Raw genomic sequence first — 63444 nt, 5'->3', positions numbered from 1 at the left:
ACATCACATAAATTCATCTGCAGTGCCTCGAGGATGCCATCTAACCATCGCGTTCGCTGCCTACCCCTTCTCCGGCGACCCTCAACCTTTCCCAACATCAAATCTTTCTCCAGCGACTCCTCTCTTCTCATCAGATCAACGGACTTACAGCTCTGGCAAATGATAGCTGGCAGCAGACGCGACCGGGAACTGATTGGTGTAGTGTAGTGCAACGTCACACGACCACGTGGCATTGCCGATTTGGCAGTACTCAGGGGCAACTCGTACTTTTTATTTCAGATGGGAGGGTTAGGAGAATCGAACCTGCCAGGACTCCTGCCTTCTTAGTCAGATATATGCTGCTCAGGACAGGCAGGACAGGTACGCTTGTAACGCATGGTTTAAGTAGTACTTCATATATATTTCATATGTTTTTTTTTTTTCACATAATGTAGAACGCAGCTTGCGGCTGTATTCTAAATTGTATGTGTGAGATAGCACAGGCAAAAATTAAATTGATTACTGAATAAGCGAATTACAAGGTGAATGTACACGAACGGGGATCCGCAAGTGGGGCTGTGGGCAGTAGCGATGACGCGTCATACCCTTAAAAGCGGAGCTTAGGTGCCCCCCCCCCCCCCCCCCATTTTTGAGGAGGGGAGAGGGGGCTTGTTACTGTCACTGTTACTAACGACAACCGAAAAATGTCCGTGTAGTTAGTAAAGGCGCTTTCTAATAGAAAAAAAAAAAAAAAAAGCTTTCACGCGCAACGTTTCTTCGCCGCTTTAATAATGCATATTTTTCCTCGTATACTGGGCAGAATTTTGCCTGAACTTAGCCAGAGTTCTTGCTTGCCGCTTCAACCGTAATCGTTCAATGTATTTTTTTTTTCTTTTAGCGCAGAGTTGTTCATTCCGAATAATATAGATACTCTGGTTTCCACGAATGAGTGAAACTAATCAATGCGAGTAAGGCATTGTGAAAATTTAATGTACGATTTTTTTTTGGTAATTTAGCAATTAAAGACAGAAATTTATTACAAATTAATTAGCTGCATATTGACATAGAAGAAAGTTGTATTGAATTGTTCGGAATTATGTGTACATATTTTCGGTTGGCTGCACTTGTTTTCTTTGCACTGTTGGCGTGCATCTGATGGGGCTCACAATGGAGGCCCCATTCCTGGCCATATATCACCAACTACACGTCATTTAACCTCAACCATGACGCTGTTAACATTGTGCATACATTATGTTAGAAGATTTGGACAACCCTGCAGTGGCCACAGGATTGGAGGAGGTCAGTTTACATCCCCATTCCAAAGAAAGGCAGTGCCAAAGATTGTTCCAACTACCGCACGATCGCGCTTATTTCGCATGCTAGCAAGGTGATGTTGAAAATTCTCCAAGGTAGGCTGCAGCAGTATGTGGATCGGGAGCTTCCGGACGTGCAAGCTGGGTTTCGCAAGGGTAGAGGAACTAGAGACCAAATTGCCAACCTTCGCTGGATCATGGAAAAAGCAAGATAGTTCCAGAAACCCATCTACTTCTGCTTTATTGATTATGCGAAAGCGTTTGACTGCGTAGATCACAGCAGATTGTGGCAAGCTCTCCAAGAGATGGGAGTTGCAATTCACCTCATCTGTCTCCTCGGGAACCTGTATGAAGGGCAAGAGGCCACAGTCAGAACTGGGCATGGTCTTACTGATTGGTTTCCGATTGAGAAAGGAGTGAGGCAAGGCTGCATACTGTCGCCCTGTCTATTTAACCTATATGCAGAGTGCATCATGAGGAAGGCCGGTCTGGACGAGTCTTCAGCTGGAGTGAAGATTGCTGGAAAACGTATCAACAACCTTAGATATGCGAATGATACCACATTAATGGCAGAAAGTGAAGTGGAACTCAAGAGGCTTCTGATGCGCGTACAAGAAGAGAGTGAGAAGTTTGGGCTTTAAACTGAACATTAAAAAGACGAAGATCATGGCGTCTTGCCCTATCAAGTCCTGGAGCATCAAGGGACAAGAAGTGCAAGCTGTGACAGATTTTCTCTTCTTGGGCTCCAAGATTACCTCGGAAGGAGACTGCAGCCATGAAATTAGGAGACGCCAGCTTCTGGGAAAGAGAGCAATGGTTAGCCTTGACCGCCTAGTCAAGAGCAGAGACATTAGTCTGCCAACCAAGATCCGTATAACTTGGCTATGGTCTTTCCAGTTGTGATGTATGGATGCGAGAGTTGGACTATGAAAAAGGCTGACCGCCGAAGAATTGACGCGTTTGAATTGTGGTGCTGGCGAAGACTCTTGAGAGTTCCTTGGACTGCCAGAAGATCAAATCAGTCGATATTGTCGACCATAAACCCTGACTGCTCATTGGAGGGTCAAATTCTAAAGTTAAAGCTCAGCTACTTTGGTGATCTGATGAGAAGAGAGGAGTCGCTGGAGAAAGATTTGATGTTGGGAAAGGTTGAGGGTCGCCGGAGAAGGGGTAGGCAGCGAACGCGATGGTTAAATGGCATCCTCGAGGCACTGCAGATGAAGTTATGTGATGTTAGGAAGATAGTGAGAGACCGGAAAGCGTGACGTGACATGGTCCATAGGGTCACGAAGAGTCGAACACGACTGAACGACTGAACTGAACTGAACTGAACACGTCATTTAAGTCTGCTCCGTTGTAGGGTAGTCGACGGGCTCGTATGACGGCTTCCATTGTCATAGTAAGCAACAATGTTGTGTTTCTGTAACTTCTAACGGTTTGAGCGAGTCCGGATCAGGCTATGGGGCTAAGGAAACACATGGTTTAAGAAAAAGCACCACCAAGAAAAACTACGTGGTGGCAGGTCGCAGGACCCGAATAAAGTTTATTATATATGCATTTTGAGTGTTTCAGAGAATGCTTTCAAAATTTCTTAAATCAGATAGTTTTAAATATAAAAAAAAAATATTTCACCAAAATACTCTCAGCCACTGCGGACGCCACTTATTGTAAACACTATTCTTACTTATCAAATTCACTAAAGGCAGGGAAATAATATTTTTTTATTGGCCCAACGAGTGGTAAGTGCCAATGGGGAATTCGAAGCTGGGGATAAAACAATATCATATTAGCTTTTGAAAGAAAGAAAAACATTCAAGCACTGTAGTTCGAGAAAATCCGGCGCCTCTTACCGCACAAAACCAAAACAACCCGGACAGCACTAATCATTGGCCCAATACTGATACTGTGTTGGAAATGTCTGGTCCAACATATAGACATCACATTGCCAACGTTGTGCCAATATTTGCAGCTGGTTTGGGCCGCCTGGGCACGAGCAGATTCGGCTTACAGGAAGCTCGCTGGAAACGCCACGCCCGCGGTGACCTGTTGCAGCGACTGTGTCTCCTAATTCCAACTACTTGCTTCACTGAGCCGTGCTATGCATTCTTTCCCCTCTGTCACTCTCTCAAAAATGACGAATACGTAGTGCGTATATAACTGGCTGTTGGGATTTGACGCTATACACATTGCCACATGCGCGTTTCTATCGAGCGTGGCGCTATTGTGCTACGCCATGTACTACATTATTTTGCTTCGTCGCTTGTTGGAAGAAAATCCTGTACTTTGTTCTGCGCTAAAGAGAAACTGAGCGCATTAGGTTCGTTGGATACTGCGCGTCTAATTCGACTGGTTTCGCTTTTATGCAGAAAGAAAACGCCGAATTTCCTCATGGTGCGGGGCTTTAAAGAATTACTTTTTCTTCATTTAAAAAATCGATCTGGCATTGCGCTGTCCACGGCTTCTTACTTCCTATCAGCACTAATTACAGTGTGGCAATTTAAAGGGTAATTAGTGAGCTTTTGTTAATTAATATCGTAATTAGGAGAGTTGGCACAATAAATTATGTTCTCTGCGACTGAGAATTTGTTCCTGAAAATATTTTTTACTCTAAACTCAGAGTTTTCAAGAATTTTGAAAGTGTTTGCTGAAACACGCAGTATATGGAGACGTAAACGTACATCATTCAGGAACTCATAGTTTGAATTTGGCTAAATTGGCTGCGATTGTGTACAGCCAGTCTCTGCCTTTGTTGTCTTCCTACTGAGGTTGGCGCGCATGGTTAGCTTTATGCGCGTTCGAGCAGCAGATTTAATATTTTTTTGTAACGATATTTATTTAGTGCATCAGTAGGGTATGAGATGAAGAATGAAGAATGAAGAGATGAATAAATGAATGGAAAAAGGTTGGCTAATTTTATGAAGTCCAGGAGTGAGCGATGATGTTGTCTCTGCGTCCAGGCGATATACGAGGCAGGATTGCTCGCTGAAAGGCCAGCTATTGCCAGCTGCTGAATTCGCGCGATTACTTAACGCACCTGATTGTATGAGCTCTGTGTGACCAACATGGAAGCATTTTTGAAAGAATATTTCAATGTAAGTGAAAAGTAGTTTGCGAAGTTCAACAGGAACCAGAATGACACAATACATGCAACTTCTACGCTGATCGGTTGCGTTGATGCACTGTGCCTGAATACGTTCACTGTAGAACAAAGGCCCTCTCTCATATCCATCCAGCTAACTATATTCTGTGCCAAAACAAAAAACTTCCAAAATATTACCTTGAAAGGTCGTTAAATTTGCCAGAATACGTATTTTATGAGGTAGAAGAGCGATAGGCCATCACATTGTCTGCCGCCTCTTGAAGCCGGTTGCAGAACATTACACTTTGCCTTGACACTTGAGCATTGTTTCGAGCATCCTCGAATGCAAAGGGGAATGTTGAGTGTAACCGCCCTAACCAATGATCACTGGGAACAGCGCCACATTATAACAAACTACATATGATGGCGGGCGAGGTATATAGGTACTCCAATCATTCAGAAATGCTTCAAGCAACAGAGCTGCATCCTCAAATGCACAAAAGAGCTCTTTAATCCAACAATCCCTCGACCACTTTGTTGGCTTCCGCACTCAGTTTGGTTTTTCCCTTTGGGTGTAACCAGAATATATCTTGCACCGTGGGTGTAACCCTTACTCAATGACTAGCCATGGCTCTGACGCGCTTGTCAACAATACTGACCTATTCTTTTAAAACAGAATCGAGACAAGTGAATTCGGCGTATACTTTTATCTTCAATTTTGTTTCTCCGTATCAGACTCCAAGATACATCCCTTGCGTAAAGCTAGCTTCGGATGTTTGCCGCAGTGAACAGAGAAACAGAAGGAAAATGAGGGAAGAATCTACAAAATAATTTGTTTCCCTTCCTGAGTTCAGAACCCTGCGATGCATGCTTTGAGCCTCCGCACGCACCAAAGAGGACAGAAAGCAAGCATTTACAGAAGCTGTGGGATTTGGCCGTTACAGTACACCAGGTCGCGGACGTGACATGTGAACTTCCTGATGACATCCGCTTTCTTCTTGGCGTCTTGAGTGACGCTCCTTAATTCCCTGTTGCTAAGCTCTCGGCTTCGTATACCCGTGGCGAGCGAGCATTAGTGCAAGCCAGCTCTAGCCGCGTCCCAGCCATTTTTTACTCGATCTTTTCTTTCAGACTCGTGAGTCTGTGCTTGTTCATGCATGCACTGAATTGCATGCAGTACCTGAGAAGCTCGGCGGTCATGCAGTCATTAGCCGGCTGTTCCTCCGAGCGTAAATACTACTTGCATAGTATTTTACAACATCGGGGAATTTTGGTCAATCCCGGGCGCCTATTATTTGAAGACGAGGAAGAAGAAAGAAGACCACCTTGAAGCTTTCTCGGGAAAGGCGTGAATGACCTGGAAGCCAGAAAAACCACAGACGGCCCCTATAGATTCTTGGACTGAAGAGAGCACAGGCCACAGCGACGCTGCACAAATATTTCGGCCTGACGAGGTAAGCTTGAATTGCATAGGCATTTCCCTCGTTCTGCTAAGTGTATATAGTATGACAGGCTACCTGGAAGTCAAAGGGGAATCGCAGAGTTTCAAAGACTGAGATCTGCAGTTGTGTTTGCCGTCTGTGCTGTCGTACATGCTGAATTACCAGGAACGCAGAGAGTTGATCACATTTCACTAGAGCGCACGGGAGCTGCTGCACGGACGAAGTGTAGTTATAAGGCAGGTACTGGCTTCAAATTGCAGTCTAGCACCCGCACAACATTATGCAAAGCCATAGACACATGAGCATAGCCTTTAACAAAGCAGCTGCGGTAATATTTATTTTTGTTTGCCTCAAATCACGGCGCTCTAGAGCCATAGACAAGGGTGATCAATGAGGAAGGGGGAGGCTATTGCGTAATATGTTGCAATAAAATGGGGCTTTCAATTTTTTTCTGAAAGCAAATTTCTCGCTTACGGAAGGGGGCCCCGGTGGTTTGAACTATAGAAATCCACCACTGTTCAGCACATAGCGAAACTGAACAAGTCGCGCTAAAAGTACGTGTCTGAGATGAAGCGACCTTGTCACCACGAGTGTGGCGAGATTGGCTGGGTTTCTTTTCTGAAACATGTTAGGTAGATGACATGAATATGAGCTGGTGTGCGGGTAAGGTCGGGTTATGGTTATTTTCGTTCATATTGTTATTTATTATTATTATTATTATTATTATTATTATTATTATTATTATTATTATTATTATTATTATTATTATTATTATTATTATTATTATTATTATTATTATTATTATTATTATTATTATTATTATTATTATTATTATTATTATTATTATTATATATGCTTGCCGGTCTTGGAGTATGCGTCGGTTGTTTGGAATGGCACTTGCCAATCGAACTTGGACAAGGTTGACAGAGTACCAAAAAAAATTTTACGGATATTTCATTATCGCTTTCCTTGCGCAACTTCCCCCTCTCGCTCCACCAGGAGCGCCCAACTGAATCTTCCTTCTCTTCACTGCCGTCGCATCAGACTTGATATCATATTTCTGTACAAACTCCTTCATGGCCACATTATGTGCCCTCAGCTCTTAGAGGACATCCTACTGCGCGTTCCGCGAAAGAGCATGAGGGAATTCAGACCATTTCAGGTTTCTCCTCTTCATTCCCACTCCCCTCAAGACAGGATGCAATGGTTATTTAACTCTTTTTGTCCTCACCTTGACATCTTCCAAAACTCGCTCTGTTCATTTACATTGGATGTTCGTAGCGTTGTATTCTAAATAGTACTTTATCACATATTACTCCCACTTTCTAGCTTAAGTTGTATTTACTTCACTTTTTGCTTTTTCTCCTGTTCAATGCTGTCTGTATCGTGAACTACTTTTTATCCGTTTCTTACTTATATTTCAACTTTAAACTTTATATTCGAATCTTACTGTCCCTTGTTCAATTTTACTTCTTTATTGTATTATTCTGTATTTCTAGCCTGTGTTTTAAGTACCATGCACCTGTTGCGCCTGGAATGGTTGTTTATTTTATGTATATTTCTATATTACTATAATCAATGTCAGTTATTTGTTGTTGTTTTTTTCTCTTCTATCTACCGTTCTTTTTTTTCTTTCTTTCTTTCCTGGTGTGCTCAAAAATTCTCTCACTGTGTATATAAGTGATGCTACTCATTGTTTGCTTACTTTCCGTGATACTTTTCGTCTCAGTTTCATTTCATGTATTATTTATTTCTTTTTTTGTGTTCTCTCTGTGTGTGTAAACATGTTCGTGCTTTTTAATTTTTGTTTCTTTTTTTATTTGTGCTGCAGCATAAAGACCACATGGTTGTTCCTGCGCACACTAAATAAATAAAGATTGATTATTATTATTATTATTATTATTATTATTATTATTATTATTATTATTATTATTATTATTATTATTATTATTATTATTATTATTATTATTATTATTATTATTATTATTATTATTATTATTATTATTATTATTATTATTATTATTATTATTATGCAGAATACAGATGTTATTTAACTCTTTTTGTCTTCACCTTGACATCTTCCAAAACTCGCTCTGTTCATTTACATTGGATGTTCGTAGCGTTGTATTCTAAATAGTACTTTATCACATATAATTTCCACATTTTAGCCTAAGTATAGTATTTAATTTACTTCACGTTTTGCTTTTTCTCCTGTTCAGTGCTGTTTAAAGTATCTTGTACTGCTTTTTATCCTTTTCTTATTTATATTTTAACTTTAAACTTTATTTTTGAATCTTACTGTCCCGCGTTCAATTCTATTTCTTTATTGCATTTCCCTGTATTTATAGCCTGTGTTTTAAGTACCACGCACTTGTTGCGTCTGGAATGGTTGTTATTTTATGTATATTTCTATTACTATAATCAGTGTCAGTTATTAGCTTTTTTTCTCTATCTATTGTTTTTTTTTTCGTGATTTGCTCTACAATTCTTTGACTGTGTATATAAGACATGCTACTCATTGATTTCTTTCTTTCCGTGACGCTTTTCGTCTCAGTTTCATTTCATGTGTTATTTGTTTCTTCTTTTGTGTTCTACCTGTGTGTGTAAAACTTCTGTGTGCATTTTCATTTTTTTTTTGTGCTGCAGCACGAAGACCGCATGGTTGTTCCTGCGCACATTAAATAAAGATTGATTATTATTATTATTATTATTATTATTATTATTATTATTATTATTATTATTATTATTATTATTATTATTATTATTATTATTATTATTATTATTATTATTATTATTATTATTATTATTATTATTATTATTATTCACTATAATGAATCGACACCCAAGAGGTTATATATATATCCTCCTTGGTCAACCCCAGTCCCCACACATACACACGCGGTACCGCCGCGGGGGCTGTGTGGGCGCTCGAGTGTTAAGCCGGAAGACTCGGTTCGATCCTGGTCACGGAAGCCGTGTTTTGATGGAGGCATAACTCCAGGCGCCCGTGTGCTGTGCTGTGCCATTACATGTTGAAGAACACCAGGTAGTTGAAATGATCTGGGGCCCTCCACCATCCATCACAGCCCGTCGAATAAATAAACACATAAGAACAAGTTCGCACGCACGCACCTAGGGTAAAACAGAAAAAAAAGGGAAACATCCTTCGATCACTTCTTTTTCTAATTAGGACATTACTCTAAAAACCTCCGATTCCACAGCGAGTATTCCTACAATACCCAAGCGTTTCTCTCATAATATGTGGATGCACCTTGCCGCGAATATCTCATTTCGTGATGCAGCGCCAAAATGACGGTGACTCGCTTAATCGCTAATCCCTTAATAATAGTAATACCAATACTTTATCCCGCTTTCATTGCGGGTTTCCTAGGCATAAATAGGTATAGTATAAAAGGCAGTGTATACCACCGGCAGCTGTGTTCCGATGCAGGCTAAACGGAGGGGCGTCCGTGTGCTGTGCGATATAAATGCACGTTAAAGATCTCCAGGTGGTCGAAATTACTCCGGAGCCATCCACCTACACACTTCTTTATTTCCTTCCGCTTTCACTCCCACCTTCCTTCCTTTCAGTACGGCGTGGCTCAGGAGTCCACGGAACAAGTATGATCGATACTGCGCCCTTCCTTTCCTATAAACCAATTATTTTTATACCACGAAGGCTTGCTGACCCTGGCATGGGACCCAAGATATCTAAGATTAGATGTGGAATAAGGAAGGAAAGGTAGTGGTGGTGAAAAAGTTGTAATGATGAAAAGAGAGTTTCGGAGTCTGAAGACCCCGCTACGTGGTATATCCTTATTCAGGATACTGCACTACGAGACCCGTCTCGCGTTCTCATTACTGGAGCAATATAGGCCTCCAGTGTGGCGCATTTGAGGGCAATCTCCCAGATGTAGGGAGGGCGAAGGCGAGGATTCTGAGCGCATGCCCATACCATGTGGTAGATATCACAGGTCTCTCCACAGTGCGGGCAACGCTCATCGATGTTGGGATCAAAGAGTGAGTAAAAAAAAAAAAAAAAAAAAGGTGCCGCAGAGTTCGCTGCTCCACCTTATTCAGCCCCTTAGATAGTTCGCAGTAATAGATTAGGATTTGTCCGAACTGAAGAAGCAGTTGATGAACATCTGAGCCAGGAGATCTAGGATGATGGGCCAGGTGTGCGAGCGCTCGAGCGGCCGCATCAACGGCCTCATTGCCTCGTAGACCCTCCTGGTGGCCAGGAGACCAGATAATTCTTGTTGGATAGGCGGCAGCCCGTCTTAGAATATGGGAAGAAATATGGGATATTTCCTCTGCCAGATAATGTTCACAGGCCTGGCGAGAGCCTGTGATAACCGTCCTCAATTCTGGAATCGCGGCAACGAGAGCTATTGCAACTTCTTCCGCTCGTTTTGAATCCGGGGCCCGAAAGGATAGTCCATCGTCATTCTTTCCTCGGTGGACAACAGCAGCAGTTTAGAATTCCGCAAGTGACGGGCCTGTGATGTCCACGTAGTAGACGCTCTGTCTATAGACCAAGCCCGCGTTTGTCGTCTGCCTTCGTGGGAAGTCGTGTCTGTTGTGTGGGCGTTCCCGTGCTGTCGTGCCGGGAGGCAGGGAGAGAGAGCCAGGCAACCCCGCCGCTCCAAAACGAAACACAAAACTGCTTTATTCCAATTACCCCCGGCTGGGCTTCAGCTTAGAGGGCGTCACTGGTAAGCTCACTGGTGGCGACTCCAACATCTCCCCCCCTCGGTCACAAGTTCAAGCGGTACACGTCCTGGTGATGGTGTTGTATTTATCCGTAGCGGCCGCTACGGGTAAACCCAACACCATCACCAGGACGTGAAGAAGGTCCCGCTGCAACAGGCGACGAATCAGGTGCTGCTGTCTTTTGAGTTAGGGGGTGAGGCTGGAGAAGTGTGGGATCTGCTGCCTTCAGCACAATGGGAACAAGGCGTCGACGATTCCGCTGCAGAATCGTTCCTCGCTCCGTTTCGACGACAAAGGACCTTGGACGCTGTGCCTTGCTCAAAACTGTAGCACGCATCTGGTCGGGTTGAACACGGACCTGTTCCTCAGACTGAAGTTACGGCAGATCCCCGACGCAATGACGTCGGTTGAATTCCTTTGCAGTCCTTTTCTTGTAAGGGTCTAAGGGCTACCTCTTCCCTTTCGGGCCAGTATGGACGAAGCTTTTCATCCAGCTTTGGACTCGAGTTCTCAGTTGCCTTTCCATTAGGAGCTGAGCCGGGCTGCAGCCACTCACACCTGTTGTATCCTTATAGCTGAGAAGAGCCAAGTGAGGATCTTTTGCCTTACGGAAGATATCTTTCACAGTCCGGATTATTCGCTCTGCCTTTCCGTTAGACTGTGGGTAATGGGGCTACTGGTGATGTGGTGGAAACCATAAGATGCAGTGAATGCAGCAAATTCACGTGAAGAAAAGAGCGGGCCGTTGTCTGACTTAACCTGTTGCGGTATCTCATGAAGGGCGAACAAACTTTTGAGCACCTCAATCACCACTGGAGCTGTTGTACTTCAGTGTCACCACCTTCGGGAACCGGGAGTAGTAGTCTACTACCATCAAGAAGGTTTGGGAGTTGTGGTGAAAGAGGTCCATGCCCAAAACTTCCCAGGGACGACCAGGGAGATTTGTAGGAAGGAGTGGTTCCGCTGAATTCATTCGAGTAAGGGCGCCCAACGGAGTTGGTTTATCAATACGGCGAATGACTCCGTCGATTTCGAGTTTTTCAAGTTCTTTCCGAACAATTCCACGCAGCGAGATTGGTATCCGTCGAGGTGCACTAAGGGTGAACGGTACATATTGTTTCAAACGAATGCATGCTGTACTCATATCTGAGCGTGCTGAAATCACGGAACAGTTCAGCATGAAGCGTTGGCTCAGGAGTGTTGACAGTGCCCAAATATTTAACTTCAAGAGTTTGGATGGCTGGTGGACCCAGTAAAGGTACTGAAAGTGACTCAATGACGTAAAGACGCTGGGAGCTCGCCTTCCCTTGCCAAGATACGAATGTAGATGTGCCAAATACGAACCCCGTACACACGAAGGTTGGCCACCGGGCCCTGTCAAAATAGTATCTACATTGGCGAGCTCAGCTGGGACTCCGGGGAAGTCACTTGAAACGACGGAAACCTCAGCCTTTGAGTCTACCTTGAACTGAGTTGTGTAGTTGTCGACTGTGGCATCCACATACTTGGCTTTAGATGGCGACTGGAGAGCGTGCATTTGCATAGCACTGAGTTTGGCCTGCCTCGACTTCCTGGAGTGGCAAACTTCAGCAAAATGCCCTTTCTTACCGCAGCAGTTGCAGATAGAGCTCTTTGCCGGCCACTCTGAGCGTGCATGATATGCGGCGGCCGCAGAAGAAACAGACCGGAATGTCACGATAGCGTTCCGACTTCGCGCGCGTTCTGGTGTCGACCGGCCGTCGCGAAAACTTTTGAGTCGCAGCATAAATGTTTACCATGCCTTGCGAGGTAGCCGTGTGAGTGAGCGTTCCTTGTCCGCGTCCTCTGACGGACGAGCTTGCGTCCAAGCTTCTTTAAGAGTTAGCCTCAGGAAGCTGCAAAGCTTTTCAGAAAGACGCGTGTCGAGCAATCCAACGACAAACCTGTCGTGGACCAAGCGTTCTTGCACTGCCGGTGGGGGGTAGTTGCAACGTTTGCGTCGACACTTGCTCGGAGAAGCGTTTGACAACTGCGTCGTAGGAGGCTAACGCGGCAGCGCCGAGTGAAAAAATTACGAGGGACTTTAGCGATTAAAATATTGAAAGGCGGAAGCCTGAAAAGCCTCATCTTGTCTAGCGTTCCTGCCATCTGCAATCCTACACTTTAATGCGCGCCAAGAAATGCCACGTGACAACCGCCGCAAAAGCGGGACACTTTTTCCACGCACGACAGTATGAGCCATTAAAGACTATCGCCTTAAAATTAGAGGGTCTCTGAAAGCGTACCCGAATTCCTATCCTATAATTTGCCTCCCATCGTTAGCCTTTTGTCGGCATTCGTTGCAGTACTAAATATAATTATAATTAGTTTACAGGAAAGGAAAGGCGCAGTATCTATCACACACTCTCCCGCAAGTGGAAGTTTGGACAGTACACCATCGCACCTGTAGGGTGGCGTTCCTTGGCGCGGGTTCAAGTGTGGCCTTGCAGATGGCAGGGACGCATTCCGCCTCGGCCAATCAGAACGCCGCAAAAGTGGGACACACTTTGTCCACGACAGCATGAGCTATCAAAGGATTTCGCCTTAAAAAATTACGAGGGACTTTAGCGACTAAAGTAGTGAAAGGCGAAAGCCTGAGAAGTCTCATCTTGTCTAGCGTTCCTGCCATCTGCAATCTCAAACTGAACGCGCGCCAAGGAACGCCACGAGACAGGAGCGATGGCGTACCATCCAAACGCACACTTGTGGATGAAGTGTGACAAATACTGCGTCTTTCCTCCAGAAGTCTTGTCTAGCGTTCCTGCCATCTGCAATCTTACACCTGAACGCGCGCCAAGGAACGCCACGCGACAGCGGGACACACTTTGTCCATGACAGTCTGAGCCATTAAAGGCTTTCGCCTTAAATAAATTAGGAGGGCTCTAGCGACTAAAGTAGTGAAAGGCGAAAGCCTGAGTACCGCATTCTGCTACGCATCTGGCACTAATTAGTAATTAATAAAATAATTAATCAACGGATTTTTATTTAGGTATGTAATTAATTAAACAGCGATTAATTAATAATTAGTAAATAATGTATTTATTGGTCATCAATCATAACTAATTAATTCATTAATTAGCTATTTATTATTGACTGACATATGGCCATATAAGGCACGCATTCGCGCATACTGTGGTGGTGCTGTGATTGGTAGAGACCTCTATGACATCTCGCCTCGGCCAGTCAGAACGCCGCAAAAGCGGGACATTTTTGTCCACGACAGCATGAGCCATTAAAGGCTTTCGCCTTAAAAGTGTCCAGCAGCGAGTGAGCTACCGGACCCATGCAGCACAGAAAAGCGTACGTACATACGAAGCGGCGTAGTCCTCGAAGCGAGACTTCCATGAAGACCAACTTGCCGGGTTGCAGAAGTTGAACGCGTCTGACGGTTGCAGAGTGAGGCCTAGCCACTGGACCTGCAGGGCGCTTTCGTTCGGGAGCATCTTTTTGCATTTGATGGTCGTTGAGAGTTGCTTCAAGGCAAGTTTTTCATGCTGATCCCACTTCTGACACCATGCTGTGTGGGCGTTCCCGTGCTGTCGGGCCGGGAGGCCGGCAGAGAGAGCCAGGCCAGGCAACCACGCCGCTCCAGAACCAAACACATAACTACTTTATTCCACGGCGGCTGCGTTTCGATGGAGGCGAAACGAAGTGGCATGTGCTGTGCGATGTCAGCGCACGTTAAGATCCCCAGGTGGTCGAAATTACTCCGTAGCTCTCCACTGCGGCTCTCATTTCTCTCCACTTTCACTCCCACCTTCATCCCTTTCCTTACGGCGCGGTTCAGGTGTCCACAGATCAAGTGTGACAGATACTGCGCCTTTACCTTCCTGTGAACCAACCAACCAACCAACCAATTACCCCCGGCTGGGATTCAGCTTAGAGGGCGCCGCTGGTAAGTCCATAGGTGGCGACTTCAACAGTGTCCAGTCCATATTACGCGGGAGCGGAGCGACCCAGAACATAGAGCACCGCAGCTATGGTGCCACAGCTCCAGGATATCCGTCCCCTCTGATGGGCACACGTGTTGGAAGTGTAAGCAGTCTAGCAGGCTGCTCCCAGTAGCCGTCTACAAGAGCCGCGTATATTGAATCAGGAGATGGACTTCCCGCAACTCCTAATAGACGTTTAGTACCCCCAACGCCTTCCCTTGGTATTAAAGGTAGCTACCGGGAGGTCCAACATTCGCTTTGTCACTTTGCTGATGATGGCGTCAACGCGCTCGTCTTCCTGCTTGATGGTGCATAGTTACGGCACAGCGTAGATTATCCGACTGGTCATGAAGGCATGGGCGAGCCGTAGTGCATTCCTACCACGTGGACCGCCCCGCTTGTAGGAAACGTAGTTAATCATGCGCCCTATCTGTTCGCCTACGCGCTTGAGTTTCGCTATAGCAGAGTCCAGCTTAGTCTGTTATCGATAAATAGATCCAGGATCCGGAGATTCACTTCTCTGATTGGTGCCGCCCGAGAGATGTGTAGAGATGCGCTGTATTTGTGACTTGCCCTGACACATTAGAGATCACAGTTGGCTGCATACGCATCGGCCTGCTGAAGGTGGTCGCCTGACGGGCCTGAAGCGCCAAGTGAGTCTCTGAAGGCGAATACTTTCGCCTCGCAGTCGGTGGTGTTAAAGTTAGTATATCTACCATGTTTAACATTGTCAAGCGCCCCCTTAAGATCGAGGAGGAGGATGACTTCGTCATTGTGTTGCATGGCTGTGGGCCATATGCCCCTATGTAGCCGGAGGAGGACATCCTGTGTAGACATGTGCGGGCGGAACCCGAACATAGTGTCTAAAAAGACGCCCTTACCTTCCATATATGGTGATAGGCGATCCCGTATCATCGTCTTCATGAGATTTTTCCCACAGGAGATCAGTGCGTTAGGTCTCAGGTTGTACGTATTTACGTCCTTACTTGCTTTGGGGATTCAAGTTACAAGTGATGGTGATGTTAGCATAACTTGCGGACACTTTCTGCGACAGCTAGGTATCTCTGCCGCACAGGTGACCCGTTTGGTCCTGGGTACATGTGCTCGGGCAAGCGAAATCATGATTTACGCGATGGATATGGTGGTAGGGGTGAAAATGATTTATTTGTATATATCCAGAGAGGTGCTTAGGGCGAGGCCACTATGTGGGTTTCTCCCCTTACAATACCAAGCGGAGTCCCATGATTCCGGGTTCTCGTTGGTCTTGACTGCTGCGCAGGTCCACCGAACGAGGGCCTATTGGACCGATAGTTCCTGGTAGCCGAGCAGGTCCGTCTAGCTCCCAGTCCTCTCCTATAGGGGAAGGTGTGATGGGGAGATAGGATTTTGCCTGCATGCCCAAACCGTGTAGAAGATGTCGGCCACTTCCCCACAGAATGAGCAGCGGCCGTCAAAAGAAGGATGCTTGAGAACCGCCAGACACAGCATGGTGTTTGTAAAGAGTCTAAGAATAGTTCGTTCGCCAGCTTTGCCGAGCCCCTTCATAGGAACTGGGTAACGGCAGTGTTCGGAACGATCGATAGCTAGTGCTCAGTAATGTAAATGGGAGGAGATGAAATTTTGGATGAAGAAGGAAGCCGCAGATGAGAGCCTTTGGACCGCCTTCGCAATGGTCGAAATATCAGAGGCATGAGGTTGGAAGGACCGAGTGATGCTGACAGGCAAGCGTTGTCACATATAGAGATGTGAACTGGGTAAAGACCTGTGTGACGTGGATGATGGGGATAATCTCGAGTAAGGTTATGTTCGGAGGGTTGCAAAAAGGCCAGCACGTCTCGATTATCGGATTAGCCAGATGTGGAGACACGCATGCTTCTGTGCCTGAGTCTTTAAGAGAAGAGGCGTTGGTATATATGCTACAGTGTGAGTTGAAGGGTGGGCTGAAACAAAGCCGCCTAGACTAGGTGGCTTTGGCTGAAGTGAGCAGCCTGGACTTGACAGCGACAGTCATGAGGTCGGGACTACATGTTGAGAGGGGTGGGCGCCATGCGCAGGTTGGAGGGTAAAGGTAGAGAAGGTATGTGAAGGGGCAAATCGATGGATGAGAAGCTGGCCTACTACAAAGTTCTTGCAATATCAGACCCGGTATGAGCAAAGTTGTTGAACCAATATGCGGAAATATCTGATGTATGCATGACATTGACTGTCCCATACTTTAATGATATGCGCACTGAGTTTGGTTACTTCTCTTACTGCGCGAACACTGAAGAGGGGTCTTGGCATTTCTTGCTTGGAGCAGAGACCTTTCTGCAGTTAAAAATTACGTTTGAGTTTATGTTATACACAAATGTGCTGCACAAGCCACATGGATGTGTCAAGGAACGAGAGGCGCATACTTACAAGTCTCTTTTTACCCCATGCCCGTGAACTGCTTAACAGAACGTTATTATTCTAGAGACACGCGTGCGCGCCGGCCGAGGGTATCATGTGGCACCACCTTACGCAACCTGCGCATGCGCAATGAAGCCCTGCAGTAGCCTACGACGACGACCATACTGCATAATTAACTTTTTAATGTGTGCTAAAATGATGCTTAAAAGCTGGTCAACTGGGCAATCATCTTGAAAACAGTTGCTTGAAGCCTGGAAGCAATTAAATGAAATACTAAAATTTGAAAGTTGCCATTTCAAAAAAAAAAAAAAAAAAAAAAAATTCTACGTTTCAAAATAAGTTCTGAAATCAAAACACCCGAACACTAGACACATCACTTGCATATTCTAGCAATTTATTGTTTTGCTAAAGGCCACGAGACTGTCGATTACTGATTTTCTCGCCACCTAGTCGTGTTCGTGTCCGTTTTCAATTGTAAGTCTCTTTTAAGCTATTAAACTTCATTTTCAATAGTTACTGTTCCTCTAGGCATCATCAATCCACAGAGTATGAAATCGCCATTAATAAAATAAAGTTTTCTGAGCGAAGTGGCGACAGTGATTTTTTGTTGTCGCATTTCGGCGTGAATTGCCTTTTTCAAAATTGCCGCTCTTAAAGAGGGCGCCACTTCTTATTCTGGATTCAGTCATTGTTTACCACACGGCAGCTCCACGTGAGACCGCTTCGCTGCATTTTCATCAAGGCGGCCAACTACGCTCCTCACTCCCGGGGCTTTAATATGGCGGTCTGTGTTTCCGAAAGAACAATGTATGCGGAAATGTCTCGGGAAGCCTTTAAAAATACAGCAATGTGGTTCTGGTCTGTGAATGTCTCGCGTTGCGAAGTGAAATCTTGTTTGTCTGGGTGTGCGGTAACGGGAGTCGTCTTTAGTAAACTATTTTGCTGATTCACCGGGGTAAGTGTGTTTACAACCGAGCTTGGTTGAAGCTGTGAACGATGCATGAGCGTGCAGTTGCCATGCCGTTCGCCTTGGCGTTCAAGTGAAACACTGTAGAGTTAACATATTAGTAGATTTTCCAGTGAAGAGCAGGAGCCCTAACGCTGCTAATACACGCTTCTTGCATTTCCTTTTAGTTGCTGAAATTAAAGAATGATTCTTTCATTATCGGTGGCTTTGCTGTCCGTCGAGAACTTCGCAAGGTTGTCCGAGGTGTGTCAACTCATACTCGTTTTTTCTCTACAAACTACTAACCTCATATGACTGGTTAAGACGTCATTTTTCTGCTGCACGTCTAACGTGAGTCAGGTACGCGTGCGAACTCGTGTGAAGTAGTGTACTAACGCTTGCATGTAATGAATTGCATGCAAGTAATGCAGTTTTTAAGCTTTCGGTTCCGTTTTTGAGTTGCAGTAAACATTTTCAAATCCGCTTTCAGGTTACCGTCTACGTGGGAATGCTGATGTTTATTATTTTCCTAATTTGGAGGTGCATCAAAAAACCTCCGGTGCATGAAGTGCCGGCATGGGACATCAGCAAGGGTCACCGATGGTCTGTTACAGACATACTTAGTCGCACAGGTTACTGCAGCGTATGCGAGAATCTCATTGTGGATGGCCTTTTTTGCGACTGCTGTGGAATTTGCGTGGACCACGGATGTCGCGGCGTGGCCGACAAAGAATTCACATGCAAGCTCCTTTCTTGTGTTGGCGATTCGATCAATCACCACTGGGTAAAAGGTAAGCGTGCACGTTATTTCTCTCTTGTCAAACGATTTGGTATCAGAATTATGGTGCATTTGTTGCAGTTCGGAGTTCATGGCATTATTGTGAGCAGTTTCCTTCAGTCAAATAGCCACGTGTTGCTGCGGATTCGAGAGTTTTGATGTTCTACCACTGCTACAGCTAAATGCACTTATAACAAGCAACAGGATTTACCGAATGCCTTGTGCCTACAACATATTTTGCTTGTAAAGGGTTGCGCTTTGTCATCTGCTTTAACCAGTGTGCACGCCCGTGATGCTTTTGTTTCGACTGTGCGGCTGTTACTGGAGCTCAGCTGATTAGACCCTAAAGGGAGATGATGTAATACATATTGTTTACACCTTTATTAAGTGCCATTTAGGGTGAGCCTTCAAAGCAGGCCTGAATGCCGATTTTTCTTTTTTTTTTTTTCATCTCAATCTTTTTTTTTCATTGCATTCTGTTCTAGATGCCCTTTCCAAACCTTCACTTTCTTGCAGTCTGATTGCATGTTATTCGGGCAGTCCAGCATATTCTGATCTTGCTACTTCTACTGCACGTTGTTCCTCGTTGCTTGCTTTTGTGTTTGCTCCCGAGTCTCTTTCCTGTTTCCATTTTTTCACTGTTACCTCGGCCTTTTAGCTTACAAGTTTTGGTTTTTAGAGCATGACACAGATGTTTTTATCTACACACAACACGTACCATACCACCGTATAGCAGTGTCACCCTCCTCCACATACATTGTTAATTGTATGTGGTTACTCAAATATTTATGTATTTTTCATTGACATGAATTATTAAATTGAAAAAATTTGCATTTTATGGCTTCCTTTTCTAGTGAAAATTCTAGTGCCAAATTGTAAAACGTCCTAATTTCTCACTTGTTATTTTCATATGTCCTGTCGATGAGTTTTTTTCACGTAGGAAAGAGAGCGCACAAAATCTGAAAAAAATCTCATGTGACTATGCTGTACCTCTTTGCTGCGACATCAGTGATCTCAGATGCAGAATTTATAAGATAGCTGTGTTCGATATTGTCACAACTGTGGCGCGGCGAAAAGAACACTGTGGTAGCGCAGTGTTTAAGATGCCGAGCTACTGTTCCGGAGTATCCAGGTTCGAACCCGACTGCTGGCAGCTGCGTTTCCATGGAAGTGAAACAGACAGGCATCTATGTGCTTTGCGATGTCAGTGCCCATTAAAGATATTCAGGTGTTCGAAATTACTCCATAGCCTTCTACTACAGCTCCTCTTTCTCCCTTTCCACTTTCACTCCCACCTTCCTTCCTTCTCTTACAGCGGTGTTCAGGTGTCCACGAAAGAATTGTGGCGGGATAGTGCACCTTTTCATTTGTGTAAACCAATTTATTTATTTATTCTCACTTGTAGCGCTGCGTAATAGCTGTCACAGGGTGCCGATTAGGTGGTGTGGTGGAAACTGACGCTGTAAAGTGGTTCTGTGGCTCCTTTCTCTTGAATCCTTGCAGGTAACACCTCTCCAAACAGCCATTGCGCTGTGTGCAATGATCTGTGTGGCCTGGAGGCTGCCCTGGCAGACTTCCGGTGCTGCTGGTGCCAGCGGACAGTGCACACGGCGTGCATGGGCAAGCTTGACGAGGTGTGTGACCTGGGGCGCCACAGGGCATTCCTGGTGCCGCCGTTCTGCGTGCGACTGCGCCTGGTGGGCTGGAAGGGCAGGCGCCACCTGGCGGTGCGCTGCGTGAATCCCCCCAAATACCTACCTTGGAGCCCCTTGATCGTCGTGGCCAACCGCCGCAGTGGGAACAATGACGGAGAGCATGTCCTCAGTGCTTTTCGGGGCATCCTCAATCCTGCACAGGTGCGTGAAGGAAAATAATATGGCCGTGATGTGCTCATGTGACCGTGAATTTTACCCTGTTGTGAAAACTTCTGAAGCTTTTGGCAAACACTGAAAGGCAGGTGTGCTTGTAAGCACTGGATTTCTCAAGTGATACGTCCTCTCTTTTCTCATGTTACCGTGCAAAAAATCGTTAGGTTTCATCTTCCTTGGAAACCATACTTGAATCATCTTTTATATGACTCTTCCTGAAAACTGTGAAAATACTACGCAAATACAATAGTTACGTTCAGAAACACTCATGCCTTCTTCTGTTTGCATGTGCTTGATGTTTCTTGATCTTGTAATCAATGTTTTGATAACAACGTGTCGTGCTGACCGCTGGGCAGAAATTTAAAAGAGAAACAGGTTTTAACTTGTAAGAAGTGGCTCGTCCTTGATTTGTTTCCACCTTTGTTGACATCTCAGAGAATGTTATTGTAAATTGATGAAAAATGCAGCATGTATTCAGTTTTAAGATGGAAACTACCTGAGATCCAGTTCTGTCCACAACAATATTGGGCTCTTTGCAGCTTTAATAGCCATTTGGCAGGGCACATGCTGATGTATTCCACTAAAGAGTGTTTTTTAGTTTAAGCCATGATTTAGTTGCAGGTGTAAGTATTGTTGATATTGCTTGTTTGAGTGGGCACTTTATTATCGTGTGGTTCAAAAAGTAGTCTTCTTGAAATCTTAGTGGATGTGAGAGGTTCAGAGTAAAATAAAAAGCACATGCTATAATGATAAGTGTTTAAAAATACACTCTGCAGTTTTGAGGCAGAATTTAGATTTAGCCTTACACACTAAATCAGTACTATGCTTAGCATGCTAAAAAAGGGAGGTTGTAAGTCTGCCACGAATAAAACATACTGCTAAAGGTTTAAACATGGCTTGCTTTTCTTATTAATATACTGAGAAACTCGATTACTAACTCCGCCGGGGTGGCGCAGTGGTTATGGTGCTCGACTACTGTTCCCAAGGACGTGGAATCGAATCCTGGCCTCCGCGGCCCCTTCTCGGTGTAGGCGAAAAGCAAGGCGCATGTGTGCTGTGCGATGTCAGTGCACATTAAAGAACCCCAGGTGGTCGAAATTTCTGGAGTCCTCCACTACGGTGTCTGTCATAGCCTGAGCCGCTTTGAGACATTAAACCTCACAAACCAAGCCAAGCTAAACCAAAACTCTGTTACTATTAACAAGTAGCTACCGAAGTTTTACATATTGCGTAAATACGGCTTTAATAGCAAGTTGCATATTGTACTAGAGAGATTGTACTGAGTTTAAATCAGAGGCTGACAAATGTATGGTAGAGAGAATAATTTGTTATTGAAAGCACGTAGTGTGCCGTGTGCCTATTTTAATTAGTGTTAGAGGCATTAGTTCTGTATCCTAATTGATAAAAGATGCCAATATCTTTGTATACCTTTAGTGGCAGCAGCTATCTACAGATGTCTGTATGATTTTGGCAATCTTTCTTTTCGTCTCATGCACTCAAGTAAAGTTGTAGGCACAGCAAGGTGGATCTGCACATTTTACTGTTTTGCATTGCATATTTTCTTGGTCATGCTGTGGTCTGCGGGCATTTATGGCTTGTCAAGCTGCTGTTACGAGGCATTTATAGTGGTCGTGATACGGTCCACTGCTATGGCTGTGGCATTGTGGTGCTGAACCCTAGATGTAGGCTCAGCTTTGGCAGTTTGAGAAAAGGAGAATGCACTGATATGCATAATTGAAGATTTATGCATGAAAGAATTTCAGAGGGTTTGAAATTAATTGAAACCTTTTTGCACATAGTCATATACCTCATTTTACTCCTAAGATATTATGGATAGGTCTCCACTCTATCATAAAATGCATTAATTTTAGGTCTCTCCGGGATGGTCATATGAGACAATGATAACTGGGGATAGCGACGCTTCTTGAGATGTAGAGATGAAATTAGGTTGATACACAAAACTTTACAGTATATACAGCAAGGTTGGGCAAAACATTTATCTGGCTACCAGCCGAAGGCAACACCTTAAGCCATAGCTCAGAACTCAGAACTCTTGACTGGTTGTTCGGGCTCAGCTTTAATATCTCTGGGTCCAGCCCACACTCAAATTGTAGCCAATTGCAGCAGGCATCAGCATGATTAGTTACTTGCTACGTACCACATGCCTTTTCACTTTACTAGTATTAATAACTCTCTCCCGGGACACATATTCAAGCAAAAAGAGCAGCAAAACAATCGGAACATACAAACGGCAACGACCTGAGTGATCACAATTGACCCGCCAAATCCTGGGCTTTGCCCCACAATCTTAACCTGTACATGGGCCTCTCTTTTACAGAGAGAGGAAAAAACAAACACGAGAGCGCAGCTTTTCCTTTCGCCCCATGCTGCTTAAGTGTCGACACCACACCTGTTCACTTCTTCGCCATGGTTGTCAATGCTAATTTGGTGTTGCGGTTTCGACGCATCCTTCTCATGCTTCATGGCGCCATGCACTGCGATAAGTGGCCGTCGTCTTGGCCTGTCGGTTCTTCCAAAATCTGCACCCTCAGTGACCTTCGCCCTTGCCAGCACGTTATTGTTGCTGAAACTACATGCAACGGATCTCTCCTAAGCAGGTGCATCTCTCTTTTGGGCTTTGTCGTTCGAGCCTGTTACGTCTGTTACTTCAACGGCTTTCATCGGTGCCATTCACCTTGCACCACACGAATATCTTAGGGCCGGTGCCTTTGTTTTACGTACACACAAAGAACCAAAGTAGAGGTTTGCTTTTTCGAGGCTAGGGCTGGGTGCTTCAGGACAAAATGCTGTTGGCAAAAGTTTGACAGCACAGATGACATTTTTTGCTGCTGCATACAAATTAAGGAAATGATTTATACATATTGTAAAATTTCAGGTACTCCAAACACCAGTGCACAAAACCGCCGCAGGGATTCGAGAAGCACTGGGTCCACAGACCCTGCATTTATCCACTGCTACCGAGGGCTGATGCTTTACATTGTCCCCTCACATTACCGCGTGCCTACACTGACCTTTACACTCTTATACAGTTGTCATAATTACACAGCATTCATTAATTACATATTTGTACTGACATCTCAGAGTGTTAGAATTCGTGGGAATTATTTCGCATTCAGTTTTGTATTGGAGTCCGAGTACAAATTAAGCGAGCTTTAACTATTTAGACTACATTTATACTGGCGCGAAAATGCAAGCAGTAACAGTATTAATGCGTTGTGTTGTTGTGCTGTTGTGTTGACTGCATAAGCACGATTTGGAAAAAAAAAAAAAAAAAAAGAAAATTTTTGTGACTTGAGCACTGAAAATATACAGTTTTATTTTTCCACTTGTTAAAGTCATGGTAATGTACTAGTAGTTCCTCTGTTTCCCTGAAATCTTCTAGTGCTGAGCGAACGACACTTGACGGCAGTCAGTTCGGCGGTGTCACGCAGTTTTACTGAGACTGCAGATTCAGACTCAGTTTACCAAACTTATGACGTGACACATTGTAGAAGCTTGGTGATGCGATTATGATTGTTATGAATTTGTCAAATTCTCGGGCAGAACTCCAGTGTGCGAGGGCATAAATAAATCTTGCTAGCCATAAAGAGAGCTGTGTGAGTGTGTTTCTCACATACCGGTATATGATTTTTTGCTTTTGCTTTAGGTAATAACAAATTTCAAATGACACAAAAAGTTTTTGCTAACTCATGAGACTTGTGTCATCGAGACTGTACTGTACTGGGCAACTTGGCATTGTCTGCTGTAATTTTTTCTCTCATAGTTAAGAAACTGTTGGCTTGTACAAGGACGAGCCTATGAATTTTGCTTTACAAAGCTTTATGAATGTACAAAAATGTGACATAAAGCTAGAACTTGAGCCAAGTGCTAAAGAAAAATGAGCCTCTTTCGGTTGTCTTCGCTGTGGGTGCGGTTAAAATGCGGCATACACTAAGTGTATAACTTAGAACAGAGTTGCTTATTAAGAGTGTAGATCATTATGAGTGTTCAAAAGTAGGTGCAACGAGGTAGATACAAGCATGTTTTCATTGGTTACTGGGCTGCGCATGGCATCAGCACATGATTTATAGTTTGGACTAAACTCCAAAAGGCCATGTTTGAAATGCAGCTGATAGCCATTCATATCAGTGGCAAGTGGAAAACTGCTGTCCTACATTTGAACAGGCCATGAAAACTTTGTGTAATTGATGTGCAAATGTATCAACACGCAAAAGCTACTGTTTATTGGCTCGCACTTCTAATCAATTCAACTTGTAGTTGTGGTTGATTAAACCTTTTTAGTTTGACATTGGGCAGTCACCTTGACAAATAAATTATTGTAGTCTGTAGACTTGCAAGCCTGTTAGTGACAGCTTAGCACTCATTAGTTGTAAGGCTTTATGCAAGTCTGTTCTTCAGAGAACATGGGATTCATGATCAACTACTAGGGCAACTTGTAGCTACATCCTTTCTTTATTATTATTGATGCTGCTAGGTTCCTGTACTATTAGCTACCCAAGGTCTGTGCAATTTTTCTGGTAGAATTTCAGGTTTATTTAAAAAAAGAAAGTAAAATCCTACTGGTGATGTCACGCAGTGCATAAGTGCCTTGTTTTTTGCCTCTATCAAAAAGAGGCCGCCACGGCCGGGATTAATCCCGTGCTCTTGGGTTCAGCAATTGAGTGACCTAACCACCGAGCCACCGTGGTGGGGTGCAAATTTTGCCCTAGCCTCTAGTGTCAGCTTGGAGCAACGCTCTTTTATCCTTGTACTTAGCAAAGACTGTTATTTTTGTTGCATTTAGTCCGATGAAAGGTCCTCGACAAGAATGCCTGGTTTGTTTATGCAGGTGGTGGACTTGAATGATCTGCCACCGGAGTCTGCCCTTGAGTGGTGTCACCTGATCAAAGATCACACATGTCGAATCCTTATAGCTGGAGGTGACGGAACGATCAACTGGATCTTCACTGTCATGGACAGGCTGAAGCTAGAGGTCAGACTCTACTGTACTTGCATGATGGTGGTTGTGACTGCGTAAATGTCGCAACAAATAATCCTTTATGTAGGCGATTGGACAGCTGCCGCTAGAACTCAGTTGATAGAGTACTGCACTCAACATAGGTCGTGGGTTCAGATCCCATTGGCAGTATATGGCATTTTGAAGTGAAAGCTTCACTATGCCATGTAAAGCCAAGGTCACCTGCTGGACGCAGGCGCAACTACGCATGTGCCCAGCTCTTCTTCTGTCTTCTTCTGCCTTCTTCTGTCTTCTTCTTCTTGGCGTCTTCTGAATCTTGCTCTATTTGATTGCCTTCTTCTGTAAATAAAGAGCTTTGCGACGTGTAACCATTAGTAATGAAGCTTTCGCTTGTACACTAGGTTTATTCAAGATAAACCATCAGCAATTTTTTTTCTCTTCTGTTTTTTTTCTCTTCTGTTTTCTAATCAGTCGTCTGTCACCCATAAAATGATTACGCTGCTGATAACCCCTTGACCAACACCACAAATTAGAAAAAAAAAAATAGTTCTCCTATGCTATCTTTGGTTTCGATGATTGTTAGCTTCTTTAACCACTGCACATTAGGAACACCCCAAAAAATTACTGAGGAGTCTGATGCATCTAGTTCAGACTTTGGACATCGGATTGCAGCCTGGCTGCACGGAACTGATGTTGCCATTTTTATAATGTAGACATTACTGTTACTTCCGGTGAGAGAAATGGGAATTCATAAGTCCAGGGAAGTTCTCATAAAATCAACATTATAGGAGCACATGAGTGTAATGATCTATGAGTCTGATTTTAAGGGACACTAGAAAAAAATAACTTGATGCCTTTGGTTGTTGCCTGTATATAAGTAGAATCTCGGTGATACGAATTCATAAAATTCCCCGGCCGAATTGCATTGCGTTCAAGTGGGCAAAAAATCGGATGTTCCGAACACTTTTTCTTTTCGCTACGGGTGATACGAACTTCGGTATCACGGCCGGTCGAGGCCCACGCACACACGCACAGCGAGAAAAGCGTGCGCAGCGGCGCAGCACTGATAGCATGGATCACGCACACGCGCGCGAAAGAAGAAAAAAAAAATACAGCGGGAAAAAACCGGCTTGGACCCGCGGCAGCAGCGAAGTTGGCGAAGGAAGGCGGCGATATCTTGCCCCCCCCCCCCCCCCCCCCCCCCCCGCTCTCTTTCTTTCTCTCCCCTCCCCCCGCATTTTTTTTTTTTAATCTCGTTGTTGCTTTCTGCTATTGGTGTTGTGCGCACGGCCTAGCGGCCCTCTCCACATTTCTCCGCCGCCCCGTAGGCCACGCTCTGCCGCTTTCCGGAGTCTCCGCTGCAGCGGCAATACGTTGCTTCGTTTTCTCGTTTGTTGAGGCTGACAACGCGTTGATAGCGCATCGTTTGTGATAATCTCGGCAATGCGAAAAGATACATCATACTGCAATGTCACAGAAGAGAAAGGCGCTGACCTTTAAAGACAAATTGGAAATTTTAAATAAGGTGGACAAAGAGCCCAAGAAAAGGCGCACTGACATGGCCAAGGAGCTAGGCCTGCCGCTGTCAACGTTGTCAACAATCATTGGTCAGCGCGACCAAATTATGCAGAATGTGCAGCACTTCGCGATGAATTCTAAAGAAGCCAAAACTGCCCACCATGTGAAGTTGGAAGAGGTTCTTCTAACGTGGTTCAGAGAGGTCACGGTGGCCGGCGTCAACATCGACGGAAAAGTGCTTCGTGAGAAGGCAGCGGACATCGCACTCACACTTGGAATTGATGACTTTCAGGCCTCCGGTGGATGGATTCACCAGTTCAAGGTGCGTCATAATCTTTCCTACAAGACCGTTTGTGGCGAAGGAAAAAAAGTCGACGCCTCCGCCGTGGAAGACTGGATGACAACCACACTGCCGTCTTACATAGTGGGATATGAGGCACGTGATGTTTTTAATGTAGATGAAGCAGGGCTGTTTTACAATCTCCAGCCCGAAAAAAGTTTGGGCTTTAAAGGCGATGCCTGCCGGGGCGGACAAAAGAGCAAACAGCGGATCACAGTTTTGTTTTGTTGCAACACCGACGGATCGGAAAAGATGCCACTGACAGTCATTGGCAAATATCAAAAGCCCCGATGCTTTAAGGCAGCCGGTCGATTGCCCTGCGTCTACAAGGCGAACAAAAAAGCATGGATGACGTCTTCTTTGCTTATGGAATTCGTAACGTACCTCGACCGCAAGATGTCTTGCCACAACAGAAAAATAGTTTTGCTGCTGGACCAGTGCACCACCCATCCAAAACAAATGACACTACAGAGTGTTAAGGTGGTGTTCCTGCCCCCGAATGCAACAAGTCATTTGCAACCACTGGATGCTGGGATTATAAGGAATGTTAAGCACCATTTCAAAGCTTTGTTGGTGCGCCGCCTCCTCGCAAAGATTGAAAGGAAGGACACGAATCTCCAGATCACTCTTCTGGACGCTGTGCATTTTCTTGCAATTGCCTGGATGACGAAGATGACGACGACCAAAGCGTTGATGACCCACCGTCGACGGCAGCAGAAACGATGCACGCCATCGATGTTCTGCGGCGCGCCGTGACCTCCGAACCTGTGCGGGAGAAGACAGCGGCCCAATTTTTCAGTTTTCAAAACTCTCTGTTATCAGATCTCGCGGAAAAGAAGGTGCAGAAGGATATACGTGATTTCTTTCAATGAAAATAAATATTTTGTACCTGTTGGAAGTCTTGAAAACGGATTTTGCTCGTTTTTTGGTGATACGAAATTTCGGGTGATACGAAAAGTTTCGTCTCCCTTTGAATTTCGTATCACCGAGATTCTACTGTAAAATACTTATTGTTGGTTTCTTTATAGTAAACATCTGCAACCATGTCAGTGAGCACTAGATTTTTTCTGTTTGTTCCTCATGCAGCGTCTAAGAGGAGGTGAAGGCTAAAAGGCTAAAAGCCTAACGAGGCACGACTCCTTGTACAAGCTTCTTTATCAATAAACAGAACTTGCAAGGATGGCAGTTCAGTCAGCAACACCTATATTACAAAAGGCAGTTTTCCAAAATATCAAATCTTAAATTGGCATCGCTCCTAAAATTAAATAAAAAAAGGTAAAACATTTTGGTTACATGAAACAAAACATGACTTTTGGTAGCGTATCAAGATTGACACAGAAAGGGCAGTAGCAACAATATTCTACAAGTCCAAAACCAGCATTAAAAATGTGAAATCTGAGACAAGGGCATGAATAGGTGAGTTAACCAAAGTTCCTAAATTCAGTTTTATAAACAGTGAAGGGTATATTAATGTCGATTTATTAAAATAAATATTGTTAGTTTTATCAGACGTTTAGACGTTTAACATAAGTGCCCCTAGAGAATATATGGGAGCATGCCTAGGGTGTCCAAATGTATGCTACATCAAAACAGTCAATAAAATAGTTTTCCAGGGAGAGGATAGATGCTTTATACTAGAGCATTTATTGCACTTTGCATAATGTTAGCTGATGACATGAGAGCACAAAGCCGTCTCACATTATGCTACTTAAAAATGGGGTTAGTGTAGTTTCTTTTTTTTCACCATCTCGTATTTCTTACTATGTTCTGCAGCAGCTGCTCTTTTTATTTGTGAATTTTGCAATTGCTTTGAAGGTTACCAACAGTGTAGCCATGCGTCTCTCTCTTATCTCGCTCCATCTGCAGCATAGTTGTTACCCACTTCACGAGCGGACACACCACGCATCTTTCCATAATCAGCAGGCAATGTGCGTAGTACCGATATCTAGCGGTCTGTGAGCTGTGACAAGGCATACTGAAATGATGTGTCAGTTGGAAATGTAGCCAGCGTTATTAAGCTTGAAGTCAACGAGCGGGCGCAGTTAGGGTTTGCGCTTATTTTAGTCTGTGGCAGGCTTCGTGTGTTACATGACATACATGCATGCAATGCTGAGATCTCCACTGCCCTCCCCCCCCTCACCTTTCACACTAGCCTCACCAGCCACGTGAAGACGCCCTAAAACTGCATGGTGCATGGAACATGTGATGCTGATAACAGTAGGGGGGTCATGTTTCATATTTTATTTTCATGCGTGATTGTCATCATCATCAGCTGGACTATACCGACTGCAGGGCAAGGGCCTCTCCCCTATTCTGCCAATTAACCCAGATTGTAATGCCTGTCATTTTAGGTGTCTTTTTCAAAAAGAGAAGTCCACATTAAAATCGAGTTAACATGGTGGGCTCTGCCTACAAGTGCTTAACGGCGCCAACAGTGCAGATTGTGGTGCTTGTATGTGATGATCAGTGTTGCCAAGTTGCCAGTTTTCCCGCTAAATTCAGCGGATTTTTAGACCCTTTAATGGGCAGGAATGTTGTATTGCGAGAAGTGGGATACTTAGAGGTTTCTAGGCCCTGTTGGCTTTTCTTTAGTGGTTTTAGGTGATCTTACAATTTCTGCTTAGAATAGTCTCTACGTTCCATAAAATAATACAGATTTCTGCCAGCAAACCTTGCTGTGAGCGTGTGATGTTGTTGAGATGTTGAGGTGGCAACTATCGGAACATGCCCAATGCGCCTCGAGTTGATTTATGTACCTTGTTTTAATGCAGTTGTCGAGTCTGCTGTGGCCGGACATGCGGTTCGGTAGCTTGGGGTCTGCCAAATAGTACATGTAGAGGTTTAGGAAAGAGTGTCTGGGGGTTCCCAACTTTTGAGACTGTGTACTGTAAATTCCAAACACAGACGAACGTCCCTTGAATAATCGTTGATGCTTTGTATGTACTAATTCATGAGCCTGTCGCAAGAAAAAGTCGCTGCCACTCAGTTGCAATGGGAAAAGCTCACACTTATCAGCTGGAACAACTGTGGGAGCTCAGCTGCATTTTGGTACGAAATGAACAAGTGCAGGAAGGCTTCTCATAGAAATCCTCTCTTTGAACTGGCCGAGTTGCTCTCTCTATGCTGCTACTGCTGCTGCTCGGGTCAACGCAAGGGTTGGACGCATGTTCAGTTAACTGGACAATATAGAAAAAGGGAACCTAATGTGAACAGATATGATGAATTCCATCATAACTATTCGAGCCGAACTCCTAAAGCAGGATAAGTGCAGCGCAGGCTTTAAAATGGCCGCAAATGCAATACAGAAGGTCGGCATGGTAGAAATTGTGCATTGGCAGCAGTGCTGGAATCCTGCCTAGAACCGGTGGAAATAGCAGGCAATCGCCTGTGGTGTGCTCAGCAAGCCAGGATGAAGCAGACGACGCCTTTATGCGAGTGAAAGTTCGTGCAATTACCAGTTTCTATTTAGGATAAAAAAGAAGCACTCTTGTAACTTAGAAGGCCAGAGGGATATTCTTGAGAATTTATCTATTTGTATTCTGGAGTTTTGAGTCAAAGGGCAAACAGGCACATTTTATTATACATATATAATAGTATTTAGAACATCTACATGCCGAGGAGCTGAGTAAAATGCACAAAAAATAGCTTTTTGACGCAAATATTGAATTTAGCAGTTGTTAGCAGGTTTTGCAGCTTTCTGGTGCGGGTTTTCTGTCTTTGAGTTGGCAACGCTGCTGGTGATCAGTATTCTCAGCTTTGATGCTAAGCACAGCTGAACTAATCAGTGCTGTGATGAAGCTTGATATGTCACTTCCTTGACAGGTAGTAACTGCAGATTTTACAGATCGTTACTTAATGTTAAATTCTTCAGTGTTCAAGGGGGAATTTTTGGGGTTTGAAAGACAGGACCTTCTAGGCTAAAACTTAGATTATTCAGTTTACCAAAACCAGATCTTTCATGTGCCAGTACATTTTTCAGTGCATGTAATGTGCTGTGTAGTGCATATGATATAAAACAAAACCATATTATTAAAAACAAAGTGTAAATGTCCTTGTCCTTGCAGCCCCCACCTCCCCTCTGTGTCCTGCCGCTGGGTACAGGCAACGATTTTGCTCGGGTGTTTGGTTGGGGCGAAGGCTACAGCTCGTCGGACATCAACGTCATAGATGTCCTTGACAGCGTCGATCAGGCTACGGTGGAGAAAATCGACAGGCAAGTACGCTGCTATGTTCGGAAGGCTGAAGTTTCATGTTGCTGTGTGTAAACTGGGGTAGACAACACTGTGAACTTGAGCGGGAAGGGCAGACAGCAGGCGTGATAAAATTGTGATGACTTGTTACAGCCTGTGTCATTTTTTTTTTATCATGGTTTTTGTCTTCTTGTTCATGCCTGCTTCAGTTACAGTAGTGCCTCACTAAAAAGTGGCTCTCACAATGTCTTGGATCTGTCGTTCATTGTTCGAGGGCTCAAACTGCACCAGAAATTTTTTTATGTTCTATCCATAGTGAGGGCTAAAATTTCGGGCAAGTTTTGATTGAAACAGCATGTGTCATTTCAGATGCTGTATATTGCTACACCAGTTTGAGTTTTGCTTGCACCCCCACTCTTTGCAAAAGACAGTTTAAAGAAAAGAAAAAAAAAATGTACGTAGGTACACTGTATGTACAGTGTTTCTGCTCGATTTGGTAACCGCCATAAAAGCATACTGGGGACTCATCAGAGAGTGCAGCGAAAATGCATGCTTGCGGCAGCAGTCTTGTGTAGACCTAGTCATTGAGTTCTTGCCAGAGTTCCTTCTTCCCACTGTCTGTTAGCCATTTTTGTTGGCTTCATCGACCTAGGCACTCTTGCGGGTTTGGACAAGTCCTGGCTAACTTCTCTTTTTTTTTGCTTAAGTTTAACTGTCTCTCTGCTGCCGAGAGCCCAATATCTAGGTCACATTCAACGACTCACAACTTAAATCCACTCATCTCACACGGCTGCTCTGCACATGCGCACCTTTCCACTGGTTGGAAACGAACCACCAGCTCCAGCTGCACATGTTCAGTTCGTGTCGGGGACAGGTGTGTTGCCATAGATGGCAGCAGCTATCAAGCACACAGATCGTTCCTTCAGAGGCGCACTTCACTTCTTGTGTAACCGGATCGTGGCTGCGTACTCCCGGGTGCGTTTGTTTTCAGCCAGTAACAGCCGAATTTTCGCCTCTCCTCAGTGGGCGCCACAATTTGTGAAAAAAAGGTGGATTCGTCATTCTAATTCCTTTTTCCTGCAGGCGGCCTCCCATTGAGTAGTGACACATTCCAATTGGGAGTATGGCACAAGTTTTCGTTCTCTGCAAAACTGATAGAATGTGTTTGTGCAGATCACTTTGACGTAGATCCTGCGTTATGATTTGAGCGCGACGGATTCTGCGGTCATTTGTAGTTCCACTTTAGTGCCTTAAAGCGCTGAATTATGGAGCCATACGGATGTGGTGCTTAAATAAGAAGTTTAGAAAACACATAATGGTGAAGTTTTTAGAAAGATAGAGGAGTGCGTTAATGAATGGATGCTCTAACTTTAATGTAAGACTAGACACTGTGGAAAAACACAGAAACGATGTACGACTGCAAGTGCAAAAGAAAAAAGTATTTTTTCATTAAAAAATGTAATCTCCTCAAATGACTGTTGTGCCTGTCTCACATGACAAATGAATAAACAATTTCACCTACTTAAAACATCCTTTGTTTCTAGATGGAAAATTCACATATCACCCCAACGGCGCCTCGGCTTTGCTCCTCCTTGCCAAGTAAGTTCAACCTTTGCATGTGTAAGTCCTTCATATGTGTTGACCATGAAAGTGGATTTTATGAGCTTGAGTTCAATTTTTGCCACAGGGATGCAGTTTTGGTGCTTAGAAGCAACTGATGAGAAGGTGTGAAAAAAAAAAAAAAGAGTGGAGTAATATAGCAACCTTACTTTAGTCCTAGCCGCTTTTAAAATCACCTTCAGCAGGACAGAAGTATTGAGAAGACTCTTGGAATGGCAAGAAAACCTGACTAATTATTACATTCACATAATCATTTTTTGCAGATTTATATTCTATCCACACAATTTCAAAATGAAAGAAATTTGATTTTGATTATAAGTGCAGCCTGCCCCAACAGGTCAGATTCTGCTGTCTGTTGTGTGAAGTGTGGCTCTAGACATATTTTGAGCCGACAGAATGTCGGCTTTCTTCAGGGCGTCATTGTTACTTCGTGACATTTCACATTTTTGCAACAGCTGCTTTTATTGGTTAACATGAATTAACGAAGTAAACGTGGAGATAATTGATTAGAAAGAAGAAGAAAAGTGAAACAATCATGTGTCGCCTGTGCGATTTAAACCTGTGACATCTGAATTTTACCTCTGGTGCTCTACCGATTGAGCTGTGGTGATGACTATTCTGTCTTCTACTTTCTCACATATTTGTGTTGCATGTACCCTATCCTTGAGAGTGTTTGTGAGTGCCACTCTCATCCATAGGGGCGGACATGGAATCTCCTCTTTGTTCCTGTGTGCCACATACAATGGGATCTAATTGTGGGAGGATGGGAGTTGTGTGATAATGCTCCTAAAGCTACATGGATGTGCAAAAATTTTAGAAACCAGAGCTGTCTCCTGTACATTACTAACACTACAGTGTCTGCCTCTCACATGCTTTTATCTTTTGAAAATGCCAGCCTGCAAGAAGTGTGAAGCAGTTGCTTGACAAGAGATAGCAGTATCAGTATGCTGCTATGACATGGATGCTCTTAAATGGTTGACAGTTGGGAGCATTTGGGGATTTGCGCCCTTTCTGATCTGGATATTTTTACTCTGCGTATACCGTCTTTAGTGAAGCATAATAGAATGTATTGTGTTAAGGAAAATTATGTTGGAATTATTTTTTCTAACTGTAGTCATATTTGCCCAACAAAAAGGATTCGTTAAGTTCTGCTGTATTGGAAAGAAGTGGGACGAATTTCTTACGAATAACTGCAGTCAGCTAAGAAATTTCATAATACTGTAAGATAAAGCAAAATAAAAAAAAAATGACAGTTCTCAAAACCCTATTCTTGGAAGCATGTTTAGATAAAAGATTCTATCTTTTTATAATGATTCACATGGAGAGGTAGAGTTACGTGTAGCCAAGCGAGCTTTTGTTTTTGAGGCCTGTGTTTAATGACTTTTGATCCAGTAGCCACCTATGCTTATTATTAGAGCATTCAATATTGCGGGTCGCTTGCATGCATGTACTTACTTGCAGCGTACTTGTTGTCAGGTTTAACGAATGCTCATGCTAGTTTAACAGTGTGTGTGCATGAATTAAAAAGACCAAGGCTTTGGCAGTAGGAGAAAGTTGAACATCTCGTTTGCTCAATGCTTGGCAACTGGCCAGTTTTAATTGCTGCAAAGCTAGAAGATGAATTTGAATGGCTCCTGTTTTGGAAGAGTAAAATTGGAGCTAATTCCGGATTTCCCTAAATTTTGAAGCGACTGTAAGAGAACACTTGTCAGTCATTTTGAAAGCTATTGCTAAAAAGTTTTTTTTTTTTCATTCATTCTAATGCAGTTCGACACTCTAGTGCAAAGGTCTTTGTGTCTCGTTGCTTCTTGCATTAATCAAAAATACCGGTTATAAAAAATACGAATTTCATTTGCCAGCACTTTTACTCTACACTGAAAAGAACTTGCTGATGGTACTATTTAAGAAATGGCTAGCTATCAGTGATCGTGCAATCAAATAGATGCCCTTCAAATTTGACTTCGGGAAACTCGGCCAGGTTTAACATAATAATGCTGAATAAATATCCTGCCATGTACATACTCCATGTTGTTACGAAGGGTCTAAATGTACAACCCTGTGGTAAATGAAATTTTTTACTAAGCCTTGCCTGGCTGTGGCAAGAAAGCAGTCCGCGTGTAGCTGGTTGTGTGTAGTCTCTCTATGCAACAGTGTTGAGAGCGCGATGATTCATTTAACTTGTGCGCACTGGCGCTACTGAAAGGTTACCGAATGAGTTTTTATGCACTGCCCGTAAAAAATGTTAAGCCAGAGACTGGAGTCATTGTTGCTGGGCTATACAGTGGTAGTAATTGCTGCCATCCACTGGTTTTGTGGTTTAAGATGTGGAGAAAGAGTTACTCTCCATGTCAGGTTTGTGCAAACAATTTAATGCGTGCCATTTTTGTTTTCCTTAGCCAAAATATGCCCACAAGCCTTCTGCTACAGCGACAACATATTGGAAAAACTTTTACGACAGATGATGTATTGAGAACATATTGAAGCATATTGACATATTGAAAAACCCCCCTGTGCGTACTAAGCACGTAACAATATTTTTCTAGTCTTTATTGGCGATCTATGCGTAAGTGTTGCACGTGACATGTTTTTAAGGAAATGGCGCTGCTTAATCCTAGCATTTTTTTTTTCTTTCTGAGAAGCCCAAAAGTTGTGCAGTGTTCAGGAAACATTGGACGAACTTTCATCTCGTGTATGATAGGATAGCAGTTGCTAGAAAGTGCCGGCCAGAACTGAACTGCCTCAACAGCCATGGCGTGGTAGATCCAAAAATATTTTTTTCCCTAAGAGTTCTAATCGATGTTTGCTTCTGTATAACGTTTAGTTTACCAACGGTGTTTCTGCACTCTGATACATTTTTTTATTTTTGGGACACTTCTGACATGATGAACAGGTAGACAAAGCCGCATTGTGTTTATGTGCAAGTTGCCTGCCATGTTTAACACTATGGCCATGGAAAAGTGGTTATAGTAGAAGCCCTCACTCTCAAGTGTGGGCGCCCAGGAAACCTGAAACGGCCACCTTTTTAATGCTTGAGCCATGGAATGTGGTTATGAAACCCTCACAGTCAAATACGATTCATTCTTGGTGATAGAAATCTCAAGGGGTTACAGAAAAATTTGCTGCAGTAATCCAAAATTTTGTATAATCAGAACTGAAAAAAAACAACTACAAAAAACTCTTTATGCAGAAGGATAGGAAATGCATTCCTCAAACCTGTTTATGGCTTAGGGAACTTACTTGCACCTGTAATGTGACAATTCGCTGCTCGCGGTCAGTGCAGTGCGACCAGTGGTTGCGACGATGACGACATGCCGGCAGCTCGATGCCACGAACTGCTGTCTATGCACACAGAGAGACTAGCAATAGCAGTGTCAATGTTGTGCGGGTTGCACGCTGTACTCGAGGTTGTGGCAACTGCTCGCACATTTGTGTCATTCACAACGGCGTGGGAGAGTGTTCGCTATGTTCGAAGTTCTACACATTGTACACAATGCATTTCGGCCAGGTAATTCAACGATCATCTTCAATTTTGTATCAATCACGCTCATGTCGCTGAGAGTGTAGTGAATGCATTTGTCACATTCATTGGCTCATGAGTTGTTTGGTATTGGAATCTGCTTTCTTTTTTTTTTCTGATTCTTTTTTTTTTATCAATCGCAACTCTTTCGCAGGAGAAGTACATGACAAACTACTTCTCTGTCGGCGTGGATGCCTTGGTCACACTCAACTTCCACAAGACACGTCAGTCTTGGCTCTACTTCTGGAAGAATCGCCTTTTCAACAAGGTGAGGGAAAGGTGGTCAGTGCACTGCAAATACTGGTTACCAAACGCCGCATTTGCGTGGTTATAGCGGGAATTCTTCCCTTGAATCATCTTATTCAGAACTTGCCTTGGCCCCACCCTTGTGGATCTTTGTTTGCATGTGCGCCTCTGCAATCTCACACATATCCTTTAACAGTTCTAAGCTACCATATCACGCGAAAGATGACTCCACATAGACATAAAGCTGTGCTTACCAAGCCAGATGAATGTGCTCGCGTGGCCTAGGGGTAGCACGAATACAATTACACCTGCATGTAACGAATGCCTCGATATTACAAAGTTTCTCTTCCCTAATGCTGCCTCCACCAAAAAATGCGTGTATAGGATAGCTCTGGGTAATGAAGATGTTTTATTTCAAGCATGCATGCATGCACGCCAAGCTTTTAAGACGACAATGTTTTTGCCCAGTGAAATCAACTGGGGGTTGTTAGTCAGTAGCGTCGTTTTTATTTTTTTGTCCTCCAAACTTCATTAATTAGTAAAAATTACTAGTAGGGTTCTGCAAATATTTGAATGCTTTGTATATCACAATAAACATCAGTATTATAAGCTCTCAGATATTTTCTGTGTATTGTGAAATTCTAGAATTAAGAAAAATAAGCTGCTGAGAGAACACCGCGACATCGCACAGTGTCAACACGCGTCGTGGGCAAAAACATGGCGGCCGCGTCTACAAACCCGGCCTTCAACGACTGCACTGTTTGGCACATCGCCAACGAGTGCACATGATACGGAAAAAACTCAGATGCTAAGGCGAACATACTGCAATGGGAATTGCAGCACGCTCGCCACACTGAAAGCTGAAGAGACGAAGATGTTTAATATAAGGGTGCCGAACTACTATTTGCCCAAGGCTAGAAGCGCACCGTTGGTTTCCATTTTTGTAGTTACAGTGTCACTGGAAACCAGTTTTGGAGCTGTTTGCACTGTTCCATGGCTGCAGTGAGATAAGAGGTGAATCTCTAGTTACTACAGTTACCGCAAGGAGAAAGTTGGGAAGTTGGAACCAAAAACAATTTCATCCGTTTTGCACAGTCTTTGCTTCGGAGGGCACCAACATTATTCCATGCTCCCAATCGTACAGACATTATTCCATGCTCCCAATCGTACAGGTATGCCTTTGCCACTCTTGTCTGCTGCCTTTCTGCACGTTTAGACGAAAGAACTCTATTTGGAAATTTCCATTTAAACCTGCGCTTGACGAGTACGTGCTTGCAATTCGCGCCTCTCGCTAATAAACGGTTCTGTTTGCAGCAGTGCTATGTGCAGGATGGAGAGGTTAGTCTGCGCGAGGGCTCAGCCTAGAAATTGTGGGTACAACACTCTTCGGTTGATGGACAGCAGTTTGCTGTGTGATGCTTTCAGTGCATGCTCAGGCTGTTTGCTGACATACTTTGACTTCCGCATAATGGAAGACTCCTCAGGCCACATCCGCCGTGGCCTTCATAGCCTTCTCTGGCGTCGATACAGACATGCAATCAAGCTTGCACGGTGTGGTCACATGACCATTTTCTGTGCAAAGGAGATCAGGAGAAGTTGCGATGGCACAAGTTTCATCACGTCCGAAATTTAAGCCGTAGTTATGCAGTGTCTCTGTGATATGTGAACTGGGAATGTGTAATTGTTCGGATGTTCATACTAATTATCTGACTACTTAATTATGGAAGTCTGCAACTGAGTTTGAATTCAGAAGTTGTAGATCATCTTGACAAAATGTCTGACTGAAATCCTTTCACCAAGATACCATTTATGTGAAGCAGTTGTTTTCTTGCCTTAAGTGGGACATGGGTCTTAGAGCTATTTTTGTTATTTTTTGGCAAATTTTAATGAATATTCACAGCCTTACTGAATTTTTTGTGCTGATTTCACATATGCAATTCTTTTTTCTGTAGCCCAATTAGTTTGCATGATAATTAATAATCAAGTTCTTTTGTTTAAGGCCTAAATTCTGAAATAAGGGTTTTTAAAAACTTAAAATTATAGCATGTTTAGATAGCTAGAAGAGTGAAGAATGAAATGTTGGGAGCAGTTTCCCGATATGTTAATTAGCACTAATTTCACAGCCTTATCAGTTTCAGTATACAAAGTGTGTGTACGAAGTGGTAATAAACTCATCAAAATAATTAATTTTAACTAACAATTTTAATTAACAGAAAATCTGCTTCCAGCATTTCACACAGCATACATTCAGCTTCCCATTGCAAAAAATATTTCAGCTCTACATGGTTTGGGTGCCGAGATATTGAGACCGCAAAACTGCAAGTGGTCAACAATGCTTGTTTTGAGATAACAGCCAAAAAAGAAACAGGGGATTATTTAACAGACGTTTACTGGTACAATGCACACGTTAACAATTTAAAATGGCTGGAAACCTTCAGGGATGCAGTCTCTTTGCTTTCCAATGTCCAAGTGTTGCCTCTTTCATTTTGATTTGCAATTGCAGCACTTTGTTTTCACTTTTTCGACTGCGCAAGTCACATGCGCAGGCAGCAACTTTCTTTCTTTTTTTTTTTTTTTACATACATTGTTTTGCCACGTTCTCGCATCAAGACTGCGGTGAGGAACACTCATTGCGGAAAAAAAAAAAAAGTCATTTGGAGATGAAAAACTCAGCAGATAGGTAGATAAAGAGTTACTGATTCCGAAAATTATATTTTCTAAAAAGTGATTTTTTTTGCAATCATTTGTTCCGAAAGATCCTGTCCCACCTTAAAAGAAGGGGTGTGAAAATATTAGAAATTTCGAATATGTATAGGATATGGTTGTTGCTCGATTCATATTTGTATTCGAAAAACTGATATTTTCGAATTATTCCGAGCATTCGAAAATTGCTGAATACGTAGAACATTCTTAATTCACCGCACTGAACGCTTCGTCGCAATTCTTGAGAAGCCATTCGATGAGCGATGAAGAATAGAAAGTGGGCTAAGAAAGGTTTGATTGTAGTGTTTTATGAGCTTTTGAAACTCCTATGGTAGGTCTCTTGGTGCATTCCCTCAGGTCAAAGATGCAGTGTGCATGTATCGGGAATTTGATGTCATAGTACTTTTTTTTTAAAGCATAAAATAGGATGAACATACAGAGACTGGGAAGTGCTGTCTGGTTTGTCCTATTTAAACCGCAGTAAAAATTATGTCTTCAAATGACCAGCCAGTCAAGCTGTAACGTAACCTGTGTGTGCTGTGGTTGTGCAGTTCCTGTATATCACATATGGGACTCGGGACCTGCTGGAGAAGAAGTGCCGCGACCTGCCCCAAAAAGTGCGCCTCTGGCTGGATGGGGAGCGAAAAAACCTGGACCACCTAGAGGCCATCACCATCCTCAACATCCCCTGCTGGGGTGCAGGTGTGCGACCTTGGCACATGGGGGCTGGAGGACAACTGGCTCAGCCCCAGAGGTGACTTAGTCCTCCTCTTTCATTCTCGCAAAATGTTCAAGAGCAAGGCTGAAAATCATAGACAGAGCTATAGTCAAGTTCATATAATTTGGGTCTTTGTGGCATTGATAATGTTTATTTAACAGCAGGAGTCACATTTCTTGCTCTTGTGCAGTGGCCAGTGAAGCTTGTGTGTGTGCTGTTGTGAGTTTGAGACCCAGGCTTGATTTAGTTTGGCCATGTTTACTTTATTTCCTTCTGCAAGTCTATCTGGCTTCAGTTAAGCATACTAACAATGATGTTTCATCATCGGACTGAGCCCTAGCGCTAATGCTCTAAAAGGTTGCTGGAAGTCTGCTGAGATCAGGATGCTTTAAAAAAAATGTGTGCTAAAATGAGTTATATTGTATCGAAATAATAGCTGAAAAGTTCATTTTAGGGACATTTGTTCAAGTTGTATTTTTTTTGTACATTGCAAATGCAGCCTAAACTGAGAATTTTGAACTTTGTTGTAATGGTGTCGCTCTTTGTAAGGCATATGCTTATAAACATTAGGAGCCACACTGCTGCAACGCTTAAGGGAGTATAGACACCAAATTCTGGTGGCTTTTTTCTTGTTGTTAATGATGCGTACCGTATTTCCTCGCATAATGCTTGCACTCGCGTAATGCTTGCAGCCCCCACATTGGCTGTCAAAAATTTGAATTTTTTTTTCCTTGCATAATCATCGCACCCCCAATATTACCACCGCGAGAGTATGCTAGAGTAGCAAGCGCCATCTTTGGAATGATACTGAAACTAGCTTGCCTAGTGTGGCTCGCTACCAGGCAGCAAAGTGTGCTCAAGTATATCATCATCATCATAGGGTATGCTCGTTGAGTCGTTGTTTACGTTCTGTTTCCGCCATTTTGAGAGGTGTCTCCGTGTCTCGTCATTGTTCCTTTTCTGTCTATGATACTTGTTTTGCTCCAGTGTCTACCAAGTTCTTCGTGCTGCATCGAGATGGGGCAGTACGCAAGCTATACAATACAGCTGTTTTAAGGGGAGATGCGCATCGAAAAAGCGAGTTTTTCGAGTAATTTTTCAGTTTTGAGTTTTTGCCTGCAAAACTATCTTTGAACATTTAGCTACAACTTTCTAAAAAATCAAGGCAAAATTCGATCGTGAAGTTAGTAAAAAGTCCATTTTATTCAAGCACGGTGGCTCGAGAAAGTGCTATTTTCCGCGCAAATCGTCAATTTTCGTGCGCCTATACCTCAAGAACGCCGCGTCGCCCGCCATTGCTGTTTGCTGGGAGAGGTTGAGTAAGCCTTTCTCTTGTAGATAGCATCTCTCGCAGTTTCGTATCTCGGCTGCAAATAATAAAAAAAAACGTTTTCCGCGCACGCTTCGAGCGTCCCTACTGGACCTTTTAAATCACGTGGTGCTCTTGAGAGGCCGCCATTGGCCTGGACTGATATGACGCTGTGGCAAAGCCTACCTCCTGCTTTCATTTTGTGCAGCGTCTGGATCGCGCTAAATTGTGCTCTGCTAGTTCTTTTCAGCGGCCTTTTAGCATTTGTTGAGTTCGCGATGAACGACAAGCAAAAGCGCAACTTCCGAACTCGAAAGTCTCGGTCGAAGAACCCGTACCGAGGACGCCGTCGCGGACCTCACCGGAAAACTGCAGCGGGAGACGCAAGCTAGTCCTAACCAGGCCAACGTGCACTCGGACGAGATCGATGCCACGGTGAACTTTGTGAGCGCCTCGGAGGTGAAGATTGGACTCTTCAAGGAAGATAGGGCAGCATGCGGTCATCGATATTCTACGAGTGCTGCGATATGCGAGATTAGCATGCTTACGGTGCTGGTAAGCGGTGCTGCTTGCCCTACGTGCCGCACCTGTACCCTTGCGGTACGCGAACCGGTGGAAAAGCGAAAGGGGCTTTCGGCTTTTCTTGAGCTTGTGGGGTTTAAAGAGGGGAACGGTCTTCCGCCCCGCTCCTACTCCGCAGGCACAACGTTCTCGCTAGCGACCCGCGGAGGATTTATTGCACTTACAAATAATACAGAGCATGCCGGCTAGCTATACATCAACAAGGTTTTCCTTGGAAGGGCAAGGCTACGTAAGAAGGACTTTTGATTCACCGGCTGGGAAATGTGGGGTGCGATTTCGGCGGCGGACATTTGAACGCGCCGTGAATATGGCGGCCGGGATCTCCCGTGCGCGCCGCATTCTTCGGACGAAGCCATACCACGGCGTTTGCCGCGGGAGGCGGCGAGAGCGCGCGGTATTTACCGGTCGCTTCGCCGTTGGGAACCAGAAGATGGGCGGTCGTGCACGACGGGTCCTCCCGTGTGCGCAGCGTACTCCGTGCCTGCTATCCCCTGGTATTTGCCGGGAGAGGCGGCAGGAGACGACCACTCTGGTTGCCGGCTGGATCCAGAAGCTTCCTCTCGTCTTATCGCGGGAACCCGCGTAGACGTCTTGGTGGCGCACCCATCGCTGGTCTCTTTCCCCCAAGGGGAGGTATTTACCTCCTCTCCCAGCCGGCGCTGCCATGAAGCTCGTTGGGGTGGTGGTGGTCGGTCGCGGCGAAGGGGGAGGAAACTGGTTTTCCACATCCCTCCCTCCTTTAATGTTCACCTATGGTTGTTGAGAGCTGCTCCTTGGACGCCATCCGAGAGGTAAACACCAGGCTTAGCAGGGCGATCCAAACGTTGGTGTCATCCGGCGAGCAGCAAGGTGAAGGGGCCCCTGTTGTCCATTGGCAGGTCCCAGAAGCCAGCGTGACGGGAAGGTGTTGTTCCCGCTGACGCACCTTTGTTGGAAGGCAGGGGGTTGGCCTCCCCTCCCGTTAAGCCGGACTGGTTCCGTGAGACTCCGAGCTTCGGTGATTCACGGCCGCAGGGCAGCAGGCAAGAACGTAAACAATGGCAGCAGGTCCAGGCGGCTTCACTTGATATCTGCACAACCCTCCGGATCTCCAAAAAGGTTGAATAAATTGAGCAAAATGACCATTTGGTAAAATGCGGGCCAATGCGAGTGCCAAACAATTTTATCCGGCACCGCACTGCGTTCCGTTAATCCGAACGAAGCACGGGCATCCGCGGTTCGTTTGCCGGCATAATAATCTAGTTCCACGAAATTTCCGATTCGCCTTCTGAGCCCAAAAATACCAAGTTCATTTGAACGAAGTTAGCTTTCTCTAGTTCAGCGAGATGCTCGGCTACAGCGAGGTTAATATATAACAAGCAAAACGCATTTGCGCATGCTGTATGCCACGGTTAGACTGTCCTCCGACGTGCGACAGGCAGCTCCCAAAAAGAGCCTTAAGCCCATTCGCTCTAGCGCTAAGGACAATAGCTAGAACGCAACGCCGCGAGGATGTGCATCTCCGCCAAGGAACCCAGGGTGACCCTACTTGCTCGCTGCCATCCAAAGGCAACTTCTGAGTGAACGGCGCCCACCGTGTCCAGCGGTGTCGGAGCGCCTCGGTGCTTTCCGGCAATCACGGCTACAATACCAGTCAGCCGATTGCGGCACCTGGCTCCCAGAGCCAAAGAGACAGAAGAGGAAATATTTACAACTATATACAAGAAAAGTAGGGCCACCGTCCCGGCTGAGGCACTCACTCGCTTCCGGCGTGCTGTTCTCCATGGACGGCTCGGTCTCGTGCTCCATGTACGGACCTCGTGGCTGTACCTCTCAAAGGTCCCGGGAGTCGGCACACGCATAAACACACACACACACAAATAAAAATGCTCCACACACACACACACACACACACACACACACACACACACACACACACACACACACACACACATGCACGACCATTTGTTCTCGCTGCAACTACTCTCACCTCGCCGTCAAGAAAGCATATTAGCCTTGCTAGCATAGCGATGTCTGGTCAGGCCTAATGTTAAAAGACCGGGCAAGCACTCTACGCCGCGAACTATCGTCCTTTGTCTCTAGGGAGGGGTAACTAGCTCAAGTGCTTCTGCACGAGAGAACCACGTTGAGGCGCCATTGTGGGGTTTAAAGGGGGAACGGTCTTCCGCCCCACTCCTACTCCGCAGGTGCAACGTCCTCGCTGGCGACCCGCGGAGGGGACAAAGGACGGGGACGACACATGGTTACTACTCGAACGCTATTTATTGCACTTGCAAATAATACAGAGCATGCCGGCTAGCTATACATTAACAAGGTTTTCCTTGGAAGGGCAAGGCTACGTAAGAAGGGCTTTTTACTCACCGGCTGGGGAATGGGGGTGCGATTTCGGCGGCGGACATTTGAACGCGCCGTGAATATGGCGGCCGGGATCTCCCGTGCGCGCCGCATTCTTCGGACGAAGCCCTACCACGGCGTTTGCCGCGGGAGGCGGCGAGAGCGTGCGGTATTTACCGGTCGCTTCGCCGTTGGGAACCAGAAGATGGGCGGTCGTGCACGACGGGTCCTCCCGTGTGCGCAGCGTACTCCGTGCCCGCTATCCCCCGGCATTTGCCGGGAGAGGCGGCGGGAGACGACCGCTCTCGTTGCCGGCTGGATCCAGAATCTTCCTCTCGTCTTATCGCGGGAACCCGCGTAGACGTCTTGGTGGCGCACCCATCGCTGGTCTCTTTCCCCCAAGGGGAGGTATTTACCTCCTCTCCCAGCCGGTGCTGCCATGAAGCTCGTTGGGGTGGTGGTGGTCGGTCGCGGCGAAGGGGGAGAAAACTGGTTTTCCACAAGCTGCACTGTGAAAGTAGCGAGTGCCCAGCCAGCATCAGTGCTTTTTGCTGTGCACACCTCGAGCCGCATTGTGCCCGGTGGACTTGCAGATAGCGCCAGTGGAAATCGGGACTATCGGAGTGGAAGCTCTCGCGACAGCTTCGCCGTCAACGTGAAGGTGGTGGTGGCTGCGCGCGTGATTGGCATCGGACACGAACAGCTGTCGCGATTTTGTGCAATTCTTGACCTGCCGAACCCATTACACCACAAGAACTTTGCTGCGATCGGCAAGAAAGTTCATGGTGCGGCCATGAAAGCAGTGGCAATAAGTTTCATGTGCTTTTGTTGTGTTTATGAAAAAATACAGATGTTTGAAACTTTCAAATGCAATTTTCTCCATTCGTAGTTTTCAGCATGTTTTACATTTTGTGCAACAAATTTTGAGTACTTTCAGTAGTCAGATTTGGATGAAATTTTGCGCACAGCCTCTTCAAAGTGTGTAGATTGTTGTTATCTACCTGGTTATAAAAAATCTCTTGAACTCTTTTTGAAAAAAATTCAGAATGTTGACATATGGTGCCCAACATATACACATTGGTGTTCCTGAATTTTTTTTACAATTGTAGGATAAAATGAATAAATTTGAAGTAGCTTTCGACATACTATATTACCAAAGCAACAGAATGAGCTATTGTAAGCTGGTCTAAACATGCATTTCATTATCAAAAAAGTGTGCACAAAAGGCCCTATATTGTGCTTTTGCAGACACTTCTACACAAAAACTAATAAAGATATGTAGAAAGTAAAAACATATTTGGAATCAGCATTAAAAACTCTATAAATGACCACTGTTTCATAACCTTAGGTTCAATATTAAAGAAAAAGTGTTTTCGGGGAGCATCTCCCCTTAAGGGGAGACGCGGGTCGAAAAACGGCGATTTTCAGTAAAAAAGTCACTTTTGTGATTTTGACTGTTTCAGCAACACTGATCCTTCCTCTTTAATATATAAAAAAATCAGAGCCGAAAACAGTCGCGAAATCATTTAAAAAGTCTGTTAAAGCACGCAAGGTGGCTAAAGAAGGGGCAGATACGACCCATGTTCAAGCGCGTGACGCGTCAAATCGCGGCATCGCACGCCACTGAAATTTTGCAAGGCGGCAGGCCTACGCTTTTTCTCCCTAAAGCTGGCTTTGCCGCTTCACAAACCCCCAGCAAGTAATAATAAAAAAAAAGTTTCGCCGCCCATACCTAGCATTTTCACTGGCCATTTAAGTCACGTGGTGCGATTTCGACCACGCCATTGGCTGTCAGTGTGGGAAGCGGCCATAGCTCGTCTGCTCTTCATGCGACGCGTAGCTCGCTGTCACGCTTGCCCGCTAGTTTTCTTTCGGCGTGTTTTCAAAATTTCATGCATCTTCGTGCTCGTCGCTGCGATAGAATCCGAGAAGAAACGTGACTTTCGGTGTCGAAAGTACCGATCAAACCACGTGTTCAAGGGAAGTCACCGGCAAAGTGAAACGGCGTGCAGTGGAGACGTCCGCGGAAGCTAGGCCTAACCTCGGCGGAGGCGACACTTTTGACAGCTCGTAGCCGTCTGGGCACTGAAGTTTCAGTGACAGCTTAGACGATTTCGTCAGTGCATTGGATAAGAAGATAAAGATCTTCGAGCGTTGAGGAGACCTAGTACGGCGAGTGCCTTTATCGGCGAGATCGGTGCCGCGAACGCACTGGCGAGCGAGCAGCATGTCGGGAGCGCGGACGCTGCTAACTTTCCGTTCGCGAGTTGGCCAAGAAGTGAAAAGGACTCTCGTCGTTTCTAGAGCTGCGTTGCAGCAGTGTAGCGTGTGCCACGTCCGTTGTGTCGTAGTCGTGCGCGGTGTGCAGCTCCGGTGGACGACGCCCTTCAGCCAGCCCGAGGGAGATTTTTGCCGTGAACGTCAATGCAGGGGTTGCGGCGCTCGTTATTGGTGCTGGATACAATCAACTTTCCCGATTTTGTGTGGTTCTTGGTTTGCCGAAACAAGTGCACCATAAGGAGTTTAATGCCATAACAAAAAATGTGCACCTTGTGGTTGCAAAGCAGTGGCTGACAGAAGCAAGGTCTCAGCATCACTAAATAGCCAAAAAGCACGCCTTGAGAATGCTACTCACAATGTCACTGTGGGAGCAACATATGATGCTGGTGAATTCTAAAACTGTGCACTGTATCATAATACCCTGACCTGCATTGTGTGCAATTTTCATGCAGATAGTGCTGCTACAACAGCAATAAACAGCTTTTGTATCTTTAAATCGCATTTTTCTCGAATTCGTATTTTGGGCCGAATATGAGTTTTGTGCACAATATTTTATGTCTTTATTTTAGTTCAATCAACACCAAATTTGGCATGCATAATCTTTAGGATGTGTAGAATGCAAGTATCTAGGTTTAAATGCAATCAGCAGTATTTTTGGGCATGCAAATTTAAAAAATTATCTGGTGCTAGCCACTAAAAACAAGGCACCAGATATAAAATTGTCTCAAAACATTGCATGCCAAGGGAATGTTGCTATGTTGCTTATTTGCACTCAGTGGAGTGTTGGGGACAAGAAGAACTAGTTGGCTCTGCCCTACCATGCTTGCTGCTGTGTACAGCAGCTGCACAAACATGCATTGTTTTTCACTTATGCATGGCATTTAGAATATGAAAACATTAAGCTATTTTAAAACTAAAAGCATATTTAGAAAGAGGAGATCAATCTCTATAAGTGGTGCAATTTTCATTCACCTAGCATCAATATTAAGAAAAAAATGTTTTCGAGTAGCATCTCCCCTTAAGCTGAAAAATATTGAGTACGTGCTAGTGCATGGCAACCGCACTGTCGGCAGGCATTTCGGTATCAACGAGTTCTGCGTAGTACATTGCTGGAGACAGTGATTGCAGTGTCGACACGGACTCGGATCAAGTCTTTGATCAAGAGTAGAACTTATGGTCTGCTTTGAACATTATACCACGAAACGCGGGTAGTGATGATGAGCTGCATGAAACAAATACAGTGAAACCTCGTTATAACGAACAGTTAAAAAATCGGAAAATAGTTCTCTCTATCCATAATTCGTAATATAAAATTTCGTAGAAAATCCATGCAAGAGCTGCTAAATTCAATCAGAGAAGGCACAGCAACTCGGAGGGTGCCTTCTTGGGTCACGTCCGTTTATTTACGCGCAAAGAACTGCGTTATCGTGGCCTGCTTTTTTGTGTTGATCGCGTTCCGTATCACGCCCTGTTCCACAGTTTGCAAACGCTCAACAAGGGCAAACCCACTGCTCTCAATAGCACTGTAGTGGCGGCGCAGTAAATCCAATGCAGCAAGCGCTTCTTGTGAAGTCGGAATGTTCTCATCGTTTGCACGGTCAGCCTGAGCTTCTTCTGCGGGATGTTCAGAAACGTCCATAGCAATTTCGGCGTCCGTCAGTACAGCCGTGGTCGCCGCGACGTCGTCGCCGCCTACAAAGTCTTCTACAGTCATTGTTGCGGGCATGTCACCTCATGTCAGAAGCTCGCGGAGCTCTGCTTCTGCTTCGTTCCCATCGTCACTTGATGCGCGGGCCTCTACTGGAACAAAAGCTGCGTGCTGAAAGCAGTTGGCAATCGTTTCGCCTTTCACACTGTCCCATGCCGCTTTAAGGGGAGATGCTCCTCGAAAACACTGTTTCTTTAATATTGAACCTAGGGTTATGAAACATTGGCCATTTATAGAGTTTTTAATGCTGATTCCAAATATGTTTTTACTTTCTACATATCTTTATTAGTTTTTGTGTAGAAGTGTCTGCAAAAGCACAATATAGGGCCTTTTGTGCACACTTTTTTGATAATTAAATGCATGTTTAGACCAGCTTGCAATAGCTCATTCTGTTGCTTTGGTAATATAGTATGTCGAAAGCTACTTCAAATTTATTCATTTTATCCTATAATTGTAAAAAAAATTCAGGAACACCAATGTGTATATTTTGGGCATCATGTGTCAACATTCTGAATTTTTTTCAAAAAAAGTTGAAGAGATTTTTTATAACCAGGTAGATAACTACATTCTACACACTTTGAAGAGGCTGTGTGCAAAATTTCATCCAAATCTAACTAATGAAAGTACTCAAAACTTGTTGCACAAAACGTAAAAAATGGTGAAAACTACGAATGGAGAAAATTGCATTTGAAAGTTTCAAACATCTGTATTTTTTCATAAATACAACAAAAGCATTTGAAACTTCTTGCCACTGCTTTCATGGCCGCACCATGAACTTTCTTGCCGCTCGCAGCAAAGTTCTTGTGGTGTAATGGGTTCGGCAGGTCAAGAATTACACAAAATCGCGACAGCTGTTCGTGTCCGATGCCAATCGCGCGCACAGCCACCACCACCTTCACGTTGACGGCGAAGCTGTCGTGAGAGCTTCCACTCCGATAGTCCCGATTTCCACTGGCGCTATCTGCAAGTCCACCGGGCACAACACGGCTCGAGGTGTGCACAGCAGAAAGCACTGATGCTGGGCACTCACTACTTTCACAGTGCAGCTCAAAAAAAGCCGAAAGCCCCTTTCGCTTTTCCACCGGTTCGCGTACCGCAAGGGTACAGCTGCGGCACGTAGGGCAAGCAGCACCGCTTACCAGCACCGTAAGCGTGCTAATCTCGCATATCGCAGCACTCGTAGAATATTGATGACCGCATGCTGCCCTATCTTCCTTGAAGAGTCCAATCTTCACCTCCGAGGCGCTCACAAAGTTCACCGCAGCATCGATCTCGTCCGAGTGCACGTTGGCCTGGTTAGGACTAGCTTGCGTCTCCCGCTGCAGTTTTCCAGTGAGGTTCGCGACGGTGTCCTCGGTACGGGTTCTTTGGCCGAGACTTTCAAGCTCGGAAGTTGCGCTTCTGCGTGTCGTTCATCGCGAACTCAACAAATGCTAAAAGGCCGCTAAAAAGAACTAGCAGAGCACGATGTAGCGCGATCCAGACGCTGCACAAAACGAAAGCAGGAGGTAGGCTTCGCCACAGCGTCGTATCAGTCCAGGCCAATGGCGGCCTCTCTAGAGCACCACGTGATTTAAAAGGTCCAGTAGGGACGCTCGAAGCGTGCGCGGAAAACGTTTTTTTTATTATTTGCAGCCGAGATACGAAACTGCGAGAGATGCTATATACAAGAGAAAGGCTTACTCAACCTCTCGCAGCAAACGGCAATGGCGGGCGACGCGGCGTTCTCGATGTATAGGCGCACGAAAATTGACGATTTGCGTGGAAAATAGCACTTTCTCGAGCCACCGTGGTTGAATAAAATGGACTTTTTACTAAGTTCATGATTGAATTTTGCGTTGATCTTTTAGAAAGTTGTAGCTAAATGTTCAAAGATAATTTTACAGGCAAAAACTCAAAACTGAAAAATTACTCGGAAAACTCGCTTTTTCGACGCGCATCTCCCCTTAATGCTCCCAGCAAGTCGATCTTCAAGTCCTGCTTCATAAGAAGCTTCACGAGAAGAGTGTCAGTCAGTCTCCTCTTGTAAGCTGCCTTTATCTTGAGCTTGGTCTTTAACGTCAGTTCTGCTGTCTTTTTTTCACGTTCACCACCATCACAGCACTACGCACACCCGCGCACCACACTAGACACGATGACCGACGCAGCCTCCGCCGAACGCTACGACGGCCACGCTGCTGCTAACACTAAAACCAAAAAACGCGAATGGCGCAAAAACCAAAAGAGCAAGTTGTTTCCTTCCTCCATTCAAAAAGGCAAAAAACAAATTCGATCGTGCCGCTGCCACCTCTGCTGAAGTGGCGCTGTCGGCGATTGTGAGATGCAAACGATTTCTTATGGCCTCCGAGATCACCTCCGTGCACACAAACAGGCGCGCTGGGGTAATCTCAGAGGCCATAGATTTCTTCGGCTGTCAACTCCCAATGCCGTCGTGGCATCTGTGGCGCTGTCAGCGCTTGCGAGGTAATCCTGAACGTTTGCTGCGCCGCATAACACACATGTAGTGCAACGAAGCCTGCCTCCTGCTATTAAAGTGAGGTAGTGCTTGGCGTCGCGAAGTTCGTAATATCCGTTTTATGCCGAACCGCGTTCGCTATGGGAAGTTAAAAATACATGTGTTTGACAAAAATATTTCGGAAGAGTTCGCTATATTCAATAATTCGTTATATGCGTGTTCGTTATATCGAGGTTTGACTGTAAAGTGCTTTTGGCGACCCTGTACTTTTATAACAAATATAAGTTCTACTTGAAAGTAATATTTTGACTATATCCTTTCATTTTTATTTCATGTAATGTTAATTGTACCCCACTGACTGAAAAAAAGGGCAGTGAATAAACAACCTTTACTACAGTCTTCTGCTCTTCTAACAGAGAACCTATTTGTAGTTAGTGTTCCCTTGGAGATTTGTAATAATACAAGTTCAGACTGCTGTCATGACGCCAAGGTTTCTGAAATTAAGGTAGCGAAATGCAGGGAGTAATGATGAGCTGCATGCGGTGAATAAAGTGCTTTTGGCGACCCTGTTTTTTTGTAATCGAGGTAAGTTCTACTTGAAAATAATATTTTGACTATATTTACAATAGCTGGCCTAAGAATCTCGTTTCACACCTATTTAAATTAGCATTTAGCACTCCAAAATATTTGCTCGAAATTTTTCCTCTCATAATTATCGCATCCCTAACTTCACATCAATTTTCAGCGAAAAAACGTGCGAGCATTATGCGAGTAAATACGTTAAGACATTTCTGTATATGGATCACCACTTGGGTTTTCCCTAAAACCGCTGAATAATTTTTTAATTGAATTTTCTTTTCTTGCCAGTTTTCATTTCGGTTTCAGTAGCCGAGACATGACTGTGATGTCACAATCAAGTCTAGGTCACGCCGCGGTATGAAAAAACAGCGATGTAATCGCTGACTCTTCGTTTTTTCTAATTTGTATTCTTGAGCCAGGCTGGCTTTAGTGTTCTGGTGAATTAAAACGACACAGCAACGATTATATCGCTGTTTAATTCATTCCTCATGTGACCTAGACTTGACTTTGACGTCGCAGCCATCACTCGGTTGCTGAAACCGAAACTGAAACTGGTGAGAAAAGAAATTCGATTATAGATTATTCAGCGGCCGTAGGCTAATATAACGAAAAGGTCAGTGTACAGTAATGTCTTACGCATTATTACAAAAGATAAAACACGAACCCAAAAATAAAGTGTCTATAGTCCTTTAAGGGGTGGCGGCGCGGGTCGAAAAATGGCGATTTTCAGTAAAAAAGTCACTTTTGTGTTTTTGACTGTTTGAGCAACATTGATCTTTCCTCTTTCACATTTAACAAAATCAGAGCCGGAAGCAATCGTGAAATTATTTTAAAGCTCTGTTAAAGCACTGGAGATAACTAGAGACGGGGCAGATATGACTCATTTTCAAGCGCGTAATGCATAAAATCACGGCGTCGCATGCTACTGGAATTTTGCAAGGCGGTAGGCCTATACTTTTTCTCCGTAAAGACTGCTTAGCCGCTTCACAAACCCCCAGCAAGTAATAAAGAAAAAACGTTTCGCTGCCCAAACCTAGAGTTCTCACTGGCCATTTAAATCACGTGGTGCAATTTTGGCTATGCCATTGAATGTCAGCGCGTGAAGCAGCGATATCTCGCCTGCTCTACGTGCAGCTCATTTTCAGGCTTCGCTGCTAGTTTTCTGTTAGCGTGTTTTCAAGCTTGCACGCATCTTCATGGTCCTCGTTGCAATGGAAGCCGAGAAGAAACTTGATTTTCGGTGTCGAAAGTACCGGCCAGAGCACGCGTTCAAGGGAAGCCGCTGGCAAAGTGAAACGACGTGCAGTGGAAGCGTCCTTGGCAGCTAGGCTCAACCTTGCCGGAAGCAGTGCTTTAGATGGTTTGGAGCCGATCGTACTCTTAAGTTTCATTGACAGCTTAGGCAATTTCGTCAGTGCAAAGAGTAAGAAGTTATGAATCTTCGAGAAATGATAGAGGAACGTTGAGGAGACAGCTAGTGCCTTATCAGCGAGATCAGTGCTGCGAACGCACTGGTGAGCGGAGAAGCATGTCGAGAGTGCAGACGGTGCCAACTTTCTGTTTGCAAGCTGGCCAAGAAGTGGAAAGGACTTGCTTTGTTTCTGGAGCTCTGTTGTAGCAATGTAACGTGTCGCACGTCCATTGTGTCATAGTTGTACGCTTTGCGGTGTGCAGCTCCGGCAGACAGCTTACAGTGAAGGGCGTTCTTCAGCTAGCCTGAGAGAGAGTTTTGCCGTGAACGTCACAGCAGTAGTTGCGGCACACGCTATTGGTGTTGGATACAATTAACTTGCCTGATTTTGTGCGGTTCTTGGTTTGCCGAATCCAATGCACCATAAGGCGTTCAATGCCATAACAAAGAAAGTGCATATTGCAGCTAAAAAAGCAGTGGCTGACAGCAGAAGCAAGGTCTCAGCATCGCTGTCTAGCCAAGAAGGCACGTCTTGAGAATGCTGCTCACAAGGTCTCTGAGGGAGCAACACATGGTGCTGGTAAATTCTAAAGTTGTGCACTGGATCTTGATACCCTGGCCTGCGCTGTATTTAATTTTCATGGAAATAGTGCTGCTACAACAGCAATGAACAGCTTTTGTAACTTTCAAATGCATTTTTGTCAACTTCTTATTTTGGGCCGAACATGGCTTTTGTGCACAACATTCTATGTCCCTAGTCCAATGAACACCAAATTTGACATCCATAATCTTTAGGATGCGTAGAATGTAGATATCTAGATTTAAATGCAGTCAGCAGTGTTTTTGGCATGAACATTTTTAAAATTCCCTGGCACCAGCCACTAGAAACCAAGCACCAAATATAAAATTGTCTCAAAATGTTGCATGCCAAGGAAATGTCACTATGTTGCTCATTTGCTCTCAGTGGGGTGTTGGGGACAAGAACTAGTTGGCACTGCCCTGTCATGCTTGCTGCTACGTCCAGCAGCTGCACAAACATGCACTGTTCCTCACTTATGCATGGCATTTAGAATATGACTGTATTAAGCTATCTGAAAAGTAAAAGTATATTTGGAAGGAGATCAGTCTCTATAAATGGTGCAGTTTTCATTCACCTATCGATATTAAAGAAAAATATTTTCGAGTAGAGTTTCCCCTTAAAAGTAGAGACTTCAAAGTAGACTTGCAGGCTAGTGTCACGATATCTGTATGTGATGCCAATTGTGCAGATACAGTGAAACCTCGTTATAACGAACAGTTATAAAATCTGAAAATAGTTCGCTCTATCCATAATTCGTAATATAAAATTTCGTAGAAAATACATGCAAGAGCAGCAAAATTCAATCATAGAGAAGGCACAGCAACTCTGAAGGTGCCTACTTGGGTCACGTCCATTTATTTACGTGCAAAGAACTGCGTTATCGTGGCCTGTTCTTTTGTGTTGATCGCGTTCCGTATCACGCCCTGTTCCACAGTTTGCGAACACTCAACAAGGGCAAATTCACTGCTCTCAATAGCACTGCAGTGGCGGCGCAGTCAATCCAATGCAGCAAGCGCTTCTTGTGAAGTCGGAATGTTCTCATCATCTGTAGGGTCAGCCTGAGTTTCGTCTGCGGGACGTTCAGAAACTTCCACAGTGATTTCGGCGTCCGTCAGTACAGCCGTGGTCGCCGTGATGTCGTCGCCGCCTACAAAGTCCTCTACAGTCTTTGTTGTGGGCATGTGACCAACAAAACGCGAAGAATCGTTTCAGGCTCATTGAGCTCGTGGAGCTCTGCTTCTGCTTAGTCGGGATCGTCCCCATCGTCACTTGATGCATGGGCCTCTGCTGGAACAAAACCTGCATGCCAAAAGCAGTTGGCAATCGTTTTAAGCATTTGGATTGCTTCCAGCAAGTCTATCTTCAAGTCCTGCTTCTTAAGAAGCTTCACACGAAGAGTGTCAATCAGTCTCCTCTCGTAAACTGCCTTGAAGGCCCTGATTTTATATTGAGCTTGGTCTTTAACGTCAGTGCTGCTCTTTTTTTTCGTGTTCACCGCCATCACAGCACTACGCACACCCGCGCACCACACTCGACACGACGACCGACGCAGCCTCCGCCGAACACTACGACGGCCACGCCGCTGCTAACACTAAAACCAAAAAATGCGAAAGACGCAAAAACCAAAAAGGCAAGAGCAACATTCGATCACGCCGCTGCTGCCACTGCTGCTGTGGCGCTGTCAGCGATTGTGAGATGCGAATGAGTTCTTATGGCCTTCGAGATCACCTCCGCACTCACAGACAGGTGCGTGGGGTTGATCTCAGAGGGCATGGATATCTTTGGCTGTCAACTCCCAATGCCGTCGTGGCATCTGTGGCGCTGTCAGCGCCTGCGAGGTCGTCCTGAACGTTTGCTGCGCCGCACAACACACATGTAGTGCAACGAAGCCTGCCTCCTGCTATTAAAGTGGGGTGGTGCTTGGCGTCGCGAAGTTCGTAATATCCGTTTTATGCCGAACCGCGTTCGCTATGGGAAATTAAAAATACATGTGTTTGACAAAAATATTTGGGAGAGCTTGCTATATTCAATAATTTGTTATATGCGTGTTCGTTATATCGAGGTTCGACTTAGTATTGCAGAGAATAAGGGGGAAGTGAAATACCTTACAGAAATTTTGAGGACTGTAGATTTCTACGGAGTATTGTACGATGGTAGGGAAAACAGTTCTTTTTGTAATTATGGATTCTGTTTTGTTGTTTGATTATACTGCTGACAGCATTGGTGGGAAATACATACAGGGACCACATATCTTTCAGGAATTGTTGCTGTTACACGTTTGTACTGTTGGTAGTAAAAAAAGGGTGTATTGCTTTCTTAATGTCCGTAACGTATAGGCTTTGTTCTCATTTAGTAGCTGAAATTGGCTAACAAAGTGCTTGAGAAAAAGTACCGGCATGATTGTTCACAGTAGAGGGATATCATTGTTGACATTAGCCTAATGAAAATGTTTCACAATTACTCGTCCCTCTTTAGAAAGCTGAGTGCATAACCTCTAGAAAATGGTAGATGGCATGTAAAAACACCGGGTTTTTGTGTACGGTGGCAGCTTTAACAGAAGACTAGGAATCATGCGCATGTGTACATGTACTTGAAATTGTGCTTTTGCAGGTATAATGATGGTCTCCTGGAAGTGATAGGCCTGTACTCATCGTTTCATGTTGCACAGCTTCAGGTTGGCATATCTGAGCCTGTTCGGCTTGGTCAGGCTAAAGAAGTCAAGGTGAGTTGCAGCCATCATTTAAGGTAGAAGGCGACTTTTTAGAAAGAAATCTTTAATATCAAACACAAAGAAGAATTTAGTGCTCTATATTAAAGATGGCCTTTTTATATTCCAGTCAAAAAGTTAAGGTGCATAAAGAATATCTCTTCTTATACTTTTATTGTGAAAAAAAGAAGTACTGAATTTGCATCCCACTCCAGCAATCGTAACTCTTATACTATATACCTCGCCACAATTGTATGAGAACAAATTTACCTGCCAAGATGTTCTCCTAGAAGCGGAACGAAGCACACAGTGATTTGTGTCTGAATCGACGGTGATACAGAGTGACAGCTTACTGACAAAGAAAAGTAGTGGCATGGGACAAGGCTACTAACAACTAATTTTTATTAAGAATGTCAGTCATATCAGTACATGTGGGCACCTCTGAAACAACAACAGAAGAGTAACAACAGATCTCGCCGTCACTGCAGTATGCTTGTGAGAATGACTGGTGGCAGCTGTATTTTATTTTAGTCTTTTCTGACTTTGAGCAGCTTTTTTTTTAATTACAACATGATTAATCAACCAGTAAAGGTCGACCTCTGTTAGTCCTCGTTCCTGTAAAGGCACCTAGTGAGAAAATTTTTGCCTGCTTTTTTTTTTGCTTTCGGCAGTTGGAGTTGTTAGAGCGTCTTCCAGTGCAAGTGGACGGTGAGCCGTGGGAGCAGGCTCCCGCTACTCTGCTCATCACATTCCACTGCCAGGCATCTGTGCTTGTGAACCAGCGAGAAATTCAGTAGGGAGCGCACCACTTCCGCACGGACGACTTTGACTGCTGTGGATGTGTACCGTTTGCCCTTCCTCACCCTCCCTGGCGTGTTACATTTCTGTCGTTCTTATTAGTATTTTATTTTTGGATGGCTTCGAAGGTGATGCTTCTGTGCTTTCGAAGCATTTGTACAATACTATATCGGTATGTATTTCTCTATTATAAAAGTTGATGTATATATTAAGCTTAAAAATAGCCATCTGTGATGACTTTCATGCCTCAGAATTTTTTGTTGAAGGTTTGTCATTCCCTGTGCTATTTGCTTCCATTGTGATTATGTTTTGAGTATATACAACGATTGTGACTTTTTTTGTTGTGCGCAACACAGACTGCGGTTGATGTGTGAGATTATTTTCAGATTAACTTGTTTCCAATGCTAGCAAAGCACAAGTTGTTGCTTTATCGACGCTACTTGTTCTTGTTGATGAAGCTGCTCATAAGGCCAAGTATATGCTCTGCATAAAGCCCATCGTACATGCACACTTATGCATTTGGATAGACTGTATATATATAATGTGTATAATGTATTAACGAAATAGATTTGTACTGCATCTTGGTGATTCGGTAGAGTTTCATACTTAGTGTGTAGCATATGGCACTTCTTTCTGATCTCTAGTGGTCAGCTGCTAGGCATCATAGGTGCTTTTTCTTTGTTAAAAATTTTTGTATATTTTTCTTTGTTGTTTTATCCATATCTTGCGATTAAAAGCTTAGTGCAACAAACCTAAGCATTAAACATTATGCACACTAAATTCAAAATAAAAATGAAAGGTTGTTACGCATTATTTGCATTTTTTAATGTGCATCATGGATATGCAAAGGTAAACACAGGATCATGCGCATAAACATTTGTTTATTGTTGATGCCAGAATGTTAAATTATACATAATACTTGCGAAGTAATGTTATAATGATTGTTTAGAAACTGCTTTGCTGTTAGTATTTCGTGGATGTTGTGCGCCGCATACAGTGTTGAAACTCGCATTTAACGTACCTTTACGCTAAAGCCTCATTAATTCCGCTTCTGTTAAACCATAAATTTGGACAACTTAAACTGATAACCTGCTACACTTGCCGAGGGCCATTAAGACAAACGAACAGCGATTGTCCAGACAGACCTAATTAAGCCTGGCTTTCATCATGCTGCATTGCTACTTCACTTCTTGACATGCGCTACAGCAGTCGTGATGACGATTGCATGACATCATCACCGAAAAGTAGTTCTGCCGCATTATTTTGGTTTAATTTTTCTCAGCTTCATCCTGGCCCACAGATTGCGCCTATGGGTGGCACAGGTCAACCGGCAGAACACAGTTTTGCATTGTTTCGACCCTTACTGGCATGTTGCTGGTCTTTTGTTTTAATTTCCCTCAGTTGTCTGTGTGGTTCTTCCAGGGTGCTAAAACTGCACACTCATCATTGCTTTATCCAGCGTGTGCAATGAAACTTGAGGAGAGTATTCGCAGCCACCACGTTAAACTTTTAAAAAGATCGCGGAGGCTCTCATTATTTGCAGACGTTCAGCTTTTACATTCCCTATGTAGTGCGTGTGGGCAGTAAAACGTTTCATGAAACTTTGAAAAGACGTTGCATAGACTCAGTCCCCGACCAATTTTTTGGACGTCCGATTTCCCGGACCTGCCACATTGTTTGTACTCTGCCACAGCATTGCCATGCATTTCATAGATTATATGTATAACCCTGACCAAAATTTCGGACGTTTGAGACTTTTCTCTTTCGATTTTGCGGACCTCTACTCTTGATTGTAGGGGAAACTCAACGAAAAATTGCCACAACATCGCTGCCATTTTATTTTTCTGCAATCTTGAACCCGTGTTGCATGCATCTCGCATACTCCTACACTCTCGATAGCAGGCACTATTAGCTGTGGCCAGTTAATGGACCCATTACTGTAGAGCATCTAATCAAGATCCCTTACTCCCTGAAATCGAGCGGCCTGTGTTGTGGGCCCCTGCTCCACAGTTCTACTGAGCAGTGTCGACGGAGCTCTGTCTCATGAATGACAGGCCAGTGAGCGTGATCGGGCTTCTATCACATGGCCATAAGTCACTGAAGATTTGTGTATAGCTGCGAACGAGAGAGCCAGCTACACGGGTCGCGGCAGCAGCTTTGTAGTCCACTTGTAGACTGCGATGTGTGAGCACAGCGGAAAAAAAAAAAATATTGCGCACTTTACTAGTGTCCTGAAAAGCGCGTGCTGCCTACTGAAAACATGTCGGCTTTACTTCAATTTGTAATACACTGGGTGTTCCAAGCAAACATGCCCTCCAAGAGAGCTCACAAGACAGAGTTGCCTTTTTGTTTTGTTTTGAAACGAATGCGTGCAGCACACGACATCCACCGCTCTCGTGACAGCCACCATCGCCGCTATTTTTTTTTCACGCAGGAGAAAAAAAAGAAAGGCGCTGATGTACAGTCATGTGGAAACAACGAGGCTCTGCACAAACTGGTTTGCCAGTGTCCCATGCCTCTTTCTGTTTGAACATCGCACTGCACCTATCATTGCACGGTTTTCCCCACCGCTCCGGAAGGGAGACCAGCTGTGAAAATGAGGGGATTCACACAGAAACAGATTAACCAGTTTTTAAACCCGTTTGTTAAATTTTTTCTTTATTGTGAATTCGTTTTTTCAGACTGCTTGGCTTTCCGTATGTTTTTCTGGCATCTTGGTTTAAAAATTGGTCGGCGTCTGTAATTCATCGCCGAGGTGTTCACAAAATGATTTTACTGTGATGCAACGCTTTTGCAGTGTTTGGGGGCATATCCAATAATTAGGGGTTTTGGATAATTTTTAGGGGCAAGTGAGCGTGAAATATTTTAATATTCCTTAAATACAAATATGAGTGAAAAATGCCTTCGAATATCGAATATTGGATCGGTGAAAAAATCTAACAGAAAGTCAAGGAATGGCAATAGTTGTTCCTCTTGTGTATTTCAGAATTTAAATGGTATTTTCAAAGAAATTAAACAGATTGTGCAGAAATTTATACCCTACTGAAAAATCCAGTATAAATTGTACGCAGGATACCGCATACTGGTTTATTGTACAGGGAGGCCCTTTTTGAAACCAGGAGCAGCTGTCATAATGCTGCTGAATACAGTAAATTCTCATCAAGTGGACCTTAAAAAGAACCAGAAAAAGTTTCCGAACTAACTGAAAGCTTGAATTATCGAATGGGCCCGAAAGAAACTGCAGAAAACCATTTGCATCACAGTAATTTTACCTGATGAACACCTGAATGATGGTTGTTGGCATTTGAGATCAAACCGAAGTGGGAACGTTTTTTTTCCTTGTTTCATTAAGTGTTTCGCTTTGCCCACACTGTTGAAGAGGCCCTCTTCACAAAAGGGAAGGTCTGTCCTTGCAAAACGACCCCGTCGCGTTTTGAGGATACTTCATTTCACAGTCGATGCAATAAAGCATGATGGTAAAGCGCGTAGTGTTGTGAAACCGTGGTGAATTCAGAAATTCTTTATGTATTCGGCAATTTTCGAATATTCGGAAAATTCCGAGTATCATTTTTTTCAAATACGAATGGTGAATCAAATAACATATACGATTCATATTCGAAATTCTTAATATTCACACACCACCTAATAATTTTATAGAGCCTGTTGTGGCCTCTTGAAGTCTGAATTTATGAGCTTTTACTGTAAATTGGATGATGATCTTTTTGCATGGCTAGAGCTGTCCGAACTCTGATTTGAATGAAACAGAGCCAAAGTTCAGTTTGGTGCTTAAAGCGTGCATTGGAGCTGGTTGTACCGAAATGCACTTGTCAACTGTGTTTAATGGAAGTACCCAAGGTGGAATTGATATAAAGGAGTAATTATTTGTATGGATACTAACAGATGGGTGGTAACGAGTAATTGCTCCTTTATTTTGAAATGCACTTGATTTCAGACTGATTGAAGCCTAGGCAGAAATTTTTGTTGAACCTAGCTGAGTGTTAAAAATGGCATTTGGTCACATGTCGTGATAGGATTTAGCCACTGAATGTATATAGTGTTTTGGCTAACAATTTTGTGACTAGTGAAATAATGCTGGACTCTGCGTGCAGAATGAAGATGTCTTGCCACTGTTAGTTTTCATATGACGTGGTATATTTGCATACCAGTTACTGTGTTACTTGATATGGTGTGTGCCCGAGTATAAATATTTTCAATTTCATTGGGCATCTAAGTGTGGAGAATGAAGGCTTAGAATTCATTTCAGAGTGTGGTGATGGTGGTGCAAAATTTTTCTAACAGTATTAGAAAACATAGCCCGTGGTCTTAAAGGGACCAACAATTGATGTTCAAAACGCGTCATTACATCATGGTGGAAATGAAAAGATCTTGTCTCGTAGTGTAAGAATTGAATTTGAGCTTTATAACATACAAACAAGGAATTATATATTCTATGTGGCATTGAAAATCACATAAAAGCACCTGACGCGACCTGTTATGATAAAACCTTGCCGTTATCAGTGTATCCTACCACGTGCCAGACTTATTCATTTGAAATGCATTTTGTCATATTTTATTTCAGTTGACACTCTCAGATGCACCCTTTGGTGAAAAGAAACATGACCTTTGCTTCAGCAGTGAAATGTTTGAAGCTTTCTTTACTAGGTAGGTAGTGCCACAGTGTTTTGTATTTGTTGGTTAAAGTGCTAACCAATGTCCACTGAAAGAATCGTCATTCATGTTAGTGTGCCTTGACCTCTTTGGGTCTGTAAGCTCAAATGACTACTGCATTATATACTTAATCTTTTTTTATGACTGCATGGTGGCTGGGGCTTTTAGGTTTCTATTCAACGCTTTTGCGAATTATCAGTCACTGTCGCAATTGATTGTTTGCAGTGTTGGATGCATATAGGAGAACTCATCCAATGAACAAAGAATTCCCGATAAAAACTTTCTGCTGCATTTTGAAAAACTTGCAGATTTGGGCACTTTGAATACTGTTTTCTTTGCACTGTAAAAAGAAATGTTCTTTAATTTCAGTTGTTGATCCCTTTAAATAGCAAGCGATAATACCAAACTACATTGTTTTTTTAAGAATCTTAAATTTGTTAGAAGACTATGTAAAAAGCATGCATGTTTATAATCTGACCGGTTTGGTTTCTGAACTCGCAATAAAAGGCCACAAATTAGAAATTTGAACCAAGTCTGAACAAAGCAGAATTATCTCAGGAAGGCTTGGTAGCGCATTGATATGCAGAATTGTTATTGTCAAGGAAGTAGTGACATCGTTATAATGGTAGTCTTGTCTAGTTACGTTGTCATGGCAGCTGTGGCCTGTGTAGGCACTGTTATATTACTCTAAGAAGTTACTGCTCATATTACTCATGCTGAAGACTAAGCAATTAAATGAACAAAAAGGGAGGGAGGAAAATGGAATCCATGTCTTGATTTTTTTTTCACTCAAGCTTATTCATTTTTAAATTCTTCTGAGGGATTTGGGATGTGAGAGGGCACCAAGGAAAGTGTATTGGCTTAGCTCTCTACTCACTCTGAGAAAAATCTTTTTTTTTTTTTTTTAGGAATATGTGTTTCAGTAATGTGTTTAGTGCTCTAATATCAGATTTTATTTTTAGAATTGATTGTTGTAGATAAAATATTAACAAAACTTACAAAAACAACTTTGGAATGTTCAAAATGCCTGCCTTTATAATAAGTGTGTATGAAAAAAAAAAATCAGAAAAACACTTTACATCCTGTGTTGTGTATGCCATGAGGTGAAAAGTCAAACTCCTTGCTGTGCAGGCATTATAAAATCCTGCTGAAATGATGTGAAAACTCTACTTTGAAGTGAATAACATCAGTAACAATGCTTTCTTCAAAATGGCCACCTGCCAAGCAAAATGGTCCCAAACTAAAAACTGTCCGAGGCGTTGCTACATGCGTTTTAGGTCTTATTTGCCCTCTAAATAAAGCCGGATGATGTGACATCCTGAGAATAATTGCGGGCTAAATCACTAACAACATCAATAACTTGTGCACAGCTGGGCCCATATTCAGAGTTTGCACCGTTATCGAAGTGTCTCTATCTCACTTGACCTCGGGTCATCTGATTGGTCGAAATGCTGGAACAGGGTGTTGCCACTGCGGAACCGGAAAAGGTGGCAACATCAAGTTCCGGCGTTTCCACCAATCAGATGACTCGAGGTCACGTGAGATAGCGACATTTTTTATAACGATGCAAACTTGGAATACGGCCCCTGCACAGCAAGATTTCCTGCATTTAGGGTACGTGCAACATTGCCAGAGGTGACCATTGTCAATTTTCATATTTCCTTCTTTTTCACAAATTGTTTAAACATCGCTGCCATCATTCATTGCTTGCTATATCATTAACAACTTCAACAACTGTGGGCAC

The 63444-nt window shown here is 44.0% G+C and overlaps 1 protein-coding gene across 3 annotated transcripts; it reads left to right on the top strand.

Annotated features, from left to right (window-relative positions):
* Positions 1-17573: 17573 nt before the first annotated feature.
* On the top strand, positions 17574-62486 carry Dgkepsilon (diacylglycerol kinase epsilon). Of its 3 annotated transcripts, XM_084594619.1 has the most exons (11): positions 17574-17822; positions 18002-18077; positions 18304-18604; positions 20095-20447; positions 25309-25452; positions 31360-31508; positions 33030-33084; positions 36777-36890; positions 40123-40325; positions 56138-56249; positions 56906-62486. In XM_084594619.1, exons 2-11 carry the CDS (start codon positions 18018-18020, stop codon positions 57029-57031), a joined length of 1617 nt encoding a protein of 538 aa, XP_084450745.1. In that variant the 5' UTR covers positions 17574-17822; positions 18002-18017; the 3' UTR covers positions 57032-62486. The 3 variants fall into 3 exon arrangements, with proteins under 3 accessions (XP_084450745.1, XP_084450746.1, XP_084450748.1); XM_084594620.1 differs by lacking the exon at positions 18002-18077; XM_084594622.1 differs by lacking the exon at positions 17574-17822 and having other exon boundaries at positions 18056-18173.
* Positions 62487-63444: the final 958 nt, after the last annotated feature.

Source organism: Amblyomma maculatum, chromosome 2 (assembly GCF_055883805.1).
Source record: "Amblyomma maculatum isolate TAMU_Amacu chromosome 2, ASM5588380v1, whole genome shotgun sequence".
In the NCBI taxonomy this organism is placed as follows: Eukaryota; Metazoa; Arthropoda; class Arachnida; order Ixodida; family Ixodidae; genus Amblyomma; species Amblyomma maculatum.
The sequence above is the reverse complement of the archived record's forward strand: the minus strand, read 5'-3'. Positions and strand labels throughout refer to the sequence as shown.

Excerpts from the sequence above, each read along its gene's own strand:
- Dgkepsilon (XM_084594619.1), top strand. The coding sequence starts at position 18,018 with ATGATTCTTTCATTATCGGTGGCTTTGCTGTCCGTCGAGAACTTCGCA. Across the intron at positions 18,605-20,094 it reads CAATCACCACTGGGTAAAAG|GTAACACCTCTCCAAACAGC; the intron begins GTAAGCGTGCAC and ends GAATCCTTGCAG. Across the intron at positions 31,509-33,029 it reads ACGGTGGAGAAAATCGACAG|ATGGAAAATTCACATATCAC; the intron begins GCAAGTACGCTG and ends CTTTGTTTCTAG.